The sequence below is a fragment of the Protobothrops mucrosquamatus genome, unplaced genomic scaffold (assembly GCF_001527695.2).
Source record: "Protobothrops mucrosquamatus isolate PMUCROS unplaced genomic scaffold, P.Mucros_1.0 scaffold665, whole genome shotgun sequence".
Taxonomy (NCBI): Eukaryota; Metazoa; Chordata; class Lepidosauria; order Squamata; family Viperidae; genus Protobothrops; species Protobothrops mucrosquamatus.
In genome coordinates this window covers 780,363-852,451 of record NW_015386953.1, presented here as the reverse complement: position 1 = coordinate 852,451, position 72,089 = coordinate 780,363, and positions in this window count along the sequence as shown.

The following is a 72,089-nucleotide window of genomic DNA, read 5'->3' as shown; positions in this document are numbered from 1 at the left end:
TCCTATAATGGGAAGTATTATCTGGCCTGGTATTTACAGAGATTATAGCACTCTCACCTGAGATTTTATGCAATGTCCAGGTGAGATCACAGAAATTTCGTGAGTGTTCTATGAGAGTTGAGGGATTTGGGGAGACATCTGGGCCATTGTATGAATTGTATGACTCTTGCCATAGCCAGTTGATGACATTTTGGAAAACTAAAGTAAAAATAAAGTTCTGAAGTTATGTTAGAAATATAAAGTTGTATTCCCTGATTCAACCTGTCATATATAAAAGATGTAATCAGTAGAAATATCTGAAGAGAAGAAATGAAAACATGCAAAATCTGAAACAGCATAGGGTTAATTTGTTCAGAGTGACTTATACCTTTATAATCATGCAATATTATGGTCTAAATATTTTTGATTGAATATTTTTGATGGAATATTTTTAATGCATTCAGATAAAATGGATGGCTAAAACAAGGAAGAACCATTATTCACTAAATACATTTCCTTTAAAGTAGACTTCATCAGTCTACCAGCAGCCATTTTGGGATGTATTGAACTGCAGTTCTCCAATTCTCCAGCCAATGGTAGGATAATGATAATAACTCTATTTCAACTGATCTGGAGGGAGCACAAAGTTAGGAAAGCTTACTTCAAATGCTTAGTGTTAACTGGATATTTTATACATTGGCTTTGAGATGGCTCTAATTGTTTGTGTTGCATGTGACCAAGATATTCATGTGTATATTCATCCATCAAACTCATAGCGCCCAGATGAATATTACTGTGGTGGATGTTTCTGTCACTTCTCCCTTGATGGATTTTTGGAATATAAATATATTCATGAACAAGCAGTTCATGTTTTGTAGGACTTTCAAACTCTTAAATTCTTTTATATAGTCCAATCAGCTTGCATACTAGGTTTTATTTTGTTTTGAATTCAACTTTTTCTCCAAGAATCTCAAGGAAGATTACATTCTTCTCCTACCTTTCCTATTTTTAAATTGGGTACTCTCTCAAATGGGCTCAAGGAAGTTTATGTAGATTTTCCATAATCCCACCCCATTTTATCTTTCAGAATAACTCTAGAATACCGTAGATTATGCTAAGAAATAATCACTGGTCCAAAGTTGCTTATCATGTCATACTTTATTTGCTGATTCTCTACTTAAAGGAAAACAAAGTTCCTATCTACAATATTTGAAATACCTAGCATAGGGGTGAATCTTCCTTACTAAGAGGTTTCAAAATAGCATGGCTGACAAGTGTGTGTGTTGTAGATTAGAAGCATGGACTCATGCTTGTAATATTGAATACAGTCTTTTTGCATGCTTTAACATCAGTGTTTTGTATCCTTAAATTTCAGGCAGAAACTCAACAGCATAACTGCATCGCAACTGCTCAGTTCACATAAAAGATTTATAACCTCCCCAAGTCTGTCTTTCTTTTCATTTTCTCCATCTGCACAGTAGAACAATGACAGGATTTTTTTTCCTTTGTAAAGGCCATCCAGGCCTTCACATTTAAATAAAGGCTCCTTGCACAATTGCTGGATATTCTCATCCAAAAATACCCCCTTGGCTTTCATCCTAGACACACAAGCACCCAGTCACCAGACTTTCAACTGTTGTGAGGACCGTATTGTTATTCTCATAATTTGAGAACCTACTTGTCATCAGTTCCCCAGTATTTAATTTTTCATAGCATTCTCAGAACCTTTCACATATTTGTTTTGATTTGTTCAATATTGATCCTTTCTCTGACTTTCAGCGAGCTATCACCTTCCCCGGCTGTTCAAAATAAACTGCCAAGCCAGCAGTTTGCAATTTTGTCATAATACATGTGTTTAGATATCTGAGTTGCTGTCACAAAGCTTTTGGATCTCACAAATGTCACACTTGCTTTTTTTTAAATTCAGATTTGATTTATGCGATGCAATGACTGTGGAAGATAAGGGTCTTCCCTAGTGGAAATGTAATCCTTCCTTACTACGGTTCAATATTGTGCTGATTGAAGCATCAAACTGTTACCTTATTTGGGCAGAGGATAAAGGAGAGTAAGAGTTGGACTGCATTACATGAATCATATTAAAGGATATTCTGTGGTTTATATACAGACTTATTAATTAGTTCTTATTTTTATTTCTTTAGAAATATACGTATATACACAAGTGTGGATGAGTGTGTGTGGGTACATATCAAGACTTTCCTACATGGCTGCTTGTATCCTTTTTCTCAGGGCAGTGTTGACTTTGAACCAGTCATGAGACTATATGTATAATACCAGCCTTCCCCATCCTAGTGACATCCAAAGTTCTCATAAGTCTTAACTAATTAGAAAGCCTAAGTCATCTTTTTACCCCACTGCAGGCACATCTCACCCACTATTTCCAAACCTGTGCATCATCCATGAGGCAACTCACAACCCAGTGCTGATGTGTACTGGAGAGTTTGATATGAGTTTCTGTCATTTTCTCCAACTGGTTCAGAGTCATCACTGCACTGAGAGAAAGGATACAAGCAGTGGAGATGGAGCAGCCACGTATGAAAGTCTTGATATGGGGATCTGTGAGATTCATGGCAGCACAGATTACTATTGGTCCTGGCACATAAGGAAAGCATGAACTGTGGATTTGGTCACTGACCAGGTCAAGCGATTAAATGTTTTCCAAGAGACCATCTACACACTAACAACTCCCTCCAATCACCTCCCTTCGGCCTTAATAAAGATAAGAGATCATGCTATATTAATGCTATGCAGAATAATTATCTTCTGTAGTTTCCGCCCATTCTCTTCCCATTTGCTTTCATGGAAACATAAGCATTTGTGAAATTCTCATGGATGATGTATGGTAAAGCTTTTGGGCTTATTTAGTTATCAGTTTCTAGTAGGATTCATTCCTTGAAGTAGTGGGAAGTGGAGATCAGTGGCCAGACAGTGAATTCTGGCTGGTTCAGTCTTTCTGAAAAATGGAAAGTTCATGAGGTTATTTGAGACAGTTTCTCCTCATGAGGTTTTGCTGAACTTGTCTTTAACCTACTTATGTATATTTCATTTTATGTAAATTATCCGTATTTTTTTTCCTTTTTACAGCTAAATTGACTTTCATGCAAACAAATTAATCATATAATATACTATGAACAATTAATCTGATTAATAATAATCTAATTTCTTTCCTTTCCTTTTTTCCAAAATAATATTTTTAAAAAAAAATCCCAGGGGATTTGTTTGTGAAGACAATACTTTCCATTTGTCTATATTTCAAATTGGCAAGTATGGCCCATCCTCATATCTGCTATATACAAACCTTTTGTTCCATAGTACAGGTTACTAATGCGCACAGCTTTTTTTATTTTGTTCAGTTCTCAGATTACAATATGGTTTGAGAACCTAATATTATTACATGGCCACACTGAAATTTGAAGTACTGGCGCATTTCTGTTAAGATGTTTATTTTGAAGTCAATATTTTCAAAAATCTTTGATGAGGCAGGAAAATCACTATTGGACTGTCTACTGTCTTAAGGTTTCTTTTCTATAATAAAATAACATTGGCTGAAAATATCTGAACTGTAATTGCATTCAAAACAAACAGATGGATAAATAGCTCTTTGCTGCTATCCAATGACTATCTGGAGTTTTGCATCTCAGATTTGATAGCTCCACATCTGGAGCATAGGGGATCCCAATCTGTCCCAATTGGTCAAGGTCAGCTTTCCTAAAATACTTTCCTTGCATCTATGGGCAGGGTTGGGAGACCTACAAAAAATATGTACACCTGATATGCCTCAAATTTATTTTGCTCACCTATATTAAACAATGGCACAGATGACATTTTTAATCTAGCATATTGCCACCTAATAAACTTCCAGCTTTTTTAATGCAGAAAACTAGTTCACCTTCTACCTTTTTTAATGCATACTATCAAGCCTATTGTGCCTAAGAATGGTGAAAGGTTCAAATAAAGAGGAGAAAAGCTGAAAAAATGGGTAGAAATGGTAGTGACATATAAAGTTTAAAATGGGTGTGTAAGTTATAAACATAAACTTTTTTTAACTCTTATGAACCTTTTAGATTTGTCCCTTTTTCAGATTTGTCCTTTTTTCCAAGAAAATATGATTACTGAATTCAGAAGGAATTACTGCATTGCACAGATTTATATTAAGACAATTACGAATGCTGCATAATGTTACATCCAGAATTGATTTGTATAATCTGGTCTTTGTCAAACTTTGAACAATGGAGGGCAGTCCCAGCCCTATCTTTGTTCAGAGGTAAAAAGCCACCTCATCTGATAGATGTGGGATGCAGCAAAGTATTGGAGGTTGGAGTCAAATAATAATAATAATAATAATAATAATAATAATAATAATAATAATAATAATAATAACAACAACAACAACAACAACAACAACACTGGAAGGTACCTTGGAGGTCATCTAGTCCAACCCCCTGCTCAGGCAGAAAACCCTATACCAGGTGTGTCAAACTCGCAATGTCACGTGACGTGTCATGACATATCATGACTTTTTTGCCATTGCCAGCAATGGGGTGGGCGCGGTTTCGCTATGATGCATCCGGTCCATGGGCCATCAGTTTGATACCCCTGCCCTATACCATTTCAGACAAATGGCTGTCCAGTATCTTCTTTAAAACTTCCACTGTTGGAGCATTCACAGCTTCTGGAGGCAGGTTGTTCCACTGATTAATTGTTCTAACTGTCAGAAAATTTCTCTTTAGTTCTAAGTTGCTTCTCTCTTTGGTTAGTTTCTATCCGTTGCTTCTTGTCCTGCCTTCAGGTGCTTTGGAGAATAGCTTGACTCCCTCTTCTTTGTGGCAGCCCCTGAGATATTGGAACACTGCTATCACGTCCCCCCTCATCCTTCTCTTCATTAAACTAGACATACCCAATTCCAGCAACCATTCCTTGCATGTTTTAGCCTCCAGTCCCCTGACCACCTTTGTTGCTCTTCTCTGTACTCTTTCTAGAGTCTCAACATCTTTTTTACATCGTGGTGACCAAAACTGGATGCAGTATTCCAAGTGTGGCCTTACCAAGGCATTGTAAAGTGGTATTAACACTTCACGTGATCTTGATTCTATCCCTCTGTTAATGCAGCCTAGCACTGTGTTGGCTTTTTTGTCAGCTGCAGCACACTGTTGGCTCATATTTAAGTGATTGTCCACTAGGACTCCAAGATCCCTCTCACAGTTGCTACTATTGAGCAAGGTACCATCTATACTATACCTGTGCATTTGATTTTTCTTGCCTAAATGTAGAACCTTACTTTTTTCATCATTGAATTTCATTTTGTTAGATACCGCCCAATGTTCAAGTCTGTCAAGATCCTTCTGTATCTTAAGCCTGTCTTCTGGAGTGTTGGCTTTGCTATTTGTGCTGAGCCTGTTGATGGCAGGTGGGAAGGAAAATTCTCCCTCATACCAGCACTGAGATATAAAACTCAACTTTCAGGCATGTGGCTTTGGTGTACTTTTTTTTTAATCACAAGAAGTGGTATTTTGAGCCAGTCCTGCTCTAAAGCAAAGACAAATCGCTTGTAAAAGGCCACATACTGAACATCTTTGCTGAAACCAAGAAGCCTGACTTTAGGAATACATACTCAAAAACAGAGCTGGTGATAAAAGAGCCTATTCCCAAGTATTGACTTCCAAGTAAATGGTCTTAAATTGTGTAATTTATCCTGGTTCTCTATGCTGGAAATTTCTCTTGTAAGTTAAGGAATGGTATTTCATTGATCAGTTTATCTCCTGTTTACTGAATAAAGATAAGGAAAAAAAACTAATAAAAGGGCCATCTTAAGGACAGAGATATTCCAATCTGTGAATTCTATGTAGCCATGAATGTCTTCAATCAATCAATCAGTCAGTCAATCAAGGTGAGTGTCAGACATAAATGTCACGTTATACTCAGCCATGCACAATCAGTTCTTGATTACATCCTCTTCTTTTGCAAAATGCAGCTATGGAGACTAATATCTACAGGAGAAAGCAAGCTGAAGACTGAACTCCTTAACTCTTGTACATTGAGGTCCTCCCTGCCCAAGCAATTCTTCATTTAGCCAACTAGGAGTTTTTGTCTATTTCTTCTTGCTAGCAAAACTAGAGGCAGATTTCAAAGAGAAAAGAGCCATTCCCTCTCTACACACAGATGCAGAGCAGTCAGTTATATCCAACTATTGCCATCAATATTATATTTTATTTTTATACATACCTATTAAAGGTGCCCCTCAAATCCTGCTGTACTGCCTTATTGGGGTGTTCTTGAGAGAGATGAGAAAAGAAAAGCCAAGGGTTTGTGCCAAGCAAACATTACCCCAGCAGGATCAATGAAGACATGCAGGTCATCCAGCTGCCCAACTAAGGCAGGGAGGCACCTATAATGGGCAGGAGAGATATCAGAAGGTATTGGAGGCAAATAATCACCTTATTTACAATGGCAAAGACATCATTTCATACTGCATAGGAGAAGACAGTAGTAAACCACTTCTGGATTTTAACAAGAAATTCACATGGATAGACAATATAAAGTGATTGATGATGTGGTGCTGGATGATGGCCCCTCAGGTTGGATGGCACTCAACTTGCTACTGAGGAACAGCTGAGGATCTTTCTGAGTACTAATTGTGTTTATGACATGGCTAGATTAAAGCCTTCAGGATATCTAGCTGTGATATTACTATGTTAGAGAAAGAAAATCCAAAACTGCAAAAACAAAATTACAGTTGGGAACATGGAATGAAAGAAGAATGAACTCAGGAAAGCTCAGTACAATGAAATAAGATATGAATCAACTACGCATTGACATTTTAGACATAAAATGAATTGAAATGAATTGGAATTGGACAGAAATAATCAGAATGTCATTCCGTTTATTAGTCACAACATCATAAACAAAGAAGGAACTGAGTTGCTTTCATGGTTAGTGAAGTTTTAATAATAGTACTTGGCTGCAATGCAATCAGTGACCAAATAATATCAATTAGATTTCACGGACAACCTTTTAATATAACAATTATCCAGTTTAACAGAATAACAGAGTTGGAAGGGATCTTGGAGAACTTCTAGCCCACATTTACACTCCAGTCACTAAGGCAGAAGAAGAGGAAGTTGATGAATTTTATGGTGAAGTTGTAATTGTCAGAACATGCAAACAAGATACATTGCTTGTGGTTGAAAAATTAGAATGTCAAATTTGGAAATATCAAGGAGGAAAACATAACTGCACTGTATAGCTTAGGAAACTGAAATAAAGAGCTCATCACCACATAACCACCATTTTCAAGAAGAACATAAGGAACTGCTTTGAGTTCCTGAAACTCATTGGTGGGGAACCAGAGAAATTATGGAATGGAATCAAAGAAGCTGTGAAAGACGCATGTGAAAAGAGACCGTCAAAGACTAAAAAATCAAAAAAGAGCCAACTGGGTATCAGAACAAATAGTGGAAATTGCCAAAAATAGAAGAGAAGCCAAAGCCAAGGAAGAAAAAGATTTTAGAAAAGAATCTAATAAAGAATTTCAGAGGGTTATTAGAAGAGACAAGAAGCAGTTTTACAACCTCTGTAGACATCAAAGATAGAAACAGACATGAAAAAACAAAAACGGTATTCCAAACTCAGAAGAAGGTTCCTACCTCAAATTAAATGATATCAATGGACATATAATAACTGATTACAAAATATCAAAAAAGAGAGAAGGAATATACTGAAATTCTGTATAGTAGAAGTGTCAGCATCCGAGATACCTTAAAAGATATTATCTATTAACATGTAGTAATAGAAGTAAATAGCAATCTATTAACACCTCTAGTAACAGAAAACCAAATTATGTCAGCACGCTGGTCATAACCAAGTCAGAAGGCTACAGTGATTGATGGGATAGCTACAGAAATATGGCAAGCAACATCTTGCAAAGTTATGCCAAGCTACTCTAGCAAATATGGAGAACAACGGAGTGGCCAACATATTGGAAGAGTTTAGTCTATAGACCACTACTAAAAAAATGAATTTAACGGTGTACACAAACTTATCATATAAAATCTTTAACTTAACATGCTGCATCATCCAAAGCAGATTAGAACCCTATATAAAAAAGGAGATGCCAGGTGTTCAGGTTGGATTTAGAAAAGGCTGAGGAATACAAAACATTACTGAAAAAAAGACCCAAAGACAAAAAAAGAAGTTTCACTGACCATAAGAAGACCTTCAGTTTTGTAAATCTGTGGATTATACTTCAAAACTGAGAATCTCAGAACATCTCATGGTCCTCATGAAAACCATTTATACAGATCAGGAAGCCACATGGCAAAACAGGTCAACAAAGTACAGATAGTCTTTGACTTTTGACCACAATTGAGCCCAAAATTTCTGTTGCTAAGTGAGACAGTTGCTAAGTAAGTTTTCCCCCTTTTTATGACCTTTCTGGCCACAGTTGGTAAATGAATCACTACAGTTTGTTAAGATAGTAGTAACATAGTTAGAAAGTGAATCTGGCTTTCCCATTGACTTTGCTTGTCAGGAAGGGATCGCAAAAGAGAGTCACGTGACCTTTGGATCACTGCAACAGTCATAAATCTGAGCCAGTTGTCAAGTGTCTGAATTCTGATCATGTGATCGTGGGGATGCTACAACAGTCATATGTGTGGAAAACAGTCATAAGTCAATTTTTTCAGTGCTGCTGTAACATCAAACAGTCACTAATCAAATGTTTGTAAGTTGAGGACTACCTGTAGTGAGACAATGCTGCACATTCTCTTCTAATTCATATGCGGAATATATATTGAGGAAAGCTGGATTGAAACAATAAGAAACCAATAATCTGTTATCGGCCCACTAGGTGGACAAGACCAGAAAAATCAACTCCGCAAGAAGACCAGACTTCAACTTTATTGAGATAGGTTATAATAATAACATTTTGCAAGCCTGATTATACTTTACCTCTTCTGCTTCTTATACTCCAATGAATTAGGGAGAAGCCTATCTGAGTCACTTCCAAAGACCATATTATTTCCCAGGACATAAAGGATATTTAAGCACACTTTGCTTATGTAATGGTTCTTGCATATTTCTGTCAAAGTTTATGGAGTTTCTCAGTTATCCAGGCCATGGTTGTCCCAAAGGTGCTTTTTCAAAAGGCAACTGGACTTTCTTGTTTTTTTCCTTGAAGACATTTTGCTTCTCATCCAAGAAGCTTCTTCAGTTCTGACTGAATGGTGGAGAATGGAAGGATTGATATTCCTTGCAGTCATCTGTTCATTAGCACTCTTTCTGAGAGTCCTTGAAGCCACTTGGAGGTTTATCTGTGCTCTCAGGGTCACCCGAATAGTGCCTGAATAGGTTCCATACCCATTTGCACTATTCAGGTGACCCTGAGGGCACAGAACACAAACATTAGTGATGTAAGGAAAGCACCACAATTGTCCTTTTCCTGGAATTGCATCACACTAATTCATTGGAAAACAAAACCTCTCTATTCAAAGGGACACAGGATAATCCTAGACCTGTCAATTCAGAAGTAAGTTCTACCATTTTTCCTACCAGGTCAGTGCTTAGTACTGCTGCAGAGGCTTTGATATGAACGTTCCATGGGGAAATTGCCAACCTGGGACAGCTGCTGTTGAGTGCCTGCTGTCCCTTCCTGCCACTCCCCCTTCTTCAATGCAAGTGAAAGAATGCTAAAAGACTAAGACTGCTGGGGTAAAGCCAACAAGAGCTAAAGATCTTGCAGCTGGTTGCACCACCTGGGCCTTGGGCCATGCCATAAGTGGAAGACAGAAAAGATGGATAATTTCACACTCAGGGACACAGCGTTAGAGAGGTGGCTGTGAATCACTCTGCACTCTATTCAAGGACCCTGTGCTGGGCTGTGGAAGGGATCCACCAATGAACGGAGAGAGCAGTCCTTCTCACTGCCAAGACAAATCTGTATTGCGATAAAGGGTCAGATGCTTTTTTTTTTAAGGATTTTTTTTCATAGTAAGTGCCCAATTCAAAACAGCTTATACCATTTCCTTTTCAGTTACATAAGAAGCCACTAATTTTCATTACTCCATAACATAGTTTAAATATGATTTTTTTAAAATGGCTGAAATGGGATGATTTTTTTTTTAGATGAAGGAGCTTTTTTTAGATCCATTGATTAATGCTGTGCAATTGCATCTATTTTATTCCCTGACAATGAAGTGAATTTGGACAGGTTTAATCTAATAAATCAGTTAGCCGAAGTATTCATGCATTTGCACTAGAATGTACTATTCAGTTTTGAACATGCTATTATCTTGTTTCCTTTTTCCCCCTAATTTGGAAGGATTTTAATTCTCAGTGTCACCTGTTCCTAGTGAGCGATGACATATTTAATGTGAGTGCAACATACTATAGATATAGAGAGAGTCAGAATCAAATGTCATAAGCCTAGATATTTAAGCAATAAGATATGACAGGTAGAAAATTTCTTCTCAATGAGAGTTCAGTTTAAATACTGTTATGATGGGGCATCCATTCAAAGACCTACCGGTAGTCACTTTAATCAGCTTTACAGCATCTTTGACTGGAAAAATACATATAATATACTGTCATGGTTGCTCTTGTTAATAGTGATAAATCCAGTACCTAGAAGCTACACAGGTTTTCATCATTCCTTCCTAGCTTTTGTTCTGTATTAGTTAGAAAATAATCACTGGTTTGTGTAGTGTAACATAACAAAGGTTATAGAAGTCATTTCATGTTGCGATTTTAATATAGAATATCACACATTAATATGTAGCAAATTATGTGCACAAAGAATTCTAAATGATCCGACGTTGTGCTCAAAAGTAGGGATGGTATGCCAAGGAAATTGGAAGATACTAAGAGCAATACCTCTCTTTCACAAATTTGTCTTCCTATGGGACAATTAGTGTCTGACCTTCCCCAACTGCAACACTATCAAATCTGAACTTTGAAAATTCATATAATCACTAGTTGTCAGCAAAGAATTAATACATGTATTTTTCCAATGCCATCAAGTTCTGGGGATTTTTTGCAGATTTATCTTGCCTGCTACTATTAGTCCAACTAAGTAGACCAGACCAGAAAATCAATTCCATGGGAAGGCTAAAATTATTTATACTGAGATTGGCCATAATAATAGAATTCTGCAGCATACTGTATCTCCTCCTCCTTTTTATAGCACAGTGAATTAGAGAGGCATCTGCCTAAATCACTTCCAGATTTATCTCATAGTTCTGGACTCAAAACATGTTTCAGTCCCTTTGCCTAGGCAATGGTTCCAGCATATCACCATCAAGATCATTTTCCTTACTCTATACATGTACTCATTAGTCTAGCTTAAGTTTTCTAAACATTTTGCCTTCACTCCTTTCTTTAGTGTAATCCTAATATACATACCTCCCTAAAATCCAAACACCAAAATGAATGCAAGTGAACAATGAAAAAACAACCAATGAAATTTTGGGAAAAATGGATTTATTGCAAGAGTAACTAAAAGTTTCTTTGTACTTCCCCTGGACTGTGTCTGCATCCAAAGGGAGATACAGATCACATTTTGAAAGTAAAGCTACAAATAATGAGTGCATGAGGGCTGATTGAGTGCTGGGCCCAGTTTTTAGGCCTAGTATTGTAGTATGAAAGTTATGAACCACAGAACATCGATTGACAAGTCAAGTAGGAGCACATGAGCAGAGAATTCAAACCTGTACATAAGCATCCTGAGAAAATGTTAAGATATTATACTAAATAAATCTGACGAGCAAAGAAGTAAGTTTTGACTACGTATATTATCACTATTATGATCACTCTGAATAGAATACAAATGATTTATTTCCAAGTGAAATCCAGCGAAAGACTGCATCATTGGAATATGATCCCTGATGGTTAAAGTGGTTAAAGTGCAGTATTGCAGTCAAACTCTGCCCACAGCCTGGAGTTCGATCCTGATGGGGGTCAAGGTTGACTCAGCCTTCCATCCTTTCGAGGTCAGTAAAATGACAGCCCTGATTGTTGTGGGCAATATGCAAATATAATGCTTCTTTATTGTAAATTGCCCAGAAAGTACTATGGGGTACTATAAGCCTAAGTGCTATTGCTATTCACATCTCATTGAATATTTCTACAATTCCACATCCAGGAACAACAGTCAAGTAAGTGGTTCTGGCCTTTGAAAAAATCATAAGTCAGAGACACCCAGAAACAAGAATTTATAATATTAGGAAGACTGGCTGACAGTTCCTCTGGCCCCAAGGGAGATAATCATATGCCATCAATGTGTCTTGGGTAGCAACCTGTCCCCAGAATGCCAAGATGGGACAGCTAGAAGCAAAGTTTTCTTTTGTGATCATTGCCGAACACTTTAAAATAAAATATAAAGAAAAGCATGCTTCCTTTATTTTGCAAGCAATTTATTTCAATTAAAAATAAATAGCGCTGTGGCTCAGTAGATATACTGATATTAAATCTTGTGCTTAACTTCGCTTCAACTACGTTTAACTACAATGTGTCATTGCAGCGATATGGCTAACACCAAGTAACTCTTTATATCCCTATGGCATGATTTCTCTACCCCTCATCAAATCTATGAGCCTGCACTCCATGAATATCAGTTCTGCTACTTTGACCTGCAGAGACTGCTGTCTCTACTCCATGTGTCACCTAACATATCTTACACCAGGGTCTAATTTTCTTAGAAGAAAGCTATTTTGGAAAGATTTAAATAATCCAGCATGGAACTCAAACTGTCCTAGCATGCAGAAACCTAGGAAAATAAATGTATTTGGGGACTTTGAACAGATCAAATGATAAAACTGTACAGTGGAGAACTGGTTTAGATTTTCTTTCAGTCTATTGCTTATAACTTTCTGGTAATAAGATTGCTCTTCAGCATTTAGTGCTGCATCAAGTTCAGAAAAGCAGAAGCAGTGAAAGTCAAACAATAACAGAAGGAACACAACAGAGACTATCATAATTCTGTGTTTAATGAAGATATTATGTGTTGGAGTAAAGTTTTTTGTTTTGGCAATTATTTTTGTTATTTTCAGTTTTTTGTTTTGTTAGCTTTCTCATGCAAGTGAGTAGGAGTTTGATTTCTCTAGAAAAAGATAGTCCTTCACAACAAGTTTTTTGTTTTTTGTTTTGGTCACTGTCACTAAGAAAAAGAATTGCCGCAATGATGATGTCAGGTAATAGTACAGTGGTGACATAGTATAGGGGTGACATGATAGCAGTGTTGCAATATCTCAGGGGTTGCCCCAAAGAAGAAGGGGTCAAGCTATTCTCCAAAGCACCTGAAGCAGGAGAAGAAGCAATGGATGGAAACTAATCAAGAAGAGAAGCAACCTGACAGTTCTTTCCTGACAGTTAGAACAATTAACCAGTGGATCAACTTACTTCCAGAAGTTGTGGATGCTCCAACACTGGAAGTTTTGGAAGAAGATATTGGAAACCATTTGTCTGAAATGGTATAGGGTTTCCTGCTTGAGCAGAGGGTTGGACAACAAGACCTCTAAGGCCCCTTCCAACTCTGCTATTCTATTCTATTAGTGTAAGAGCATGAAAGGAAGAAGGAAGGAAGGAAGGAAGGAAGGAAGGAAGGAAGGAAGGAAGGAAGGAAGGAAGGAAGGAAGGAAGGAAGGAGGGAGGGAGGGAGATTTTATCTGCTGTTAGATGTCAATAACTAGAGCACACTGTGAAGACAGCTGATATATCATCTGCTTCTAAGAAAATGAAGAGTTGGAATAAGTTGTACTAGTGCAAATTTTGGGTTGGGGATTGAGGGAAGGCTCATATGATAATTATGAATTTCTCCCACCAAATCAAAGTGGGTTTTAAACTGAATTTGTATACTATGTTTGGGTTAGCAATTACCAAGGATGAAAGCAAAAATTCAGCAAAGGCAGTACACGGCAAAGAGTTTTAGTAATTCGTGTATGATAAGATCTTTATGCTACGAATTTGAAGCGACAACAGGAGCTGATTGCTACAGATAAATGATTAAAATATGGGGGGGAGGGAAATGACCATCTCTAGGTACAAAAATGCATTTTTACCTAAAGACCCACGTGTTTGGAGATTTCCCAGCTTGTTTTAATTTCTCTAAGCAAATGAGAGCCCTCAAGGCTCATTAGGGCTATTTACACAGTTCTTAACTGGAAAAAATTAGATCTACACAAAAAATGAATAAATAAGTAAACTAATGTGAAATATGAATGAGCTAATCATGTTTGAAATGGAGTTCCAAGTCAGAGAGATGACATGCTGAAAACTCCAGCCAGCTGAGGCCATTTCTTTGACTTGACTTCCCCTTGCTTACTATTATGGAGATAAGTCTATGGGGAGAAAATGTAGAAGAATGGAAACAAAGAGTGATTACGCACAGCATTGGCAAAGGACAGCAACAAAGGATGGGGGGGGGGGAAGCAAAATCCCAAACCTTGAATCCTGATTCTATGCACATAAGAGAAGAACACTTAAGACAGAGGAAATTTGAGTCTCTTTCTTCCATTTGCCACTTATGATAATGTCATGATAAAACCAATAGAATCCAGAAGAAAATAGCATCCAGCATTTAATTTCTTGTTAGCAACAAGCCTGTGCGCCCGCCCACCCCCCATCTCATTTTTTAGCACAAATATATTTTAAAATGTATAGAATCCCTACTTTTGAGAGAGAGTTCAACAAAATGCCTTCTGGTGGCCTATTAGTATGTAAATAGCATCTTACGGTTTCTAAGACGTTCATAAACAGTGGCAGGGAGTTCAAATCCTCCATTTCATTTTCCCACAATGCCCCATAAGTAGCATAACTCAGGAGCTTTGCAGAAAATTAAAACCATAATTCTTCTCAGAATATGGCCTTTCCCCAAACTGTGATTAACTTAACCAATACTCTTTCATAATTCTCAGTCTCGGCACTTCTCACTGTAGACACTGCTATCTCAAGATCAATATATTTTTTTACTGCTGCCTATTTGATCCTTATACAGGTAGTCCTTGATTTATGACCATAATTGAGCCCAAAGTTTCTGTTGCTAAGTGATACATTTGTTAAGTGGGTTTTGCCCCATTTTCAGACCTTTTTTGCCACTTTTGTTAAGTGAATTACTGCAGTTCTTAAATCAATAACACGGTTGTTAAGTGAATCTGGCTTCCCCATTGACTTTGGTTGTCAGAAGGTCACAAAAGGGGATCACATGATCCCAGGACATTGCAACCATTATAAATATGAATCAGTTGCCAAGCTGATCTGAATTTTGGTCCCATGACCATGGGGATGCTGTAACAGTCATAAGTGTGAAAAATGGCCAAAAGTCACCTTTTTTAGTGATGTTGTAACTTTGAATGGTCACTAAATCAAGTATTGTAAGTTGAGGATTTCCTGTGGTTGGAGATACCATGGGTTAAAACCAGAAAGGCAAAGTATACGCTACGGCAAGGCTTTTCAACCAGTGGTACGGGTACCACCTGTGGTACATTGACACCTGGCAGGTGGTACACGACCATCCTAGAAAAGTGGTATCGGGGGAGGGAAATGAGCTGAACCAGTGGTAGCACTGCACAAGCCTGAGCGAGAGATGGCTGGAGCTACAGGGCTGTCAGGGCTCAGTGGAAGCGGCAGGATCAGCGCCAGGCTCCAGATGGAGCTTGGCGCTGATCCTGGTGCTTCTGCTGAGCCCATAAGAAGCGCTGATCAGCTGGAATGTTGCAGCATCTCCAAGATCTTGTGATTTACATTTGGATGCTTGGCAATTGATTCATATTTATGATGATCACAGTGTCCCAGGGTCATGTAAAGTGACCAAAACCTGCTGCAACCACCCAGCAGATGGGGGGAATAAAAACCAAACACCCCTTCACCCCACCCAATCCTCAACAGAAATGCTCACAACAATGAAAACCTTGGACAGGAGGAAGAGCACTGCCGGGTGGGCAAGTGTCTTGCTCGGCTGTGCCTTGGGGGGCACTTTTTTCAGTGCCATTGTAACTTCGAACAGTCATTAAGTGAACTGTTGTAAGTTAAGGACTACCTGTACTTTATCACTTTTTTCTTTTTTTCTCTTTTTTTGGTCATCAAATTTTTGACACCTTGCTAGATGACTGGTGATACTCGGATATTGCCATATCCTAAAAGTGGTACAATGGGTGAAAAGGGTGAAAAGCCCTGCGCTACAGCATTAAAAATTGCCATTTCCCTGCATAACCATAGAACTCTAAAATACTGACCAGTTCTATTGAGGCTCCTGGTGTCACTCTTTGAAGATAAAGTCAGCTGCCATTTGGTGCCTAGATGCATGTTGCCTATGGAAATATCAGAAGCCCAAGGAAGAATATGGATTCCCATCACCTGAAGTGTGAGTTTTGATTCAAACTTGACAAAATTAATAGGTTCTCAAGTCAGAATGTGCACATGATTAAAGTGCCTAAGTGCTTTACTATACTATTAAAACTCCTAAGTACTTTCTAGTCTTCTTCGTGTGATAATATTCCAATCCAAAACTTTTCTCTATGCATTTTGTGTTTTCATTGTAGAAAATAATAATTAAAGAGCCACTGTGAAATAGATATCTAGACATTGTCTTCTGATTTCCCTGAGGTAAGAGTAGGTAGCTAATGGCCTGCTGCCTACAAATTGTGCTAGAGACCCAGAGCCCTCACTAGAAGGGTTCCTCCTATTTTCAAGAGTTTTCATTTTTAAGAATTTGCAAATTTTCAGTGTCATTAGTATAATAAGATATGATTATGGCAACATAATGCATGCATTAACTATGAAACATAGCCTGGGGTGTTACTACCTAGGGCTGTGATCTATGCATCTCTCCCAAACAACAGAACAGCAGGAGTGTTTCTGCATTTTGATGAGCAAAGTCAAAGAAAACATAATTGCTGTTGGAAGCAACCTTGGCCATTTCGTGAATGACACTTTCTTTGAGCTGTTTACTTCTGACCTTCTTCACTCTCTTAGAATTGTTGCTTGCACAAATCTTTGCAAACAATTTGAGGAGATCTGTATACCATAGGGAAAATAAGAATTTCTCATAGCCATGATTTCTTGAAAAAAATATTTCCAGCTTATTTACATTGTCTTTATTGCATTTCCAACTGAAGATGTTTTGGGTGATTCCATTCAACCATCTAAAGTAAGTGACATTACCTTTAAAGCCCTGTTGAGACAGACCAGGATATATTAGGCAATGTCTTCTGGTCTGGACATCTAAAAATGGTTCCACATCTTTGTGAGGTTTGTAAAGTATGGACTAAGTAACAGACCTTCTTGGTAGTGGCCCCACACTTAGGACAACACTTTTCCATTGGTAGGGATGGCTGCAAACCTCAATGCATTTTGCAGACAAGGGAAAACATGCTTGTTTCATGATCCTTATCATGTGTCAGTTTTTTAAATAGGTTTTTGTATTCTAGCTTTATTTATTATTATCCAATCAGAGTCTGCTAGGATTAGGATGCTTTATAAATACTGGAAATAAAGTAACAGAACAGAAGTGGTGAGGGGAAAGTGTACTGAAAAAAAAGGACATGAAGGAGGAGTAAGCATTGTATTTGAAAAGCATCTGCTCATAATAACTATATGTTAAATAGCACCTGTGGGACTATAACCTATAAGAACTGTACTTAAACTCCCCCTCCACAAATTTAATTTGCAAGCTTTCCAATCTCATCTCTGATTTGTAAACAGTATCTCCAACATGCAATTGCTGGAATGCTGGCATCATATAAAAGTAGATATCACAATCACATAAAGCCCCTTTTAATTGTGATTGCTAAAAGATCATTTTAAAGTGGGAAACAAGTGAAGACAGTAACATAATCTTCAAAATAGGCAGGATCAAAATTTAAAAACTTTCCAAAAAAACCCCAATTTCTTAGCCATATATGATTCCATCCAGCATAGTTCTCAGCCTCCCAAAAATATTAAGAGTCTCTGCTGGCTTAAAAAAAAAAGAGTTGGTTGGATTGGTTCTTACAAAGGTTTTTGAAGAAATGAATAGTGAACCTCAACAACAGAACAACTAAATATATCGCACCAGCAAGCATTTTATATATCCAGTGAAGCAAGCTTAAGACATTTTGCTTTTTCATTCCACAGACAACAGCAAACTGATAGCAGTTGACTCTGACTTTGGAACTCACAATAGGATAGTATCCTGTAACACAAATGAGGCAGTAATGTAACTTTAGAGAAGAGACACGGGATAGACAGCTCTATTTTTCAACACAAGGAAAGAGCCAGGGGCTCAGGAGAAATTTCCAAAGGCTGCTACCCCAGGATTTGCTGCTCAAGGCATTCATTTCACTCTGTCTAATGGTGGAGCTGTCCTCAATACGAAGTCCAGTTCTGCTTACATACAACCAAGCTGTTTAACTTATGCCACCTTGGCTGTTCTTGACCAAAACAAAAGAAGCTTCCATGCATGATCTATCCAAAGCTCTTCAGGGTCCTTAGAAGAGATCCAGTGTTTATGAGAGTTTGTATAGTAGAAATGCTTGAGAAATGTGGCACATAACAAGACAGAGCCTAAGAAACACACGGCTTTTTCTTTTGTTTCCTGCTAGCAGTAAGGGATGCATGGCAGAATGGTTTTGTTGCTAAGCAGGAGGAAAAGCATGAAAGATAAGATTCTCTTGTCAGGCTTGACTGAGCACCTGTTAAAAACGGCAAATAATGACCACTTCTATGCATTCTTCCTTTGCCGGCCTTTATAGAGGGAAGTAAATTTCCTATAAACATCTACAAGATTTCCACATTGTCCTTGCCAGTCTCTGCACATTAGCTCTGTCTTTGCAATGATCCCTATGAAAAGCTTGGCAAGACTCAGGCTTTGGCACACAGAGATCATTGTCTTCAAGTAAGCAATGTTTGGATACTTGTGCTATGCCATCTGTGCTGTTTTGACTTATAGACCATACTTAGACCCAATCCCTAAAGGTATTGTTGGGATGCAACTATTATTTCCAGGCTAGCAACAATGCCAGGAAATCACAGCCCTTTATCATAAAATGCCAACGATGGGAGGGGGAGATGAAGGGGGCATTTAAAAGCTTGCAGTATTGCTGATAAAGCATGATATAACAGGATCAACGAGCTGCATCTCACTATCTAAACAATGTAAGATTTTGTATCAAATCCTCATAGGCTAAGTTCCTATTTAACGTTAAACTGTGATATGATTTACTAGGGTTTGTTGAAACAATAAAAGTGCTTGGTGTATGGACTCAGTCTTTATTCTGTGCATCTGAAGTACAAGGATCCTTGCAACTCTCTCCTGACAAGATAATTCTGCCCTTTATCTGTACTGAACCATTAATTGCTGAATCATTCAATCACTCTTGATTGAATGAGCCTGAAGTATCCATCGTGAGGAAAGTTGTCCACTGCATGAATCCCTGGGAAGCTCCAGAGTTGACCTTGTAGAAACTATGTGGCAACAGTTACAAAAACATGTTCTAAGCCTGGAAAATTTTAGAAATTCAAATTGGCTCTGCCTTAATTCCCTGAGGTATAAGGCAGAGGGAACAAAAGCACAGTCACACTTTCAAAATTCTGTAACTATAATCTATATCAGTAGACTTCTAATCATTCCAGAGTCTGTGTCCTGTCCTGATCTACACTGAAGGGCTGACACTGTATACGATACCTTTCTCTCTTCTGTTTCAAATATAAACCACCAGTCCCCCACCCACTCAAGGAGAGTGTAAAGTCATAGACAGGTGGAGCAGAGCTGGGCAAGGTCTAGATTCCTGGTTTCAGCCAAATAATTCAAAAGTAAGCAATGTAAGTCAAGGTCAAGTCAATCAAAAATAGATAGTACCCTGGACAGCTCCATGCAACCCAAAGGATCAACTCAAATGTTGCTTCAGCAACAAGAAATCCCAATTAAAGTTATATTTGAATGGTTAGCCCCACCTTCATTAAAATAAACATCTTCAGTCAATGAACTTAGCTAGATTCACTTTATGAACTTCTGAGTCTTCAATGCACTGTGGAGATTGTACCTTAGCTGTAATCAATAGGCTGACATTTTCAGAGCCAAAGAACATAAATAGTAGTGTTTTAATGGGTAAAATGATCTTTTCTTATGCTGCAACTTCAGGGACTGAGTTTGGGGGAAAATCTTTGTCCTAGTCCGATATTTCTCCTGAATGCAAAATGGGAAGTCAGATCCTGGAATCACTACTTTTTTTCTTCTTTCCACCATCTTCTACTTATAGCTGTTGTTTCAAATGATTTTTCATTGTACTGTTTCCTTTAGCAATCTATAGTAATGCCCTAAACCTTATTTTACAGTTTAAATATTCAGAACAATCCATGCATAATTAGAAGCTGTGCATATTCTGAAGCAATGACAGGGACCACCCAAAGCCACAAAAATGGTTGAAGAAAAATTCTGGTCTCTCCAATCCTGATATGGAATAATTCTGTATATTCGATAGTTTTGTATGGACACAAACTTTGCAGAATTTTCAGTTACGTATGTCAGGGCTTTTCAACCTTTTCAGAGATTGTACCACTTTTAGGATATGGCAATATTTGAGTATCACCTATCGCCTAGCAGGTGGGCATGACCTGCTTGATGCCACTCACTGGACACAGCTGACTCGAGACAGCTGGGTCAGAATGGAACAATTCACACCAGCTAACTCGATGTAGGGAGTTAGCCCCACAAATTACTCACCTCTCCAAACTACTAGCAGCCAAGCATGTGTGCACACACACACACCGCATTCCAAATTTGGGGACTTTTATCCACAGAGGAAGGCAATGGTAGGTTTCAAATAATTGAACAACTGGTTCTCTGCCTCGCCTTCTCTCTGCCTGGGTCGGGGTGGGCTGCTCGGGGGGTCAGCTAGGGTGGGGGCAGGAGGTCCCATCGGGGGGCAGGAGCTCCCAGTTGCAGAATTGCTGGAATTCCCAGCTGGGGGGACAAGAGGGTACAGTTGGGGGGCTGCAGGAGTCTCAGACTGGGGTGGGTGCAGGAGGGTGGGGGGGTCAGCAGGTCCCAGCTGGGGGAATGCAAGGAGGTCTGGCTAGGGGGGCGGGAGGCCCGGGAGGCCTCTGTGGAAGAAAGCCACCCACCCCACCAGCCGAGCTTTTCAACCACACTGTCACATAGGATTGCGTAGAAGGGCACCAGGCAAGTGGCTGGAGGGGGATGTCTGGCAGCCTCATCAGCATGGGCAGAGATGGCCCAGGGATGGCCAGAAGGGGGCCCTCACTCGGCGGCTTTGATGGGGGCAGCAGCTGCTGCTGCTCCTGCTGCTCTGAGCCCTTCGACCGGCCAGCCACACAGGGAAGCAGGAGGAGATGGATGGGTGGCTGTAGGTCTGGAGCCACCTCAGCTGCCTGCTGGCCACAGCTGGCCCCACCTCAGCAGCCCGGCGAGGCAGCGGGTCTCATAGACCAGCTGCGCAGGCTCATGGGGCAGCAGCACCTGGGCAACATGCAAGGCTAGGCAGGAGGAGGTGATGGCGGCAATCCCTACATTGCCAGGCCCGCCTAGCAGCAGCTCCAGAAGTGAAGCTGTGCCATCCATCCTCGCACTAGTGGGGGCGGCGATGGGGGAAAGTGGGCCCTGATGCATGCTCACCCCTTGTCACTGCCACTCCACATCATCCTGGGCACGCCCTTGGACCACCATCATATCCCTTCCGCAGCTCAGCACCTCGTGGGGTGGCAGTGGGCTGGGGGTGCATGCAGGACAATGCGGAGTGGCAGCACCACATTTGCAGGCATGGCGGCATGTGCTGGAAAGCCTGCTGATTCCCCCCCCACAGCTACCCCCCCTCCTCCTCCTTTTGTCTTTGGTGTAGCTACAACTGACTCCTTTCCCCAGGCTGCATGCAGCTTCTAGAAGCACCAGTCAGCTGGAGCCCGGCGCAGATCCTGGGTGCTCAGCAGAGCCCTGGCAACACCGCGGCTGCAGCTGACTCTCCCACAGGCCTCTGCGGCATTGCCGCCACTTCAGTTCATCCTCACACTACACTTTTACACTTTTTTTAACACTTTGTTTTTACAGTGCTTTTCAACCCATCATAAGCGTACCACCTGCCAGGTGCCGACATACCACCAGTGGTACACGTACCACTGGTTGAAAAGCCCTGATGTATGTGTCCTTCTGAATTTTTAAAGCATAAAATAAATTGTAGACATTCTATAAAGATAGCGTTGAACAGTAATGATGTAGAACAAGTCAATTCAAAGTACTCATTATAAGTAAATTAAGCAATCCAATTTTTTCAAAAGCCAATGAGATAATTTTGGTCTTCATAAGTTTCCTGAAGGCTTGCAAAGATCTCTGACCAATACTCTTTTCACCGATAGGGAGACCCTATCTAAAAGGCTCCTTATCCTTAATCATCTATCTGGGAGCCCAGTATGATGGCTTGCTATGGATGAAGGCAGTTTTAAGGGTTTTTTTTAATTAAAACAAACATTTTCAATTGGGATCAAAATGCTTTGCAATCAATGCAGATAAAGCATTATTATCAGCTTACTTCCCAGCCTTCCCCGATATCCGTGAACTTTAAAAACAGCCTCACATGTCATTCTGAAATGAAGGTGGTATTTTTGTGTTAGTTGATATGCCATGTTGAGTACAATACGCACAGCTGCAATCCCCCAGTACTGTATCACAGATTGAATTGCAGATAGTACCACTTAATCACACATCATGTCCAGTCTAGCTAGGTTTCCCTATTTGGCTGATAATTACAGTCTACACCAAACTATAGAACAGAGTGACCTGTCCTATCTCTGACTGATACATCTTCATATTGCATTGAAACCAGATGTAGCTTTGCTACCACAATGCTAAGAATGGAGATTTAAGTCCTCTAAAACACTATACACAATAATAAATTAAGCACAGGTGCTCACTTAAATATACAATAACATAGTCATGGACCTCTGTCCACAGACTACACCACTTCTTCATTCATGTGTTGAAAATGAAAAACAATAAAGATAGGGTTCAGGCAAAAGAAGAATAAATACATATGTGTGATTAAGAATATATATTTCAGGTATCTGAGATAAGAAAAAAAATTGCCACAATAAATCTTCATAAGAATCCACGAGATACTTTTTTGTCTTCACTGAAAATCTGGAGTGAGAAAAACATAATATGCTAACTTTTCTAGAATCAAAGACAGTTTCAGAGTAGGAAAAATACCCCAAATCAGTCCAAAGGTAAGAAGAGTTTCAACATGTTCTTACTTTTTTTGTTATCATAACTGTATTGGCTTGATAGCAAAATGTCAGGTTTCTGACAATAGTTATTTAGGCAGGTTGCCATGTAGCTCCCAAGAAAGGGAGACTGAAGAGGTCAAAACATTAATCTGTTAACCCAGAAGAGTTTGCAACTCATATTTGTATCTGAACTATATAAATATATTTGTACCTCATGGAGAAGCTTGTGAAATTCATTGCATATGCCAATACTGATTTGATTTATTCCTCCCATATGAACATGCATTTCAGAAGGCAATTATACTCTTAGTTTTCTCACTTTTCTGCCTACTCGGATTCAGCTGCAAACTCATAGCTGTATTAGGATACTTTTAAAAATGTGTATCCTTTAGATAAAATATATTTAGAAGTACAGATTTTGAAAGAAAGCACACTTACAAATGCATATAATGAGGAAAACACATCTCTCTGTCTCTGATTTGTATGTGTCTATGTCTTTAAAAGTAATAGATTATTACAGAAATGTAACCGAAAGAATTTAGAGATTAATTTATGTAAATAAAATGGCTACATCTCCTGATGCATACAGAAAGACTGCTGGAACAAATATGTACCCACTATTTCCTTCCTAGGCCTCTGTATGTTGTTTTGCGGAGCCCCGATCAAGTGGCATTTGAAATCTTGTAGTGTAGACATGCTTTTCCAGTTCTAATGGGCAGGTCACTATCTACAAAGCACAAGGTCTCAAAATAGGCTATGCTTGCATATGTAATACACTGGTATTCATCAAATGGGCCACAGTTCTCAGCTGCATGAAAACTCAGTGACAAATTAATCTTGCCATAAAAACACCTCTTGCTGCTCATGTAAATATTGCTAATATCCTCTGTTGGGTGTATAACCAGGAAAGGTTACAGCTCCTGCAGAAACAGATATGCATATCAGGCAAAATTGTCTTAAAAACTGTTTTCTCTCCATCAGAATTCTTTATTAGCAGGGAGAAGCTGCTAGTGCTACTTGAGAAAACAATTATGTGCTGACATTTACCAGGGGCAGCCAAGGTCATGTCAGGTATTTTGTACCAAGTCTGTGTGCATGTAGTTGTCAGGAAAAATTATAGGAGCCAAATGTTCAGCCTATTTCAAGGGGTTATGATAAAATCTCTCCCTTCCTGCTATTAACTTCGCCCTCTTCCCTGCTTTAAACAGACAAAGCAAATTTGGGGGAGATGCAAAACATACATATGTGCGTAAGTGTAAATAATATTGGCCTTGGAATAAATAAAATAGCAGAAACAAATGGGTTGTACAGTGAATTGTTCCTGCTCATACCTGCAGTTTGCCATATTCAAAGTCCACAGAACAGTCGTCGAGGTTTAAGACTTCAGATGTCACTAAAGATAAGGCTGCTGTGAATCTTTGGGGCATTCTGAGTTGTCCAACCCCGTCATCCATTGCCAAGTCCCCTCATCTTTTATGGAATCCCTGAAATCCTAATCAGGGAAGGAGATGGATGACAGGCACATTGCAGTAACATTATTGTCTGCCACATCCAGAGTTTTAAGAAAATGTGAAAATGTTCCGGCTTTGGATCTTACAACTCTACCCATGTTTAAAATCTACTTTTAGAAGGGAAAAAACTATAGTCTAGAGGGATTGTTCCCCTATACCTGCAACTAGACTTTCTTTTCTCACATCAGCCAATTAATCTATACTCTTTGTATCTTCTTAAAACCTCAAAAGATTTCTACCTTCAGCTACTGAAAAAAAACTACTCGTTTCTGGGTTCTTTTCTTCTGTGCCTAGAAGAAAGTCCTACAGATGTTAGGTAAATCAATGAAAAGCTTTGCTTAGGATTAAAGTATCAGTGGGTATCAGGATCTGACAAGAGTGGAGTTAAATTGCTTTTCAAAACTGAATTTAAGAAAGAACAATCACCATTCTGAGTTTTGAATGCCTGGATTTTATTTGGTTTGGCTTACTTTAAAGCCCAGAGTCTTACTATAGCTGAAGTGCTGCTGTCTTAAGTATAAATACTATCTAAATATTTTCTGCTGGACATGAAGAATACACCTTCACTGCTTTCTAAATTGTACTTGATGCTTTGAAAGAAACAGCAGGCCAACTTTGCACCCAGATCTTTCCTGGTTCTCTGTCTAGTATTGTATCTAAGTGAAAATCAGATGACTCACTGACACCTAGTGGTTTGGGAAAAAAGCGCATTGAACTTTAAGGGAAGTTATTTAGAATATAGCACTCCAAATCTTTTTCTGGAATTCCAAAACCAGATAGGAAAACCATGTTGAAAATTGCTACATAGTAGATACTATGGGGGTTATCTAAATTAGGCAACAACAAGTGCTGGCCACCAGAACATCGGGTTAGTAGAATCATGAAGGGGCCACACTAGGTAGAAAGTGTGGCCATGTTGGCTGTCAAGAATAAATACTATGACCAAACATATCTCAGGACTCCAACCAAGCTATTACAAACATTCCTAAGTGTGATTTCTGAAGGTGTAATGGATGCTTTCTTGCTCAGTCTTGCTGAGAAGTGACCATTCCCCTTTTTGCTGACATCTACACATGAGATGTGGATTTGTTGTAGTCAAGGTTCCCTGTGCACCTGACTTACCCAGGATCCCTAGAATCGTAGGGGTGAAAGGGACCTCAGAGGTCTTCTAGTCCAACTCTCTGCTCAAGACAGGAGACTTATACCATCCTGGTCAAATGGTTGTCTAATCTATATTTGAAAACCTCCAGTGATGGAGCACCCACAACCCTGGGAGGCAAGCTACTCCATTGATCAATTGTTCTCACTGTCAGAAAATTTCTTCTTGCTTCTAGATTGGATCTCTCTTTAGCTACATCCCTTTGGCCTCTTTGTACAAGCATGTGTCTTTGAGTTCTTTCAGCAGAGTGAAACTGGATCTAAATGCAGGAGTTCATCCTGAACATAAACCAGCTGCCCAGTTTGCTAACCAGCTCCCATCGATTGCAAATAGGAACCCTCCAATTAGCAGATAAGACTGAGCAGCTCTCATTGCAGCCATTTTAATAGTCCAGCTGGTTATTTCTAAGTTCACTACCACAGCAATGAAAACAAGCCTGGCATTCTCCTGGACTTCGTCATCCAGCTGAAGAAAGCCCGCCATCCATACATAGTGCAAAGAGGGAGCCGAGCCGTTCCTGAAAGAAACCATGGATTCTTCTTTCTAGATACGGAGGACAAGATGGCAGGCCACCTTGGCCATCAGGAAAAGATGAGAGGTGCCTTCTGCTCCACAAGCTACCTGCAACCAGGTTGTACTTTCAATTGTTCCATGCTGTGTCCTTTTCCAATCAGAGGAAGCTTACCTCACTCTGTTTCAGCCATTCTTGAAGACAAGCAGAGTAATTTAGTAATGGACTTATAGGAACTGCACCAAATTGGCTAGACGGCATCCCTGGCTGCAAGGTAAAGCAGCATATTCTTTACTTACGGAAAGGGCCGTGTTCTATGCTTGGTCCTTCGCTTGGCACACAAATTTGATAAATAAGTAAACAGGTGGACCAGGATCATGTAGGAGATAGAGTTTAAATCAGAAATGTGAAGTATGTATGGAAAGAACAGCCATGTGATTGAAGAAAAAGGCTTTTTTTTGTTTTCATGCCACAGTAATACCCTATGTTATTATAAACCTCTGATTACAGATCTTGAGACTTTAGCTTCATATTGTACTCAGTATGATCAGTTTCAATCTCTAGTATATTATCAAATCTCAGTGGGATTTATGTATTTATTAAAATCAGTAACTGCTTTTCTTCCCAAAGGAGTGCTGAATTTAACACAGTGCAGAGAAATAAATACTCCAACCTAAATAGGAATTTAAAATTATCACAACAATATATCTGAAATATTAAAACAAATTACTAGAAGATGCAAAACAACATGCTTGTAAGAAAGAAGAATCTGGGTATAAATAATTGGGACAATTATGCTATAAATCTAACCAATGAACTGGAATCAGAATTGGTGTTGCAACCACCAAATGAATTTCTGTAAGATCTAAAAGAAAAAATATTTTACAATGCTGGTTTGAGTTTTGCTTGGATTGCTATTTTTACTGATTGAGACTCAATTTATTTTTATTGAAAGTTTATATTAATATTAATGTCATTTATACGCAATTGAAGAAGCCTAGTTCCATACATCAAGCTTTGCAACATCCTAATCTCAATTCTAAACACTATTTGTGTATAGAAGATTGGGATGTAATTCTCTCAGAAACAAAGAAAGGTAGCAGTGACAATACGCTACTGCAGAAACCTGATTTCCAGACACATTTTTCTCATCTTAACTCATGGAAGATCAATTCCATGAACGGGGGATCCCAGAATTATCAACAAAGACCTTTCTGTCTTTCGGTCTATATTTCTGGAGTTATTTGGTATAAACTAAAGACCTTGATACTGATACAACAGATGATAAGAACAGGATAGCTCAAGTTGGTTTTATATTTTTCCATTTCTTAGGTAACATTTCCAGATTCTGATTCCAAATTCTGAACAGTTTTCAAGGATTTTGTTCACTAACTCTTTGAAGGACCAACACATGATTTCTCAGTTCCATTTTCCAAGCTCCTATTTCAGCTCTTAAGAAAAGAGGGAAAAGTCATATTTCACATTAGAGATAAGATGTAGGCCACAAATATTTGCATAATATGTATCGTCTTGCTAATAACACCATTAACATTGGGTGAGCCCAAATGGGTTTTTTTAATGGTACAATTTGATTAGAATTAAAGTCTATTGATTTGAACTAAAGTCTATTTTTTGTTGCAAAGGGGTACCAGAGTTGGAAGGAACACACAATTTGGAGTTATAAGACATAGTTGCATCTATCCAGTGAGATTTCTGGGACAAACAATGAAAGGTAACTTATTTCAGAAAGCTATCACTGCATCATATTTTAAAATTTTCATGGCACGTATTGTAAACAGTAATTTCCGTTAGAAAACAGCCATCATATAGCTGGTTCTGAATGTTTTGAGAGGCTAATGACATGAATGACTTGGTTTCACTTATAGCAGAATGAATAATGGAAAAGCCTATGAGAGTAAGTCATCAAGAGATTATTTCTAAAGGAAATAGAGAAGTTGTTAGATTTTGTTTTTGTTTTTTCTTGTTAAACATTCTTGTTGGAAGAATTTTTATGCCAATATTTATCAGCCTCTTTGTAACACATATAGCACAAACCTATAAAGTGAACTGTAGTAAAAAGTAAACGGGATTGCAGATTTAGGCTGTGTCAGTATCAGTCAAAAACCATCATTTATTCAGCTCAAAAACCCTTATTGGCTGAGATCACACATTGCACTAAGCCCCATAGACAGTGCTATTTCTAAGCATAATATGTAAACCTAGCCTAATGTCCCACAAGGAGTATATTTATTCATCCTCCAGATCATGAATTTAGTTACAGCCAAACCCAGTTATTATAATGAGCAAGTCTGAATGTGGTCCTTCAAGAATCCATAGGTACCCCCAGCCCTGAAGCTTCCAGTTCACTTTCACAAAAATAATTTCATTTCAGTTGATTTTCTTATGTTGGACTGGGAGGGGGCATGATTAGAGAGAGTAAGTGCTGCGTACAGAACCTTTTCCCTTCTTCCTGCTCTCCTTTTATCTGATCATCTTCTTAAGGGTTTCTTCCTCTTTCTCACTTCTTCCTTCATTCTATAACAGTGGCACTGAATGCTGATGAGATGATAAATGATCCAACCCCAGGCAATCATTTTCGGATAATTAGTTCAGTGACTGAACTTCGAAGAGTCATTTGTTCCCAGCCAGGAAGCTGGGATGGTTACTAGACACTTCATTTTGCGTCAGTTTTGGAGAAAGGGTGTAGATTTGCTAAGCACAGGTGCTTCATTTCTCATCGGGGATTTTCAGAGCCAGGAGTAAATAAATAAATAAATAAAGCAGAATTGTAGTGTGCATGATCTAAATAACACACTCATCTACCTCTACTGTCTTTGATTTAGAATATTGTCTTTTATTTGAATAAAAAATAAGAATATATACAAGGAGCAGAACAGTCAAGATGTAGTAATCAAGTGAGGGGGATTCCCAGGACTCAGCAATTAGTAGATATTCAAAACCAGTCCTGAAAGAGGCCCATAAACTTTCTCAGAAAACAAACATGTATGTGGTTGCAGCCCATTGTTTTCCTTAGAAGAGAGAGAGAGAGAGAGAGAGAGAGAGAGAGAGAGAGAGAGAGAGAGAGAGAGAGAGAGAGAGAGAGAGAGAATGGAACATCCTCACTGCTTTGCAATCTGACAAAATGGTTATTTCAGACTGTTTCCAATCCATGGGATTCATTTTAAAATTTTTAAATTCTGAATGTGTCCACCAGCCCCAGAAGACTGAGGAAGGAGCTATGCAATCCAGTCTCTTATTGTAACGTGAAGAAGCTATTAAGCAATATGAGAACTTTCATATCTATTTCATATATATTTGCTTTAAAAAATCAAAAATACAAAAACCTTCAAATTTTTACTCTAATGTAAACTTCTGATGTGGGATTTTAACTCTTTCTTCTCTATTTAGTCAACTTGCTCAGAGCTGTTATTTGCTTCCAGAGGAATGTTGTCATCATTATCCCATTCATTATATTCCCATTGCTCTGCTAAATGCACCCAGGAAAGGTGACATTGAACAGAGATGTGTTGTGAGTACATTATAGCACCCATCCTCCAATAAGCTTTTGGAGTTGAATTTTAAAACCAAATGAAGCTCATTTACTCCAACTGTTAATGAAACAAGTCTTTCTATATTCACCAGTATGTAAATATAAGATTTACCCTGGGTTTCCTCTCCCCTCATGTAAACTGAATTGCAACTGGTCTTCAGAAATATAGTGATGCACAATTCATTTGGCTTTAGCTCAAGAAAACTTTTGTCACCTTCCGTGACACCAATTTATTTAAACACAGATTGTGTTTTTATCTTGTCAGGAGTTCAAGGTTACCCTGGACAGAGTTTCTTCTCCCAGCATGATTCTCATTAAAATCATATGAGATAGGCTATGCTAAGAGACAGTGACTAGTTCAAAATCCCAAAGTGGGCCCATTGTATGACATGGCTGCTGGCAACAATGCTTTAGCCACAAATATGTCTAGTGACTCCTTAATCTCCTCTTAGTGGCATGAGTGACACCCTTCCGAGGTTTATTATACTTAACTGTGTTCATGTGAATCCAATACCTTCAGTTAGAATCATAACTACAGGAAATAGAAAAAAAAAAGGTCGAGATAGCAGCCATGGTGATATGATATTGAAAAGCAGGAGGACCCATTCTGGCCATCATCTTGACTGATTGACCATTTATTTTATTTATTAAATGTATATGCCACCCATTTCCCCAATAAAGCAACTCTGGATGATCATATCCTACAGACATTCTTGGTTAGAATAAATAGATTCCATAAACACATCTTAAACCACATAATAAATTATTTCTGTGGTTTGTTCTTACCAAACCTGGCATGACATGGCTGTGAATGTTTTGCAGTAGCAGTGATCACAAGGAGGAGTGGCTGGGTTCATGTGCTATTAAAAATATTGACCAGTGAGTGCATCATTTAAATATATCCATTTAGCTAAGCAGGGAGAAACATGGGTCTTCTTGACTTTGGTAACAGTGCAAAAGTTGTTTGACATGGCCTTTTGGAGAGATTTTTTTTTAAACATCCTAGGCCTACAGCTTATCTAGTAATATTTCATTCAAATGCTAGCAAGATTCTATCTTAGCTTCTTGTGGTCCACTAAATGCTGCCACCTAGCTGGATCTTTGACTACCAGAATAGGTCTAATACTTGATCTTGCAGCAGGCTACTTTGAGTATTGGACCATATAGGCCCTTAAGTTGATGACATTATCAGCAAAAAAACCAGCATCATTATTTCATATTCCATCACAGAAATGAGCAGCTCTCCAGAGTTGCAATGTTAGTAAAATTAAATTACAATGAGGCTGAATGATTAACCAGTTCTATCTCACCAAGGGAACATAACTACAGCAGGCTCTTATGCTAAGTTCAAATAGCAACGGGTCTTGCCAAAATCTGAATGTGGATCCCCCACCTCAACTTTTGGGTCTCAGATGAGACATTCTGACACCAATACCTGCAATCAATTGTTAATAAAGGTTATAGAGAGAGTTCTACAGATGGGAAGAATGAACAGGAGAAAGGGGGTCATTATTTTTAATTTAAATAAATCAATGCGCTTAGAAAGAATGTGCTCCATGATGGGAGAAGGAGGGCAAATGGGAATAGTATCCTCTTGCTTTAACAATGGCCCAGTAGATGCAAAATCTAAAAGATGGTCTACTCCTCCTCTTTTTAGTTCAGTAATAGCAAATAACTAATTATGCTCCTTTAAGTTTCAGGAGCATGGATGTCTCATTCTTTCTTTAACGCAAATTAGAGAAGAGGGAGGTTTGATTCCCAGAAGGGTTTATTTCCAAGCTGTCTCTGTTCTAATGCACATCTAAAAGGACAGAGGAAATATCTTTTATCAGTCAAATCCTCCTGAAATTTAAGAGCAGCTGGGGATTTTTTAAAAAGAAATACAGATATGATTCATTAAATTCATCTCATTCCAAAGACACCTTCCTGGCAGTTTATCTTTGTAACTACAGTCATTTCTTCAGAATAGCACTGTTTCCTGAATGTTGTCAACCAGTTTCTCTGTGTGTGCATGAGCAAGTATGAATACTTAGGGGCAGCTCTTAGTTTACAGTTGCAACATAATGAGTCTGTCAATTTTTCCTTCCCTTCCCTTCAACTATTGTAATGGAATTTAATAGAACATAAACACGTGTTTGCTCCAATCACACAGGAAAACAAAAACAACCAAATTCAGGGTGCTCACATTTCAGGGACATGCACACGCACATGCAAAAAAGCTCAAGGTGGCAGCCATGACCTTGAGATTGATTTTCACCCCCTTTTTGTGTATGTTTTGACCTCCTCACTCACAGATGCCCCTGCCAATTCCAGGATGTTTGCCTCCACTATGGAAATAACTTGGCAGAAAGAGAGGGTACCTATCTTCTGGATAATCATTGATGTAATTTCCTCACATACTTGAGGCAAACAGCCTTTTTTTTAAAACCATGCCTCAAGAATGAGACTGATAATGATGCTGTCCACACAGAGGGTTCATCCACAGGGCAACAATTAGCAGACACTAAATGATCCCAGGGAGAAGCAGAGAATTACGTCTCCTGCCTTGACCTTACATGTGCTGAGTGGATTGTAGGATTTGCTTGAGAGCATCTGCCTGACTCTTAGTGTCAGGGAACAGAATATACCAATTTTTTGGTATACTTCTCTCCTCAAACTTGACAGCGGGTTCTTGAATCATAAGATTTTTAGATTGCCACAACTTTATTTCAGCATTACAAAATAGTGTATAGAGCTTAGTTTATGCAAATTCTAATTCTCATCTTACCTGAAGCTTACCAATATGAATATCAGCCTTCTGAAAGATTTCCTGGCTAAAGAAGAATAAAAGGGAAGAGGAAGTTGACCATCAGTCAACTGCAAAAGGCAGCTTTATTGGAACAGCTTACATCCTGCAATACCTTTAACATTATCAAGACAACAATATCAGCTTATCCTAGGTCCTTGGGAAGGACTCAGTTGATGGGTAAAATGCCAAATCTAGTCTAAACCTCTGGCTGAAAGTGCAAAAAACCATAATAATAATAGTAATGAAAATAAAATGGAGAGAAGAAAGGGTGGATTGATGTGTCAATACCAGGAGATATTAGAATAGAAGAGCACAAAATATTAAAATCTGAAAATTTAATTGAAAGATTATGACATAAACTAGTTGCAGTGGTTCCAGTGCTTATTGGCACACTGGGTGCCATACCAAAAAATCTTGGATGGCACATAAGAAAATATGCACTTTGAAATTTCCATTTGTCAATTACAAAAGTCCATACTGCTTGTATCTGTGCATATAGTACACCAATACATTACATCATCATATGTTCCTGAGAAGAACTCAATGAGTATGAAGGCAAACACCAGCTAAAGAACTGGCAGATGTGATTTCACATTATTGTGTATTATATTATTATTATCGTTATTGTTGTTGTTGTTGTTGTTGTTATTATTATTTAGAATGGAAAACCTAATGTGATGACTATAATAAATCTGGAGGTAAATGTCTCATTAACAGGTTTTGAAAAAAATCAATACATAGTACTTGGTCCAAACCTTGTAAGATCAGATCATTCATTCTTAAGTACTACTAATTCATATTTGCAAAACTTCAATCTGGAATTACTATAAAACCATACTAAATCCTCCAGTTTTAAATACATGATGGGTTGAAATGTCCTCAGGTTATATCTGTAATTCTATATGAATTTAACATTGAATAGATATCAAATGCTTTTTTTGTTCAACAATGCACTTCAAAAATCATTGAGTTTAATCATTAGTGGGAAAAGTCATTTCATATCTACCATCTTATTAACTAAAAACCTATACATAGAAATGATGGGCTGCTTGTACCAATCTCTGTTATAGAACACCAACCAAATCCCTTTGTATTTAATTTAACCCCCCAAAAAATGGAAAGAAAAGGAAAAGGAAAGAGCTAGAGCTTAAACCTTAAATACTTTGATAAAAATATAAGATTGGCTTCATCCTGAACTACACATACCAATCTAAAACTGCCCAATCTGGAAATACATTTGGAGTCTCTTCTAATCATAAGAGATGTGTTCTGAATAGGATACCCCTCTATCAGCAGCTAAGTCCCTTGTCATCCTTCTCTACTGAGTTAAAAAAAAAAAAAGAATCCCTTTCAGAAATATTCTCATCTTCTACTAAAAGGATGGAGAGGGGGGAAGCTTTTCATACAGAGTGACAGGATTATGAAGTGACCCTGTGGGTCAGAAGGAGACTTTTCCTTTTCTCATCAAGGAAATCAATTTCCAAGTCTGGGTCTCTTAAAATAATATATTCTTACAGCATGCATACAGCTTTTTTTTATCGGCTATGAAAAGAATAAGAGGTAAAGAGGATCAGGGGTGGCAATAGAATATTATAATCTGCCACACACACACATCAGTCTTTTGCTACATAATTCCAGATAAATTGAGGATTTACATATTTAAGATTAAAGGGGGGGGAGGAAGTACCAGAACAAAAACAGAGGGCTGTAAAGATATTAAACTGAAGAAGTTAACTCTTAAACTTTAGTTTCATATAAAGCACATGCATGCAAATAAAATCTATACATTGTTTACCTACTAAATGTTCTAGCACCTATTTTATATGCTGCAAGTGTCAATTAGGGGAAAACTAGGCTAATCCAGAGCAGAAATACAGATGTTCCAAGCGTTTGCTGCCTTTTCCCTTCCCTCCCAAGCCTAAAATGTTCCAAAATACCAATTACCATGGCAGGAAACAGTTAAATGCCTCCAAAAGCTCATACAGACAGCAGATGGAAAACAGGAGGAAACCAGCTGGAAGTGTGTTTCCCTTAGAACTGATTTTTTAACAGCCTTGTGCACAAATAATGTCTCCCTAACACAGAGATAAAAATAAAACATAAATATTTAAAAGGTGACTGGTCAAAGTGACAAGATGGCACCCGACTTGGGGCAGGCAGTTTTCTTGATTCCTCGGTCCTCAGAGTCTGCTGCATTCCTACAAGTACTGTGGAAGTGAAAGAAAGTTTTTTTTTTTTTATGGTATAACCAGGATTTTTTTTCTCATAGAACGCCCAGAATGGAGTTCTGGCACCTTTTTTGGATGGAACCTTGTAGGGTAGGCAAGGCGGGTTGTATGACGGGTGTGAGTTCCGGCACCTTTTTTTTTTTTTTTTTAGAAAAAAAGCACTGGGTATAACCTTAGCTTAGCTAATGGTCACTATCATTTAATTGCTCATCTTTGGTGCTCATGGATGTGTCCAGACCCATGACTATAACAATTAAAAGTTTAATTTTGGAAGTAGTGCTACTATTTGGGAGCATTTATCTTATTTATAGCCTGTTAAGAGAATTGCTTCCTTGTCATGATGAAAAGGCTTGAATCCACCAAGGACCCTAATAATGATACCATGAGGAAGCATGAGCTCTTGTTGTGGTCCCTCTGACTAATAAAGTTGAAAGAAGAGGGTGAGGGCATTGGGGCTCTCCTTCCACACAGGAGGCCCTAGGAGAATTAACTTCAAAACCAAATCCAGACAACAACAATGGCAAACTAATTCTGTGTTGTTGCCAAGCAAATTAAATAGATAGATCCTTGTTTAGCCTTTTTATTGTGTCTTTTGAATAGTGTATAAATGTGGTTTATCTCTAAGAAAAAAAAAAGACCCAAGCACGTGCTTTACAGCAGCCAACAGCCATATAATCAGGGATTAACACCAGACAAACAATCAAGCAGAAAACAGGACTTTAATCAAGGAAGTACAGAGAAGACCACACCTCTACCAGCACTGATAGGGCAAACTAATATATATAAACAGGGAGCATTCACTAGCACTGATTATGTTACATAGTGAGGTAATGAAATAGCAATAGCACTTAGACTTACATACCACTTCACAGTGCTTTAGAGTTCTCTCTAAGTGGTTAATAGAGTCAGCATATTGCTCCCAACAATCTGGATGGAAGGCTGGCTCAGCCTTGACCTGGTGAGATCGAACTGCTGGCAGTTGGCAGAATTAGCCTGACAACTGCCAGCATTCTAACCACTGCGCCACCATGGCTCCTCAGAAATGTCTGCAAACAAACAACCGAGCTCAGAGAGCACCAAGGACTCTACAGTTCAATTCTGAGCTATATTATGTTCCCCTCTCTTGAAATAGTTTTGTGCCGCTGAATCAAGCCTAACACCTGGTGTCTAGATGGCATGCATAAATCACAAGGGTAGCATCTAACTAGCTAACTTTGAAGAAAAGCAAAGACATGCTTTGCTCCCTCAGGCCTTCTTTTTCAAACTAAACACAATCAGTATCACTGCAGAAAAATAACAATATGTAAAATATTCTTAACATATTGGCTCTTTTAATGTAATATTGAAGACATAGAAAAGGCTATCAAACTGTGAAATGTTCCTTACCCATATAAAAATTTTTGTCTTACCTCTTGAAAACTACTTCCATTCTTGCATTCACTGATAGGCTCCCTGTCTGTCACTGTTAGCCTTAAATCAGTTTTTCATGTCATGAACAGCCAGAACTCAGGTCCCAGTGCCGTGTCTTTGGCTCCAGATGAAAGAAATAAACATAGTTTGATTCCAGGTATTGATTGTCCATAATGCTTCATAACAATCAAGGTAAGCCTGACCCAACATATGAAATTAATCATCCTACAGAAAATTTAATCACTATACTGTGATTAAATACCATAGCGTCCCTTATTTCCATTTGCCTTTCCACTATAGGTGTAAAAAGTGTGTAACATATTTTAACATAATTGAGATGTTCATTTTTTTTATTTCTTTATTTATATTTCACATTTCTAAACCATCAATTTACCTGAAACAGGGCTCTTTGTAATTTAAGCTTACACCCTGGAGTAGAGCACAACCATTATATCTATGGTCCCCAAACCCATGTCTTATAATCCACATTGGAAGGTAATATATTGAAAAAATATGGGAATTATCAGAATTTTACTTCATCATATCTTGAGGGCATGAAGTTATTTTCTGAGTAATCTATGACAAATCTTTCACATCTGCGGTTGATGACTGTGCTCACATGGAGCTCTAACCCATAATGTGTTTAACTATGAGATTTAAAAAAATCATAATTATAACCTATGGAAATCACTACTATCAGTTGGGGCAATTATATTGAAAGATGATTGCAGAGATTAATTAAATATAGACCTATCAGTTCTAGTCTTGGTGACCACCTCCAAAATTGAGGGCCATTTGCCTTAAAGACCTATATAGAGAATAGCAAAAGAAGATGTCTATCATTCTTGCATGCTGACTGTGATCTTTCAAGACTGTGACCTAGTTGACCACTGAGCATTGAACTAGGAGATGTTTTGGTCTAATCTTATAGAGTTCTTTTCGAGAAACCCACAATTCTTCTATAACCAAACACATCTGCAACACCTTAAAATACCTCATCTATCATTTTTCTCTTTTCAGAGAAGAAACTACATTGCTCTTTTTCTATATTCCCCAGCATTCAAATGTTAACCTGTGGGACAAATATCACCAGAAAAAAACTCCAAAATCAGTGGGAAAATGTGCTAAATAATTCATAGTTCACTTCTGCCAATTGGCATGGATGCTTTCCAGTTCTATTACTACAGATTGTTCTAGAGAAAACAGAACTGGCCACTGATTTTTGTCTTCTTGGCACAGAGGTCAGAAAAGCCATTGATTAAGCTCAAGCACAAGACCCCATGAGAATTATTTTCAGTGATTTTCACCTTGATGGAAACAACTTTTTTTTATGGTTGAGACTATGGTTGCAAATATACTCTAGATACTGTAGTAATAAAAACCTGATGGGACAATAATTTCTATTACCAACTCATGCTTGTCAAAGTGTCAACTGTTGATTATGGTGATTAATAAACCATGTGTTGTTTTATAAACAATTGCTGCTCTCTTTGTATTGGGATGTATTACAAATATCCTGATTTTTACATTTAGCTATACCATACAAGCAGTGTTCAGCAAACTTATTTTATGGCTGTGCCAAAGATGCATGGCTGTTTTATATGCCTTGCTTTGGTTATTACTTTAAATGGCATAGTTGTCATTGTTTCTTTTGTTAGCAACCAGCTTACAACAGGCTGTGAACCATTAGCCCTCCTGACCAAAGGAAGACATTGGTGGCACATTTCATGGTGCTTTTGATAAGAACGGAAAGCTTCATTTGAAATATGGTCTGATGTACTTCTTAAACAAAGGCAAGAAAATGAATGGAAGAGGTGGTTCTTCTGGCCTTCATCTCCCAGAATGAACAGACCCTTTTAGTGGTGGCAGTGGCATTTTGTTTTGTTTTTCATTAAATGTTGTATTTATTTGAGCTACTTTCAAGTTCAGATGGTTGTGGAAATGTGATATCATCCACTATCACCTCAGGCTTTTCACATCTTACACTTACCAAACAAGGACAGTCAGAAGGGTGTCAAGGTCCACACAAGCATTGTGTCATCTGGAAAGCAAAATTTCTCTTCCTTTCCTCTCCAAAATCTGTATCAATGTTTCCCAAAGATAGGGAAAATATAAAGCTACTTAGAAGGCTTATCTTCACTGACTATCCAAAGGCTCACAGTCTATTTATTCATATACAAAGCATCACAATCTTTTACAGGGCTTCCTTTTTGGATGTATTCTAGTCAGACCGCAAAATACTTGTTGATAATGGCCTAGAAGATTCCCCTCTGTATTGTTGTTCAATAAGCTGAAACGTACATACTGTAATGGATGAATACTCTTTTTACTGAATTTTTTAGTAGTTGCATTAAGCATTATCTTTATAGCTCAGTTCATGGATATTTTTAGTCCTATTGAAAAGAAAAAACCAAAAACCTAATAAAAGAGGGCTTTATAAGGAGAATATAAGTATGGAATTCAGTGATAAACTAATGCTGGGAGAACTAATTTAAAGCCTAATAGCTATTACCAACTCAATCAATAGTTGTTATCCTTCTCTCAGTGCAAAAAAGAAAATCAGAACTTTTCCACTCCATTTTGCCTCTATATGTTGCTCATCTCAAATTAGTATGATTGATGGAATTCTTGTGCTATAACTTTCATGTTCTTCTTAACTAATATTAGTAATCAAAGATTCAAGAGACTTGTTCTTGGCATTAATAATTTCTAGTACAGGCTGCTACCAGAGAGACTTGACATTATTAATAGTTATTCAAAACTATAATGCCTCAAAGAGCATTTATATATAAAAGCATTAATTAGACATCAATTAAATCATATACTTGCAGCTAGTATAAATGGATATCTTCTTTAAAATGGATGATGAATCTTTAAAAGTTGTTTGGATGAAACACATTTCATTGTTTTCCAAAATTCAAAATAAAGGTAAAATGACAAAGTTTCATAATGTTAGTCTCACCACCAGAAAAAACTTTTTTCTTTTTATTACATTAAGCGTTCCTGAGTAGTATAAGTAAAACACAGAGGTTTTTAAGGGTAATTGAACATGCAATATCATACTCATTTTTATTTTTCCTCACAAATACAAATTAAGATAAGATAAGATAAGATAACCTTTATTGTCATTTTTTTACTGTGGGCACAACGGCACACATCAAAAATGAAATTTAGTTGCCCGCTCTCAAAGTTGCCTGCTCACATATATTACCCACACCTAAACATACTATATACAACATATATATAGACCCACACCCCTACATATACATAACAAATAAATATTAAATGCTATCCATCTTGAATACATAACGGAAGGAGGAAGCTTTAGAGTTCACAAGGTTAATACTGTATGGAACAAAACAGTGACTGAATCTAGATGTTCTGCTACGGATACCACGAAGCCTCCTCCCAGAAGGTAACAAGGAAAACAGGTTGTGAAGAGGATGTGTAGTGTCCCAGATAATCTTGCGGACCCTGCTCAAGCAACACTTCTGTGCTATGTCCTGGATAGGAGGGAGGAGCTGCCATTGATCTTTTTGGCCTTCCTCACCACTCTCTGCACCACCTTCCTGTCTGAAGAAGTGATGCTTCCAACCAGACTGTGATGCTGTATGACAGGATACTCTCGATCGTCCCCTTGTAGAAAGTGGTAAGGATAGGAGGAGGATGTACTTTTCTCATGCAACTCAGAAAATGCAGGCGCTACTGTGCCCGCTTCACCAGTGTCTTGCTGTTGAACGACCAAGCCAGCCTACTCATTAGCTGCATACCCAAGAATTTGTTACTGGTAACCATCTCCACAGGTGAATCATTAATGCACAGAGAAGGGTAGTTGTGTCTGCCTTTTCTGAAATCGAAAATGATCTTTTTGGTTTTTCTGGTATTTAAAATTTACACCAGTTTACCAACCCCTCAACCTCCTTGTGGTAAGCATCCACGTTGTCATCATGAATAAGGCCCACTACTATTGTATCATCTGCGAACTTCACAATATGGTTGGTGGCAAACCTAGCATAACAGTCATGGGTCAACAGGGTGAACAGCAGCAGACTTAAGATGCAGCCCTGAGGAGAACTTGTGCTCAAGAAAATGGTATTAGAGGTATTTTTTCCAACTTGCACATATTGGGGCCTGTTGGTAAGAAAATCAAGAATCCAGTTGCACAAAGGAGTGTTTAAGCCTAAAAGGCCCAGTTTGTCTTGCTCTTTTTCACTATTAGCTCAATTAAGAGATGAGTGTAGGTCTGGATATTTCTTCTTTGAACTAAACATTCTTTTTAAGGGTCCATCTTTCTCATTAGTCTTGTGGCTACCAAAGTTGGTTACTCCTTCCAGCCATAACCATTTCTTTGATTCATCAGTTTATTTCTTTCAGTTTGCCTTAAACATTAATCCTAACGCAGTAATTCCAGGGAGCAGCTCTTGTCTGGCTAGCAGTCAGTTATTCATTTGCATCTCTATCTCCATTCCAGCTCCTGGTTGCCACTCTATAGTGGCTGCTGAGGTACCATATGATCTGTCTCTTTATTCATTTGATGCCTATCCCACCTTCTCTACAGCTCTCTTCCTTTCAAAGCCATATTCCTATTTTCCAATTAAACTATTAAAAGGGCGGATAGAAAACAATTTTTCAACATTTCTGCATCACAATTTTTCCCCCTCAGGGTTTCCACAAGACGTGCTACTGTACTTTAAGTAATTTAAACTGATGTCTTATTTTCCCTTGAAAGCACAAATTGAATCATGTTTCGCTTGAATCAAAATCAGTTCTTTACATTCTTAAATAATGACTTCTTTTTAAACTGGGGATGGTTTAATTATTTAATTATTGAAATTAAAAAAGTTCATTTCTGATCTAATGAATATTCCAATATTATGCATGAAAATCAGATGCTTTCCAAAGTACAATAGGAGCAATTATTTTCATTACCTTTGAGATTTCTTTTACAACATTCATCTGAAAAGAAAATGCATGGAGATAGAGCAAAGTTGGGCTCTTTACCCTTGACCCTCCATGCTTAGTTCTACACACTTCCTTACCTCACTTCCAATATGCTCCTGCATGGCTCTCCCCTTCTCTTTATATCTGAATGTACAGTCTCATCAACTTGGTTTAAGATCTATATAATAGTATATCACCACTCTATACTGGAATGTACAGCCAGTCCTATTAGAAACTGGTTCTCATCAATTATATACTGAACTCTTCCCATGACTAATGTGTGAATAGGACTTAGGAAAGCCCATAATCTAGTCTCCAATGGGAGCTTTTCTCTGTACCATGCCAAGAATCTCTTCTGAATAGCAGACTGTGGAAAAGAAATCTTGCATTAGAAAAAAGTTGTCTGACATGTTAATGTTCTAGGTGAAGGGAAATGAAAAACACAGAATTAGGAGTGTTGTGGATTTGAATTTCTATTTTCAGCAATATGAAGGCAAAGTCAAGATGCATGATCAAAAGCTCACTCATTCTTATATGTATGAGACATGTGTGAGCAGGATTGTGCCTACCATATTGATTTTTTTGATTGCCCTTCCATGTGAATGCCTGAAGTGTTTATATGTCCTTCTAATTCTGTGCATGCTTATCTAAATTGTGATGGTGGTAAGAAGGGGAGAATATTATGATTTAGAAGTTCAGGAGATACTGGAAGTTCTGTGGTAACACAGGACTTTCAGATCAGGGTTCAAAAATCTGGTTTCCTACTGGTGGTAATAAGGAATTAAGAGTTTTCTGTATTGTTTGTTGACATCTATTGGTAATCCAGATTTGTGTAGCCCAGATCTTATAACCCTAGATAATGCCAGGACCACTTTGAGATCTTCTCCTGTTTGAAGTATAAGTGGAGTGCTTAAAATCTTGGGCTCGAACTGGGAAGAATCAGTTTCCAGATCCCTTTTTTTTTTTGAGGAACTCAGTGGGTGACTTTGAACCGATAACTGTTTCTTTACACAATTATTTCATAAGGCAGTTTACAGACTGAAATAGGTAAAATCTAATATTTATTAAGCTTTTTAATTATTAATTTTGTTGTGTAATAGTACAATTTTTAATCTATTGGGAAAGTTTTATTACAGTGAATATGTTATTGTAAGCCACTGCGAGGTCTGAAGATTCTGTGGCATATCCAACCGTTGATATTATAACCCATAGTTTCTCTGCAAGGAACTGCTATGTTTGACTGATTAAGGAATAGAGGTGGGAGGGAACTGGGTGGGACGGAGCAGAAGGCAGGGTACATATAGGAGGTGGGGGAGTGGGGGGTGGAAATCTCAGGGAGAGAAGGCGGGAGAGAAGAAGACCACTGACAGATGGAGGCATAGCCTAGAGCAGGGGAAATTGTCAGAAGGGACAAAAACTATGCTTTACCTTTGAGTGGCAGATAAAGGCAGAGTTGGAAGACAAAATGGGTGGGCCCAAAGCAAAAATCAGATTTGGTGTAATTGAAATGTAAGCTTAATTAAAGAAGTTAATATGATCACTTCCCCATGAAGTTACTCGTTGTCTCTTTCTGTCAAATTAAAAATTCTCACACAAAAGCAACATCTGCAGGATCATGGGCAGTATCATTCCCTGGATTTTGGGGGGAAAGGGTACAATATATGACCATATACAATACATGGTTGAACATCTCTCTTTTAGAGCTAAGCATATCCATTTTAATGTTTAAAGGTTCCATCCCCCGCATTCAACTTTAGGAATAAACCGCATATCTGTGTAATGTTTTAAATTTGTTCATGGCCGCTCATTTGTACAGAAAGGTTGCCTTCAGAAGATGTCCTTACAGCCATCAAGCACCATGTGGCTGATGGGTTGCAAGCAGTAAGTACCAGCTTCACTACCAACGTTGTCCAGAAAATGTGCTGAAAAGAAACTATCCTTTATAGTTCTTTTCCACAACACGATCATTTGCTTCTGATAGATTCCTTATTGCAGGCAATCTCAGTATTGAGAAAGTTGGGGAGTAAAAATGTTCCTCTGGAGAAGCTGAGTTTGGCATTGTACCGATGTGTCTGACCTGCTTGACCTTTGCAGCAGAATCGTTTTGGGAATTCCTTCTGGCATTGAAAAGGTTAATTGTCTCCTTCTGCAGAGGTATAAACTTAGGTCAGAATTATAGGAAATAAATATGCCCACACCCATACACACCATTAGTCATTCTCAACATGTTGGAAGGGCATTGGTTTACAGTCACTTTTTGTTGGAATTATCAAATCTGCTCAGGAAGCTTCATTAGGATATTAAACAAGACTTAATAAGTGAAAGTGATTTGCATTGCTGATAATCGCAAGCATTAATCAAGGCAGCTTCTGGCTCTTTTTCTTTCTCTCCCACCCTCCCTCCCTCCCTCCCTCCCTCTGTCCCTCCTTCTCTGTGCAATATGCTTCACATTCTATTGTAAAGCCTCTTTACTTCTGTGTGGTGTCTTAAAAAAATGTTTCATTTCTGAAAGCTGTTTTTATAATGATACCCTTAGCAAAGATCACTATAAATAAAGTGCAACTCACGCTTCAGCATCACCCATCAATATAATTAATACTGTGCTGGGTTTGTGGCCAGGATGTGGAGCAGATGTGTTCTCATTTGTCAGATGTAGGTTGCACTTATTTTAATAAATCCAGACAAAGTAACTTTGGGAGTCAATTGATGGCTTCTCCTAGTTGAATCTGAAGTTGGGGCGTTAAAACAAGATGATTTTTGTGTAGGTTCTAACATAATATTCTTAATTTGATATATTGTAATCATAGCTGAAACATGAATCTAATTGTTTTGTGGTTATATGTAAATCAAAATCATTAATGCTAAAGTTGCTTGTTTTATTTTTGGATTGACTACTCCACACTCACAATCATATTTCATTGTTTCTGTAAAAACATCTTATGCTTTTAACAACTTATGCCATAGTCCAGGGGTAGGCAGCCTTGGCTCTTTTATGACTCATGGACTTCAACTCCCAGAATTCCTGAGCCAGCCAAGTTGGTTCAGGAATTCTGGGAGTTGAAGTCCACGAGTCATAAAAGAGCCAAGGTTGCCTACCCTTGCCATAGTCCTACAAAATATAAATGTTCATGGGTTCACCTAAGATACTTCATTGTTCAGCTGTTGTTAAGGAGGAACATTGAATATCTCTAAGCCAGCCTTTTAGCTCATGGATGTGAATCATTTAATAACTTACTTGTTTTTCCCAAAAGAATACATTACAAAATTAGCAACGTGTTATTTAATTTCAATGTTCAAAGTAAATCAGAAAATAAAACTGATGGTAAACAATTGCAATATTCTATAACAGCAAGCAATAATATAACATCAATATGCAAACTAAAAATCAGCTGAAACAAAGAGAAGCCAAATTCACTTTTATGGAGAATGCAGAGATGAAGCCATAACCGAAAAGACCCTGATTTTCCGTTCAGTAGCTTAAAGAAAGTTACTGATAAGTACTTACACAGTGACTCTCTCACTTGTCTGGGAAATTGAACTAGAGTCAACATCATTAATTCAAACAACTGTGAATATTAAGATTTCATTTTTTTTCTTAAATACATATTTTGATTTAAATAAAATAAATATTTTATTTATTTGTAGATGCAGACTTCAAAGACAAATGTGGAAACCTCTAATTGTAGGGAGAGGTAGATGGGAACTGAATGGCGACACATGCAAACATGGTTATAAGCCAATATTAATAATTGTTTTGTGTGTCTGGTCCCTTATATGGGAAGTCATAGATGTCTATATTTATTAGAAAATAAAACTAATTCAAAGGATGGTTCCACATATCAAGTTAAGCTATTTGTCTTGAAGCACTCCATTTTGGTTAGTAGATTATATGGCTTGGCAAACCAGGTTACTGTGCTTTATTCAACCTATCATGGCTTAGGAGTGTTATGTGAAATTATTTATTTCATAGTTATGAGCTATGTGATTGAAATTGACACTTATCTACTTGGAAATAATCTGAGCAAGTTTTATAAAGAGGAAGACCAACAAATAAATAATGGCATTTATTTTAACAAGAAGCTTCCTTGGTGGGATGGCCAAGTTTTCTCCATATGCCTCTTGTCCCCCCCAGAAATAAAGCATTTGGGATTCATTCATACAATTGCTTTCATAGTTAATTGCCTAACCCTCTGGTTTCAAAGGCTGAAATCAGTTTAATCAGAACAGAACAATTTTTTGTATTACTTGAACCTGTGTTGACTTCAAATGTTATGTTCATTTTCAGCAGATACAGTAGCCTGAATGTCTTCATCTGCAAAACATACCTCAAAATATCAAAATTAGACATAAATAGATTTCAAATCATAATCAAAGAAGGATATTATAATCATTGTTACTGAATATTGATGAGAACCAGAAGCAGCAGAAATGAATTTTCTCTGTCTAGATCCAGAATAGGTACATCAGACGTTGGCTCTATAAATCTAGGCAAACACTAAATGTCAGCAAGAAAACTGTTTCTATCCAGTGGCTGGCTAGAATTTTGCAGTCCAGATTTAGTAAACGCTACCCCAGAGCAGATTTCCTATTAAGGGGTCAAAGTAGTTTCAGTATCCAAACGAGACATGAGTCCAGATTGTAAAGAAACCAATACCTTTATGAAGAAAGTACTGTGTTCTTTTGCTACCGTATATTCTGGAACTTTACTCAGAAAGACAGAGCAATAGTTATTTAATTAGAAGGCATTCCAGACTCAAAAACACAATCTGATTGTACAAATGGAATTGGCCACCTAAACTGATTCTGTGCTTGGAAGATTAGGAAATTGCAGCAATGATTTTGTATTCATTTCTTTGCAGTTTTCTGTTCATAACTAAGTTTTCTCCCTCTCCCAATAAAATAAAATAGAAAAAGGGTACTCATCTAAAGCAATTCTCTCTCCCCCCACCACCACCCCCGCACACTTTTTTTTAGTTAAAATTCTTTAAATACTTTGGTCTTAAATGAATGCAGGAGATGACGGTCTTCCACACTTTCCCTATGAATCAGAACATTGATGCTGAGGGGACATTGTTCTTCTAGCAACATCTGGCTCTTTAGGAGGAGCCATAGGAGAATCTTCAAAGACGTATTTCTCCCTCTCACGTGGTTAGGCTGCTGGTTGCCTGTTTTATCTTCCTGGATGTAATTTTTCTCTTTGATTCACTGATAATTTTGAAGAAAAGTGTGCATTTATATCCATTTTGAATCCAGCTCTTTACAAATGTTTCATTTGATCTGAAAGTAGATCTTTTTTTTAATACCCTCTTTATAAGATTTCAGTATTAATTTGTCTTTTGGCTCAGGTACCATACACATCTATCCTGGCTGAGATTATACATACATTATCATTTCTTTATTCATGCCTAAGATAAGTTCTAGAGGTGAGTATGGGCAAAACCCGGTAAAACGCTAGCAAAATCCTACTTCATAAATAATTAAAAGTTCCAGTTCAAATTTTTAATCAAATCAAATGCAAGTTAATCTGGCAAAAAGTCATTTGAGTTGTAATTGCAAATCATAATTATTATGCTGCTACTGAACGTTTTTATGAATTAGAATGAAGAATGAACAGTCAGTCCTTAACTTCAAGCAATACTATATTAGTGCTTATTTCCATTGAGTATAATATTGAGTGTAAATAGACAGGTTCCATCATATTTTATTCTTTCTTTATATGATCATTTATAGTAGACCATTTAATACAGTTTCTTTTTCTGCTTCGTGTTAATGTGATAGATTAATTGAAAAGGAAGTAGTTGTAGGATTATTGGTCCAGCTGCCCAATATGTCTATTTCCACCTTTCCCAAAGTCATGTCATTCAGAAAGGTTGGGATTACAATAGTAATTTATAGAATAGGACAGCCTGTAGTTTATCAGACCATCCTATTCTGCTGGAAATTCTAGGTTATATTGTTAATTGGTCTGGAGGCCACCAATAAGGGCTGGGTTATTTCAACTGGCAATAGCTCATCCAAAACCCAAAGAGGCATTTGTTATTCTTGATACTACAGATTTACAAATGGTTGAAAAATAAAGTATTTTTGACATGCAAAACATAATTATTGAGTAATGGACTGCTGCTAAAAGAATGACACGTCATAATACTTCATATTAATCATGAGGCCATTTCCTAGTCCCTATGTGTAAAGTCTTGGAAATGAGGAATTTCACCTTGTGTATACCTCCTAAGTGTAAGCTTCTAATCTTTACAAAGTAACTTCAGAAATGCTGAAGAAACAGATTTTCTTCTTTGATAGGGAGTCAAAGTATATCACAGGTAAGTAGCCTGTGAACGTGCAGCTGTATGTGGACCAAACATCTTTTCACGGCCCTTGGAACACATGTGGATGAACAATGAAAAAGAAAAGGCAGCTTGCTAGTGCTCTTAGATAAAAAGCTAGAAATGTTTATGTAAATTCTAAAAAGTAAAGACCTCCTTCTCATGAGGACAATATGGAAAACCTCATGAGTGCACCATGACCTGACTCCCTTTGTGCCATTGCCCCACTCTCTCCATTCCATATCATTATACAGTCTCCTGTGATCTTTAGGCACCCATGGGTGGTAGGCAAATGGTAAGTCTGACTGCAGGATTGATTTTTACCTATGTTGCAAGTGCCATCTTAACTTTAAGTTATCCCCTCACTGCAGGTACAATGGTGATTTACTCTTCCTCCCAATATTAAATAGTACCAAAAGACATTTGGCCCCTGGCTAGCTGATCTTTGATATCCCAATTACATAATGGTATGACATTATCTTCTGAACATGGATTTTAATCTATCAATCTATATCTGTCTATCTATCTATCTCTATATTATCTATATATCATCTCTATCATCATCTATCTATCTTCTATCTATCTAACCTTTATGTCACTCTTGATTCACAGCAACTGTCTGAAAAAGCCCCTCACTTTCCTGTCAAGATTATAGTAGGGGTTTTCTATTGCCTGCTTCTTAGGACTGAGAGAAACAGAGATTGGCCCAAAGTCACCCAGCTAGCTTTGTACCTAAGATGGAATTAGAATGAATGGTCTCTCAGTTTCTAGCCTGTGGCATTAACCACTACACCAAACTGGCTCTCATGCCCCAAATTACAGGATTGTCTATCAAGAAAAACACAACTACTAAAAAGTAAAATAGGTGCCACTTTCTCTTATAGACAGGCTCCATTATAAGTTCACCTAGTGAACAGTTGAGATGCCATTTTTGAAATTTCCATTTCAAAAAAAGAAGACAAAGAAGCAAATAGAAATAGAAAGACCTCCCAAGCAAAGAGATGCACCCCTCCCTTTTACATCAAAGAGAGGGTCATAATATTCAACACCAGGAGCCCAGTGGGTCAAGGTGACAGAAAAGGGCAGCAGTGGTCTCCATCCCCATGTCCTGGAGGGGAGGGAAGAATTCTAGCATTCCCTGCCAGATTCCCACAAGGAAACTAAATGGGGAAGCTGGCAGGAAGTTAGAAAGCCAGGTATCTCCCAAGTAATGCTTCTGCAGTCAATTTTTTTCTTCCTAATCAGAGAACTCTGCATTTATCTGTATTAGATTTCAGCTTGTAATTTTCACTCTTATTTTATAGATCAGTATTTTTGTATATTTAGTATGTAAGGTTTTCTAATAAATATGTCATCTGCAGTTCTGGGGAGCATTTTCCTCTAAAGTTACAAATATTTATCTCTTCATCTCATACCCCATATCTTATTTATAAATAAAGCCATAAAACATCATCTTTCCAGTCCTAACTTCAGCAGAAAGTTTGTAAAGAGTTGTCAGGGGTAACAAAGTATCTTGTAATCTTGACCAAATAAACCAACTTTATATTTCTTCCTTTTATTTTTAATAAGTATTAATCTTTACATATTCAAATATTGTCATAGGATTTCTCTTCATTTCTTCTTTGTCTCGTCACAAAGAGTATTTCAAGGCTTTTTAAAAGGCCTGTTTTATAAATGCAATAGAAAAAAAATAATCCAGGTCACTTTCTTGGCTTTTCATTTGTATTTCCCTTTTATTGTATTTCACCTTGGATATCTTGTTGGATAAAATTTGTTCTACATCTAACATTTCTTCAATAACATCTTTTGGACATAATCTATAGAAGCAGAAATCATTACTGACCTTATTTTTATAGTGACTATTTTATGATTCCATTCTTCAATGTTTTGAAGATCCCTTTCAATATTTTCATTCTTCTAATGTTTTGCAACATTACGCAGGCCTGTAAATCTTTCTTTTACCTAAAAACTTTAGTCTTCTCTAGAATCCAGTTTTGAAATCATGAAATTGCTTATTTTGGTTTTGTCTTGTAAAAAAAACAAAACAGAATCTATTTCCCACAACAAGATATTTTCTCTTTATAATTAATTCCAAAATTTTATTGCAAAAGTATTGATATTCCAATTTTATCTGGATACTTAGTCCATTTATAATTTTCTAAGATCAAAATCATATTTAGCTTTTTTGTTGTTTATTTTATATTCTTTAAACTATTAATCTTGTGATTAAAATTTTCTTTAATTTAGGCTTGAAGGCAGACTCACATAGCATATTCAAATTTATCATTCTGAAGGACTCCAATAACTTAGAAGTAGTTAATGAGCAATTTCAGAAGTGATTAGAAAGTGAGGCTTGGAAATTTAATGTTGTTTAAATGTCTCCACGACAGTTGCAAGCAAGATGGTCAATCCCAACATCTCCCAGTGTTCAGTCTGTGGCAACTGCTTATAGTCTCCTCACAACAAGAAAGCACAGGTGAATAATTTTCTGTCCTCTCCTTATCCAGAAAAGTTCCAAAGAACTGGTTTGCTCATGGTTCCCTGGTCTTCACCCAGTCATCAGCTCTGCTATTGCAGAGCCATCTTCAGTTCACCATAGCTCCCCAAGAAGCTAATAGTAACATCAGTGTTTCTCAACCTTGACAATTTTAAGGCATGTGGACTTCAACTCCCAGAATTCCACAGCCAGCATTGCTGGCTGTGGAATTCTGGGAGTTGAAGTCCACATGCCTTAAAATTGTCAAGGTTGAGAAACACTGTGATAGTTCACTTCAGTTTGATGAAGAACTGTTTATGAGCTATCTATGAGTATTGTTGCATACACATAATAGATTCACCAAATTGTTCCTGCATAACAAATTGGCTATTCCATGTGTCCAGCAATACATGCTGAAATCCAGAAAGAGTATGCAGAAGATGTCCTAAAGATGTTACCCAATCAAAAAAAAAAGTGTGAAGGGGGAGAGAAGAAAAACGTTTGCTATGAATGTCTTTACATAAGAAGAACATTTAATGGCAGAATTGCACGCGTTCTTATTCAGTCTGTTACCAAGAAAATCCATTCATGGACAATTCTTACACCCACTTTGATAAGACAGGCTAAATTGAAGATACTTTCACATAGTCCCCAAATTCTTAGAATAATTCCTGTACCGTGCTATAAATGTCCTCAGTGTCACCAATATCTTTCATGAAACAACCAGTATTTCCCCACCTAACAAGTACCAGGGTGCAATGTTTCAAATTTCCTTCCAGAAAGATGCTTCGGGAACAAGGAGTTGAACTGAAGTAGAAATGCTTCTTAACTGGAAAGTTATCTATGTATCTAACCTGGAAAAGTTTCCTGCATTCATTTCTTCAGCTGAAACTTCAGCTTCAACTCAGTTGCAAAAGGACAAAAGAAAAAGAATGATTGGTTTAGTATCAATCCTAGATTGATGCAAATGTCACAGGTTGGCCCCTGAGACAAATTTCACTAGTGCACTTTATAAACAACAGAAACATTAACTTCTCTAGATTTTGTCCAAACCTCAACTCACTAACTTATACTGGTTAATGTAAAGGTGTATTATTTTATACTTAATGCACTGATATCCAAACAAAACAGATACTTTCTGAAACCTTGGTATTTTCAAAGCTATACCTTTCTCTGAGAAAAATTATCAGTTTCCCTTTTGAATATAGAAATAATAATAATAATAATAATAATAATAATAATAATAATAATAATAATAATAATAATAATAATAATAATAATAATAATAATAATAATAAAAATAATAATAAAAATAAATAAAAAAAAGTTGGAAGAGACCTTGGAGGTCATCTGCTCAGGCAGGAAACCCTATACCATTTCAGACAAATGGCTGTCCAGTCTCTTCTTAAAAACTTCCAGTGTTGGAGCATTCACTGCTTCTGGAGGCAGATTGTTCCACTGGTTAATTGTTCTAACTGTCAGGAAGCCTTTCCTTAGTTCTAGGTTGCGTCTCTCCTTGATTAGTTTCCATCTGTTGCTTCTTGTCCTGCCTTCAGGCGCTTTGAAAAATAACTTCACTCCCTCTTCTTTGTGGCAGCCCCTGAGATACTAGAACACTGCTATCATGTCCCCCCTCGTCCTTCTCTTCATTAAACTAGACATACCCAATTCCAGCAGCCGTTCCTTATATGCTTTAGCCTCCAGTCCCCTAATCATCTTTGTTGCTCCTCTCTGTACTCTTTCTAGAGTTTCAACATCTTTTTTACATCGCGGTGACCAAAACTGGATGCAGTATTTCAAGTGTGGCCTTACCAAGGCATTGTAAAGTGGTATTAATACTTCACGTGATCTTGATTCTATCCCTCTGTTAATGTAGCCTAGCACTGTGTTGGCTTTTTTGGCAGCTGCAGCACACTGCTGGCTCATATTTAAATGATTGTCCAATAGGACTCCGAGATCCCTCTCACAGTTACTACTATTGAGCAAGGTACCCCCTATACTATACCTGTACATTTGGTTTTTCTTGCCTAAATGTAGAACCTTACTTTTTTCACCATTGAATTTCATTTTGTTAGATAGCGCCCAGTGTTCAAGTCTGACCAGATCCTCCTGTATCCTAAGACTGTCTTCTGGAGTGTTGGCTATTCTTGCCAGCTTGGTGTCGTCTGCTTGAATGCTTCTTCCATACACAGAAGCACTGAAAAACAGCTTCTGATTTAGCACTCTTTTTATTCACTCAACATTCACAAAGTTCAAAATTTTGGTCTCTTCCTGTACTTTGCATCATTTTCAAATGACTTTTTCTACAGCTTCTTGACAGCCCTACATCCCCTGATTCCTGGTGTGCTTCCATAGACAGTGGCAGCTCCCTTTCAGTCAGTCTCAGATGCCACATACGTGTTTGAATTTAGCAGTGGTATGCTTATGAAGTCAGAGGACAGTATTCTTTTATTAACTGCTGATAATATTTCCTTTGTCTCCCATGTTCTTTTCTTCAGTAAAAAAAAAAACACCTGGGATAAGATAACAGCAATTAGAATTCATTTTCTTTTCATTTAACTTGATACCCTATATAATGTTTACCCCTCCCCATTTAGCCTTTCTAAGTAGCTTGAGATTAGAAGGGCTACAGTGACCTATGACACATCTACAGAATACCCAGGAGTAATTCTTGGTGTTAACCTTCAATAAACGGATGGATTATATTACAAATAATAAGATGGCTAAATATAGGCACAGCCTATGAATTAAACATGGTCCCAACTTTGCATGATGCTAATTTATTCTGGCACATTTTGATCATTGTGATGCAGCTGTGTCCTTCCCACTATTTTTTTAATTGTCCAGTAGCCGTCCTTTATAATCTAGTTGTTGCTTTCCACACATTGTACATCTTTGTTAACTCCTTTGCAACATGTATGAATCATTTCATAGGGTTATCCATCTATGAATCATTTCATAGGGTTATCCAATCATTTCATAGGGTTATCCATCTATAATCATTTCATAGGGTTATCCATCTATTTCCATCTAAAATAATAAGGAAGGTTAGAAACTGTTCACAATTATGGTAGTTGATTATGGTGGTCATCCAAGATGAGACGAGGCTGCACTCTTAACAGTCTAATTGGTGGACTATACCTAAATAGCAAGAACATTGAGAATTCCTCTCTGATTGACTACAGAAGTGACATAAAACTCCAGCCCTGGTGTCTGCTGCAAGTTTTAACATAAAATATGATGAATATTTCATCAGCTCATGGTCCATCTGATTCTGGTGGACTTTGAGTCTGTTGAAGCTATTCAGATTCAGAGTGGCTCTCCAAGAAGTCAGGAATGGATGACAAAAGCCATTCCTAGTCTTTTTACTGTAAACCATTTTAACTGGGAAAGCCAAGAAGTGATGCTAGAAGTCTCACACCCTACCCTAAGCTTTGATCACTTCCCATAAATTGTACATATTTATTGATAGAACAGGTGGATTGCTTTTTAAAAAAATACAATAAAGGAAACATGGCAACAAACCCATCAGCTTCACTATTGCCAGTGTTTCATTTGTATCAAAAGACCATCAGAGTGTTAGATTTTCCGTAGGTTTTTTTTTTAGCTAACTAAAATAGTTGAAGATAGTATAAAGCACTATCCCATGACAGATATTTTATGAGACATCTTTTCAAGATTCCAAATATATCCAATGCCCCCAAAATGCTGCTACTATCGATTCAGGATAGAAATCTAATATTCAATTAAACTAACCAAGCAAAACAAAGTTGTATTAAATGACATTCTCCTCTGGGCTTGGCAGTTAATTTGCTTTGTATTGTGTGTCAACTTTTGCTCTGTTTTGTTGTTGTTGAAGATATTGGTCTACTGGGTTACATAAGACAAACATCTATTCTAGGATTATAGAATAGTATTGCTAACATACTGCCTCAACCATAATATCCTGCTGATCCAGATTACATCCCAAATCAACAAACCTCAAGGCTTTACTTGATTTCACACATTCATAACACTGGTGAATAGTGATATTTGACATGGAGGAATGCACTATCACAGTTCTCAGGCAAAATGTTTATCAACTTAATTTGATTTAAATTAATTTAATTTAAATTAAATTAATTTATCTCTTACATGCTGCTCCAATCAAAAAGTCTGGCAATTGACACTTAGAAAAACCCAACCAAGTCCATTAAAATCATAGTAAAATGAAGCTCTGAAATAACTGGCAGAGAAAAGGCAGCTCCAATGTTGCCCTTGTTTTCCAGATGCTTGGTGAAAGCATTGTCTTACTGAATACACAAATAATTAAAACATTGGGAAAGGAAAGGCTTTCCATAGACTTGGAGCAACCACTGACAAGACTTGTTTACAAAATCTAGTCTTCTTCTCTGCACATGGGGAGTGTCTTCAGTATAGGATGGGCAAATTCTATATGGGGGAAATGATCCCATAGATAACTGGGACTAAGCTACCGGTATAAAGACCTTCATACCTAATAACCAGCAATTTGAATTACAGCTCAATGAAGCTCCTACAATAGTTGTTATTCTGCTGTAATGGGTCTTATCTCTCTACTTTTAGCAGGCAACTGTGTTTTCCATTAGTTATAATTTCACAGCTGTCTTGAAGGGAAGCCCCTTAAGATGATAAAGCCTATGAGTTACTGTCACCAGAGTCTTCTGTTCCAGAAAAATGAATGGCAAGTGCTGTATCAGCAAAAGCTGGGGAAATGTCTATGCTTTCTACCCACTGATCTAGCAGGATCCAGGAGAACCTTCAGAGTATGCAACTGTTCAGACTATACAACCTACAGAGAAATGCAACTTTGTCTAGAGCCTGAGTTGAACTAACATGGAAACAAAAGGCTTTTGAATAAACAACAATTCTCTCTTGGTGAAATTCAACCTGTGTTTGTTTCTTCCCGTGCAGTCTGACACATATCTAGTCATGGCCAGGATTTATATGCATTTCCTGCTCAGTCCAGAGTAGAAACATACGATTGGGTATCATCAGCAAATAGATGATATTGTGCTCTGAACCAATTCATAACTTCTCACAGCAATTTCACATAGAATTTTTTTTATAAATGGGGGATTGTTCTGAGTACTTGGGCACCCCACAATAAAGTGGGCTCAATCTCTCCTTTCCATCACCACCTGCTTGAAACCACTACAGAACAGTGACCCTGACCTCTAATACCATAGGCAAGTTAGAAGGATATTATGGTCAATGGTATTGTGGGAAGTCAGCCCCCAGAGAAGGAAATATTAAAAAGCCAGAATATTATATTTCCTCAAAGGATTTTAAAAAGTTTTTCTTAATAGCCCCATGTCATCCTCACCCAAGCAAAAACCAGCTCTGCAGAAATTCAGATATCATAATCCTTTCAGAAAGACTGGCACCAGGAAGCTTAGAGCTGATGGGATTAGAAAGACAAAGATCCCTAGAACTAACAACCCCTCACTCAAAAAAAATCCAACACAGGACATAGCCATTAGCCACAGCCCCAGGGAAGCAGAATATAACCTTTAGGACATAATAGAATTAACCCAAGACCATCAGAATGCTAGAAAGGCACACTGAACTTCAGATCAAAGTTCATGCCACAGGAACAACTCCAAACACAAAAGCCCAAGAAGGTATAAAAACCCACCACTCCCTGCTCCATATGGTCAATTTTCCCAGAGCCACGCTTCTGTCTGGTTTTCCTCTTCAATAAACTACAACCTTCTTTCTAAAGCAGTCTTCATTTTGTTTATTCCCAGCTTGGACTGGACCCTGATGAATATTTTATTTTCAACAGTATCAATGTCAATGAGAAATCCAGCAGAACCAAAGTAACCATACTCCTTGCATCCAGGTTCTGTCTCAGATCATCCACAAGTATGATCAAAACAATTTCTCTCATGCCTCAGTATGAACTTAGAATGGAAGGGATTGAATAATCCATCCCCTCCAAGTTCCTTTATAGTTATTTCCCTACTAGGTATTCTACAAGAGAGATTGGGTTAGATGTAATCCAAAATAGCTAGGTTGAGGTATAGCCTATGGAGGTTTCTTTTAGGGAGAGTAGCATCACCCTCTTTCTCAAAGAGTTATTCATCCCTTCTTAAATCCCCAGAAATTTCCCCAGCTTGTGGCTGGAGCTAAATTTCCATCAAACTATAAAATAGAACATCTGGTCACCATCGAGTTCTCCAGGAGGATTCCCACCAGCTCCCTTTCCTAGTCTTGAAGTCACAGCTGCTGGACACTAAAAACTGGTTGGAGAGAGATTGCGCAGGGCAGCTCTCCCTCCTTGAGCCAAATCTCAGAATTATATGCAGATGTTTTGCTTCTCCATAATTAAATCATGAGGAGAAAAGTCTTAATACACATGGACCTGACATTAATAAAAGCAGCCTGAAGCCGATGCTCTAAGGAATCCAGAATTTGGGATCACGGGAAAAGACCACCCTCTCATGCCAAGAGGAGTTCTGATCTTTCTCTCTTTCCAGAGAACAAAGAAGTCAGCCTTTACCAGAGTCCTATTGGCAGGAAAGCTATCAGAAGGTACCATAGAGCCACTAATGTTTAGAGAACTAGAAGTCCTAGTCCAATCCTAGTCAGATACAGTTTAAGGTGCTTAAAAGCTAATTGTTGAGTGGTCAAGTGACCATACATGGTTGAAATGTTAGCGCCTTCCCCACCCCCATCTGCTAAGAATTCTTTTTTACAAGAGAGGTTTGCCATTTTAAAAAAAATAGGAGGAATGTTAACGTTCTATCTAATGGGAGCACTACACTGTTCTTTTAAAATCTACAATCAAGCTGCATCCATTTTATATTTATTTAGTCAAACAGATGATTTTTTACCAACTTTCCCATTAAAAATAAAACAGTGAAACCTAAAATTTATGAAAGCATGATTGCCATCAATTTATATTTTTAGTGGATAAAGGAAATAATCAGAGATTACTTGTTCAAGTCATTAATTTTGTATTTAATGGTTAAGGAAAATTACAGAGACTACTTGTTCAAGTAGCTCCAATGTCCTTAAAAAAATCTTTAACTCGAGAAAACTTTTCTGACCTCTGGAGGGAATGCTTGCTTCTAGCTAAATGTAGAAAGAGATTTCCTTCTTTCTCTGTTGTGTTAAGAATCTTTTCTTCCTATAAAGGAGGCACCACCAGTGGTTTGTAACTGTCATGAAAGCCTGAGAGCTGTTTGAGGTTAAGCTACTCAGCAATTCAACTTTTACTACAGAAACTTTGAAATTCAAAAAAATGAAAAAAATAATGTAAGTTTTTGAAGGACATGTGTTGCTGTAGGTGATCCTCTTAATTAAAAGTGATTGCCTGCTAGGAAATCATGCTTTTAAAAGTTTCATGAATTTATTAGAACCCTGAAGGTATCTTTGTATGCACAGGACATGACATGCCGTTTATGCAATTTTTTGTTTCAGATCTGTTTAAAGCCTCACCAACACTCCCTGAATAGGAACAGCACGGCTGGCATTTGTATGTATTTTGCCTAATTGAATTATGTGAAAATACATACTAATGAAGCTTTACCAGTGAAATTTTCAGAGAAGAATGTACAACTAATTTCTTTTAAATTAGATGAACATTTCTCCTGCCCCTTACCTCTTTAGTAGGGAATTAACATGTTTGATAGACAGATTTCTGCCGAATATAGGTATAATGAATTAAAATGCACAAACACACATGCAAACACTCATACTAATGTGTGCATCTATTTAGAAAACAAATAAACCATATTCTACTAGGCAATAGGGACCATGTGTGTTTGTTTAGATCTAAGGACCATATAAATAAATGGAATTTACTTTTAAATAAGTATAGGGGGGGGTCATATAATATTATGCACATTTAATCAAAAAAGATGCTGAGGCCCTAGAAAGAGTGTAGAGAAGAGCAATAAAGATGATAAGGGATCTGGAGGCTGAATCCTATGAAGGACAGATAAAGGAAATAGTTATGCTTAGCTTTATGAAGAGAAGACTGGTCTGAGACATGATAGTCATCTTCCAATACCTGAAGGACTGCCACAGGGAAGAGAGCACTGATTTATTCAGCATAGACCTGAGAGTAGAACAAAAAATAATGGGTGGAAGCTGATCAGAGGGAGATCAGCCTCGACATTAGGAGGAATTTCTTGACAGTGAGAACAAATTGGAACAACGTGCCTCCCAATGTTGTGGGTGTTCAATTTCTGGAGGTTTTCAAGAAAAGATTGGGCAAACATTTGACCAAAATGATATGAGAACCCACCCCCCCCAGGCAAGAGGATGGACTAGAAAACCAAGGTCGCTTCCAGCCCTATGATCCCCTATTTAAATAAATGGACTAGATTGCTGCATGTATTATGTGTTTGTGTAGTTACTGTGGTTGAAAATATATTGTCCCTTTAAGGAAACTGTTGGGATGGGTGAAAAAAAAATGCCACAACCCTGCAGATACTTTGATTCAAACATGATGCAACCAGATTTACACAGATTCAATGTCTTTACAATAACGATTGAGTTCAATCATTATTGTAAAAATAATGAATCTGTGTAAATCTGGTTGTAGCTTTTTATGGTTATTGTTTTAAAATACGAAGTAAAATAGAACTGTTCTTAACTTTGTGTCAAATTCAAATAACCCAGTAAATGTGCGTTATCTGATACTGGAAGAATGTTGGGACTTATTGGGTCTAGAGGGGAAAATGTCCCTTCAAGCTCCCCGCTGATTGGATTAGGAGCAGGCTGGGTTAACTAACCAAAGAGAGAAGCAACCTAGAACTAAGGAGAAACTTCCTGACAGTGAGAACAATTAACCAGTGGAACAACCTGCCTCCAGAAGCGGTGAATGCACCAACACTGGAAGTTTTTAAGAAGAGACTGGACAGCCATTTGTCCGAAATGGTATAGGGTTTCCTGCCTGAGCAGGGGGTTGGACTAGATGACCTTCAAGGACTAGATGACCTTCAAGGTCCCTTCCAACTTTACTATTATTATTACTATAATTAAATGAAATTGCTGGGATCTGTAACTGACAGATTTTTCCCTTGTAACATTTCTTGAACTCAGGACCAGCCATTGTGGGGAAAAATAGGGCTACCAAAAAGAGTTACTAATAATATTTTGGTTCTATGTATTCTGCAAATCCAGAAAATGGCTTAGTGAACTAACTAATTAACCCAGGTTAAGCATGTTTGCAGGTCACAATCAGGGTAGACAAAGCATGATTGGCAATTAATTCACTGTAAGGCAACACTCTTGAGCTGTTTTGAATTGCATGTAACAGCCTGGATGTAATTTCTTGATTTTCTGAGTAAAAAGTTGAAAAGCAAATTTCATGCAGATTCCTGGAAGAGAAACTGAAGAACTACCCATTAAATTAAGCCCTATTTCTTTTTGCATGTAATTAAAAAATAGAAATATAAAACTACACCATGCAGATATTTCACCATGAGATTATACTTCACTGGGAATTTGAAAAAGAACATAAATTTCTTTAGAAGAGGAGGAGAAAGAAAAACAGCAGCAGCTTGGACTCAAACATGCTGAAATAAAGACACATTAAGGTCTTCATGCTGGGAACATACTGAATTTGAAATCCTAGGCCAAAAATCGACTTGTTATACATTAGCACAACAAGATTAGCCTCTAAATTCAAATATAAAGATACATTTTAAAATTACAGCTCATGGATACAGGATAAACCTTTCTGCTTTTCTATTTTAATGCTTGGTGCTTATGTTGTAAGAGCAGTCTGATATATGAAGAGGATGACCAAGGAATGGTTTCTTGCCCTGTAGACATTATCCACAGAGATACAGAATCAGTTTGTACAGACCTAAAAGATAGCTTGAGTCAACAGTGCTTATGCTATTGATTTAATTTGACTTTTGGCATAATCCATATCCAAATAGCCATTTCGGGATTAGATGGCAGTAGGAAAATATAGATATGGACAATGCTATTAGCAAAACTGATAGTGCAAGAATGTTGACATACCTGTGATCTCACAATCAACCACAAGTGGTTCAGATGTAGAAACTGTCAGATATGTGAAAATGGGCTTAAAGGCAGTAAAATGATTCTGGTAGTTTTCTAACTATTCTATGGTCCTATCTTTGAGCCATCAGAATCCACTAGGCTTGTCTTTAAGCCACCAGGTTTCTAGCTGTGATCCCCATAGTTCTCTGAGCCTTGGTTGACTCCACATCTCTTGGTTTTAGTCTGCCATGTCTCTTGTCCTGGTCCAGCTTTAGGACATGTGCATTTCCCAGCAGACATAACTCATCAAAGCTGTAACAAGACTCTCCCTGTCTTATGTCATTGGTCCTTCCACCATCATTTTCAATTCCATAATGTCCTAAGGAATGCTACACTGGTGGTTTGAGATATTGTGAAGATTTTAAAATGGGCAATAGTTTCCATAGCCTGTTATCCACAGCCTGGGATCTATGGTAGTTCATGGTATGTGGGAAAGACTTTGGGAGATTGAACAAAGAGATGCTGCCTAGGGAATGGTCAGATAAAAGATAGCATAGCCCATGGCCTGATAGTGGATGAGGTAAGAGACTAACACACACACACAAACACACACATCATAATGTGATACCAAATGTTATGTCATTCAGTTATTATCATGGTTAAGAAGGGATTTCTATAATCAATATGAAAATGATGGTGAATTAAATGTGTGTGAAATCACAGGAGTTGTAAAAAAAAGACCTTTAGCAGTTGTCTATTAATTATAACACAACAACCATAACCACTGGAAAGGAGAAGGTAGTAGTTCTCCAAAAATTGCACAAATGTATATGTGTACACACACACACACACACACACACACACACACAGAGAGAGAGAGAGAGAGAGAGAGAGAGAGAGAGAGAGAGAGAGAGAGAGAGAGAGAGAGAGAGAGAGAGAGAGAGACATGCACACACATGCACACACAGTCAAAATCTGTACTCAGGTCTTTTATATCCAAGTCCAGCTGACAAGAGTCCTCAAGGTACATTTGAAGAATGAGGGCTTTTCTTTTCAGTAGTTTTGTGTTGCTTTTCTCCTGGGGGCATGTTTATGAGGCCAAGTAGGGGGGGAAATGACAACAGTTTTATTGTACAGTTTTTCCTGTCATTTGGGCTAGAAGGGAAAATCTGGCAAATCTCTTTTCAATTTCACTCATTAAAAAAAAAGAAATAGCAAACAAATGGCCCTTCCACTACTGAAACTGTTAAACAAAAACATAAACAAGGAAGGTCCAGTCATTCATGGAAGGCAGTCCAGCAGCCCTGTGCAAAATGGCTATCAAAGGCAGAGACCAATTAGAACAAAACCATTTGTATAGGATGGGACGAAGCATAGCAGATGGAGAAGCTGACCACCCTATTTTTCCCCGAAGCACTAATTTTTATCTGGATCCAGAAAACCTGGGTGGAGATCACTGAAGATGATGTCATCCCTTCCAGTTCTCCTGAAACATAGGCAGCCTGTCCTTGTCCTAGAGCAAGCAGGAAATGCAGATCAGCCTGAAGTGCTGGAATTATTAAGCAAGTATCAATTTTCAACAAAGCTAGAAGAGCCCAAAGGATAATAAGTACCCAGCACAAACACAGCATTAAAGCAAACCTTGAAATCAAAACAAAGATTCACTTCCAGCTAAAAGGAAGTTAATTGAGATTATTTAACCTCTTTATGTTTCATTTCGTTTCCTTTGTTGTAGTGTTGGCACCTCAACTCGCTACTGTCTTGAAGCTTTCAAGGAGAGTTAAAGCCACCTCAACAATAGGATTCCTGGCACTATTACTTGCTCAGATGCTCTCAAGTGTTTTGTCTGGTCTATCAAAAGCCAAGACCATCTTTTGAGAAGCAGGCAATGTCTCCTAGCTTGTATTACGAGGTGACGGTTATTTTATTTGTTTTTCAGTGTCAGTATTGAAAAGTGGTAAGAAAAAAAGATGGAAAGAAAGAAAGAAAGTGTAGGATGCACATTGCATATTAATAGGCTGACAAGTTTATTCATGAAGTATTTTTAAAAAAATGCAGAAACTTATTTGTGGAAAGCACAAAACAAATTGTGGACTTTATCTTGACCTTGACAGTTTGATAGGGCTTTTTATTATTATCTGGAAAACAGAAATAGTAATTAGTTAACAGAGAGCCAGTGTAGTGGTTAAGTGATCACGTTAGAAACTAAAAAGTTGTGTTAAGATCATGATTTCTAGTCTTGCCTTGGGGACAAAGCCAACTGGGTGACCATGGGCCAGTCAATTTCTCCCAGCCCTAGGAAGGAAGCAATGGCAAACCTGTTCCAAAAATGATGCAGTTGAGGCAATTGCAGGAGTCCACACTGACTTGAAGGCACATAATTAAAAATAATAATAATTAGTATTTCATCTTTCACGCAATAAGTGAATTAAGCAGCACTTCCTCCTATTTTCCACCACTATAAATCTGGGAGATAGATTATGCTGAAAGAGTCATACATGGAATCCCATAACCTTGATCTCCCCAGTCCTAGTCCAATATCTTAATCATTGCACCATTCTGGTATAAAATTATTTGTGTATATGGACAGCCTATGATATATATTTAATTGTCCATGTGGAATTGGTTCAGAAAAAAAGTTCATGGTCTTCTTGGCCACCTTCTGAAGGTGGCCTAAACTTAACCCTAAACTTAACTCTAACCTTAAATCTATCCTAACCCAGCTTTAGTCCATTGATCTAAAAGAATTTAACTGAAATTTCTGGATAAAAGATGTGACTTCTTATTTTCTGCATCTCTCTTAAGCTAGATGTAAAATGCTGAGATTCTCTTTGGAGATGGTCCCATTTAAGAATTTTTCCTACGTTTGTGGTCAAAATTGATCACTAACTGGAATGCTTATATGATATAAATGCACACATTCCTCTTCTGTCCTCACTACCACCATTACCACTACTACAGTCTCATTAGCATTTCTATTTTATTTCTTGTATGCATTAGTAATTTTGTTCTACAGTTCAAAGGATCCTTTCTCCCAAAGGTGCTTTTCAAAAGGCAACCGGAGGCTCTTGGTTTTTTTCTTTCAAAATGTTTCCCTTCTCATCCAAGAAGGTTCTTCAGTTCTGACTGAATGGTGGAGAGTAGAAGGATTTCTATTCCTCACCATTCAGTCAGAACTGAAGAAGCTTTCTGGATGAGAAATGAAATGTTTTCAAAGAAAAACCCAAGAAAGTCCAGTTGCCTTTGGGACAACCATGACCTGGATGATTGAGAATCTCCATAGACAAAGGATCCTTTCTTTTCTTTCCTGAAACAAAGATGGGGAGGGTGAAAGGAGGAGCAAAAAGTGCAACCCAAATCATTCAGGTTTGGGGAAGACAAAAACATTATTAGTAACATTTATCTTAATGGGAGCAATAGTGGACCTTCCCCCTTTGCTGCTTCTCTGTCTCTTGCAAGCACTGCTAATAAAAGCAGAAAATTCCCTTTTTTCCAAATTAATATTTAGAGAATGAAGAGACTTCATAGCAGAAATTTATTCCAAAGGGGTAATTAATTGGGTTAAATAAAAAAAAATAGTCCAACATTTGAAAACATTTGTTCATTTATTTATTTATGCAGTGCTTTAAAAACAACAGCAAAGGTCTAGTGGCCAACGCTCAGACCTCTGTGCACTATGTCCGGAAGAGCCATAATGGAAACCATGAGTATGTATCTAATTGCAAATAAGACTCTGCTGATCTTAATGAAAGCTGGCACAGAGCTAAACATGATTGTGGCCTCGGTGCTGCTATCACTAAAATGGCAGCTGAGTTCCTCTTCTTCTCCAATGCAGCATGCAGTTACATAAATGCATAGCCTGCTGTTGTTGTGCTGTGCGCTTCTCTGCCATTTCTCAACCAACAGTGTGCAGTATTGAAGGAACAGAAAAATCTCTGTCTTATTGATGTCCTATAATTTGCTTCAGTAACTACAACAAGGTGCCAAAAATAGTTAAAATAGTTCCCATGTTTTTAGGGTAAGCTTTTTTCCCCTTAGAGTCCAGTTAAGCTTTTCAAGTAAAAGTAACAAAAAAAATACAAAGTATGTTGACTATGGATTCAAATCTACATCCAAACATTTTTGAAGAGTTCAAACTTTTTCCAAAAGCAAACAGGGAACAGTGTCCAAAGGAGGCCCACATGCTCTTCCTTTTTCTCTCCAGTCTTTAAGGCCTTAGATTTTCTTCTTTCCCCAGCAAGCATGATTAGAGAAACCTCATACCAAGTATGAATGAGGAAATCAACTCAATCCTTCCATTACTCATTATGTCTTGAAGGTAGATGTGGTTATTAATATATTATCCAGTAAGAAAACTGAAGATTCTTCACTTTTTGTTCATAATTTATCTAGTTCTACAATTTGTTTACAGGTAGCCCTTGGGTTACAACCATTGGATCATGAAAAATGCCTTAAAACGTGTCTCTGACATGAACAGAGAACTATTCATTTAACTTCTGTTCAAGGTTACAATGGCACTGGGGGGAAAAGTGAGTTACAACCAGTCCTTGCACCTAAAACTGTCACAGCATACAAACAATCATGTGATCAAAATTTGGATGTTTAGGAACCAGAAATTCTGGTCCTAATTTTAGTTGTAAATTGAGAACTATGTGTCTCTTTTACTTAATATGTAGATACTGATTTATACTGTAGCATAAAATACCAAAGTAGTACAGAGTACATTAAAACAATCATAATTAAAAAGATAAAACAATAACTCAAAATCCACAAAGTTGAAAATAATGTGATTGACAGCTTTTCTAGGGCAGCTAACAATCAGATAGACTGAGAAACCAAAGAAATGCCTAGATAAACTCCCCCCACCCCAAAAGTTCAGAAACTGCATAAGAGCATAAATATTCCATGCAAGGAGTCCAGCTGATCCTTATGGGAAGACAGTTCTCCTGAACTGGCTCCACAATGATAATTGTTCTCATCCTCTATACTATTACTCTGCATCAACAGACTTTGATGCAATTAACAAGACATCTTCTCAAAATGCAAGGACCGGGTTGGCCAATAAAGAAACAGACAGTTTCATAGATACAGCAAGTTATCCATAGCAAGAATATAAATTAGACTTCCTCAATATGGAGGTGGAAGTTGAAGTCTCAGAACATCTAGAAGTATCACTGTTGGACATACGATGGAAATCAGAAAACTGCACTACCTTTCATTAGAATNATAGAATCAAGATCATGTGAAGTATTAATACCACTTTACAATGCCTTGGTAAGGCCACACTTGGAATACTGCATCCAGTTTTGGTCACCACGATGTAAAAAAGATGTTGAGACTCTAGAAAGAGTACAGAGAAGAGCAACAAAGATGATTAGGGGACTGGAGGCTAAAACATATAAAGAACGGTTGCTGGAATTGGGTATGTCTAGTTTAACGAAGAGAAGGACGAGGGGGGACATGATAGCAGTGTTCCAATATCTCAGGGGCTGCCACAAAGAAGAGGGAGTCAAGCTATTTTCCAAAGCGCCTGAAGGCAGGACAAGAAGCAACAGGTGGAAACTAACCAAAGAGCGAAGCAACCTAGAACTAAGGAGAAACTTCCTGACAGTTAGAACAATTAATCAATGGAACAACCTGCCTCCAGAAGTGGTGAATGCTCCAACACTGGAAGTTTTTAAGAAGAACAGCCATTTGTCTGAAATGGTATAGGGTTTCCTGCCTGAGCAGGGGGTTGGACTAGATGACCTCCAAGATCCCTTCCAACTTTATTATTATTATTATTATTATTATTATTATTATTATTATTATTATTATTATTATTATTATTATTATTACCTCCATTTCAAGACTATGTCAGACTGTAAATTGGTGGAGTTGCCAAGCTTCAGAAGCAATGTTACAACCTTTTCCACCCTGTGAGGCATTAATTGCTTTTAAAAAAAAAATTAAAGTCTTCAGCAATTTCTTTTAAAGGGGGAATAGCATGCCTCTACAATCAACATCGTGAGAATGTTGTGATAAAGAATCAAAGTTGTTCTAAATGAATCCTGATTTTTTTATACCGTGTATAATATTCAGTAGAAAATATAAGCCCAACTTCAGAAAATCCAAAGTGAAGAAGGATTGCAGCTTCACAACTGTTGCTGAAAACACAAGCAACCTGAATGCATATAAAATTCACTTGGACGTGGCCTGGGATTCTTAAAATCAAGCTTTTGGAACACCTATTAAAGGCTACTCTAATAATGCAGTAAGTAGCCAGTAGATGTCAGTACGTGATAATGAAAAACATAATACATGAAACTTAGCCAAAATAAGTTTCATATTCAGTTGTGCCCAGCTGCTACCCATAATATTTTGTCATGTTTGCTCAGAGGGTCCTCAAAATGCTCCTTTCCTATATGGAATCAATGTTAAAATTTCATCCACGGGAAAAGGACGTGCTGACAAAAGCACAAGATTAGCTGGTAAGCTCAATAGGTTTTCAGAAAAAAATTGCCAGAAGCATGAATGACTTCATCCTGTCCTTCCTGGTTTCTCACACACACAAAAATTGGTTCTAATTAAAAACTGTTTTTAAGAAAGACATTGCAGTTGAAGTACCTGAATATATTGTGTTCCAGAGGCATCCTGGAATACCCCTTTCTGAAGCACGACTTCAAAAGTGGTTCAGCAGGTATAATGTCTGTGACAGAATATGTAATGCAAATACAGGATTTCAGGTCTTTCTGAACTGCAGCTCCTGTTAATAATCCTGGCTTGGTTGTTGCTGTTGTTGCATGTTCTCTGCTCTGTTTTAAGAATTAAATATCTTGTCTGTATAGTCTGACTTAATGAAAGTTTAACAAATAAAGTACCATTCCATCTCCCACTGTCTTACCCAGTTTCTTTTCTCCTTTTCCTAATTCCTACTAAAATTCCTGATTCTTTAATGGCTCCTTCCCTAAGTTAGACACACTTATTATATGAATTTAATTGTTGGATTCCTTCCTGATGCACATCATCACTGGAGATAGGAAATGTTATTCTAGATCAGGACCCATTGAAAATGCAATGTAAGATCATCTGTCGTTCCTACCTGCTAATAACAAAAATTGAGTGCAGGCCCTCAAGACAGGAAGTTAGTATCAACACTCAGAGAAATTTAATAGTTTCAAAAATATCGAACAACTTTAGGGGTTAAAAACAGCTAAGCAATTAGAAATACCATTTGACTTAACAAAGACTGAACACACTGTAGATTTAACAGTTACAAGATTATAACCAATGCTGGAATGTGTGATTTTTTCGCTGGTTCAAATCCTAACATTCTATAAAATAGGTTTACTAAAACCTGCATTGTTTGTATATGTGTTAGGCGACAACAACTGTCATTCCTGAACAGTAGGGCAATGCGCTAGAATGATGAGGGTAATAACTTAACACATCTGAAGAGAATCAGATTTGAGAAGAGATGCATAGGAGAAAAAATAGTCATTTCTATAATCTCAGTAACATATGAGGAACCTATCCATTAAAAAAAACTAGTTTGTTTTCACTTTGAGCATCCTGATAAACTAATGAAGGGAGCATGAATAAAATGAGATTGCAATAAAAGACACTGTATTAAACTAGAGTAGTCGGTTTAAAAATATCAGCAAATCTAACCTTTACTGGATTTCTCAGATCTTTTACAATATATTGCCAAATGAATCATAGAATAAATTAACCCTGAGTTCCCAGTCAAAACACAAGTGACTAGGCTCAAATTATATTTTGGACATATTATGTGAAGAATAATATGTCTTTTCCTTGAATAATAATATGACTTTTCCTTGAAAAGACAATTATTCTGAGAAAACTAAAAGAAAAAACAGGAGAATGACTTGCAGCAAGAGAGATAGATTTAATTAGAGCAGTATTGGAGGCACCTATTGGATAACTGAAGGACCAGATTAAGGTCAGATTATTCTGGAGGAAAATTATCTACAGTGTGTGGTTCCTGAGAGTCAACACCGACTATGGCACAAAATCAATCAATCAATCAATCAATCTTAATTGCATAATTCCCCTGTCCTGACTTGTATGTTTCCCAAAATTCCATTTTGAAAACTGAACTCATGATAAACATGTGGAAAAGAGTCTTGACTTATACTAGCAGTCCTGAATGAAATATTGACAGCAAAGCTTTGAGCCATCTGCGTCTGCTGTTATATTGTCCTCGGTGAGCTTTCAGCTAAGCAGAGCACATTTTGTGGCAGGGAGCCCATAGCTGAACTTTCAAAGCAACCTCTGTACAGAAGCATCCTGGAGGAAAGCAGGTCAATGAACACAAAAGAACAAGCATCTGTGTCATTTCAGTCCACTGGAAAGATGTTGACATTATTTCACTTGGACCCAGAGGAAATACTGTAATTGTGACCGATTTCCAATACAGAAGATGAACTAAGTGTTGCATTATGGATTTAAACTACCGTGAATGAGAAAGTGCAGGGAGGGAGAGGAGAGACTGATTATAAAAGAAGAAAATATTGGGAGACAGCAAATATATTTCTGGGAGGAGGAAGAATAATGCATGTGGGGGGGCAATGCAGCCAATCACTAAAATCATACGTGCCACCCAGTGACCTCTTTTGAATGTTGAATTTATAGAGATAAATAATGTTTTCCAAATAATAGTTTCTCTTTAGTTTGGAAACATTGAAAAGAATTACACTGGAAAAGTGCTGAATAATATGAGGGAAATAAAGGAGAATTAAACCACAAAGGAAGCAGTCAAAAGGTTTCCTCAACTGGGTATCCTCCAGAGATGCTGGAACTGCAGCTCCTAGAATCCCATCCATGGTCTTTCCAGAGCAGTTGAAGGGCATCAGACTGAGATGCCTAACAGCAAGTAAACAACGAGTAAACATTCAAAATTTCACTTACCTTTCTTGGCCTACCCCCACAATGTAAACTTTTCCAACAGCCTACAGACATTTAATATACCAGCAGATTAGGTTTTAAAATGTTTATTTTATAATCCTTTGGGTTTGATTTAAATGTACATTCCCTGAAGCTTTATTTTTTTTTAATTGAAACACTAATTTCTATTTTCATATTTTGAATCATTTATTTTTATAAGCCTTTCATGGAAAGATAGGAAGTATATGTTTAAAGTTCAATGGGATTTAGTTACTTGAATGCTGTCCCACTACATCAACATCTAACTCAGTGATGGCGAATCTTTTAGAGACCGAGTGCCCAAAAACTGGCCCCGCCCTGCCCCGCCCCTGCCCCGCCCCCCATCCCCCACCTTGTCCCGCCTGCCCACAGGGCCACTCACCGCCTCCAGGGCCCGCCGCAGATCATCCAGGCAACCCAACAGTGCTATGGCGGTCACGTCCTCTGCCCGCGTCTGCAGCATCAACTGTGCACGATGGGGTGTGAGGGCAGAGTCTTGTCTATGCTGCCTGGCTGCCATGTCCTTGGCTGAGTTACTCTGCATGGGCCATGCTCAGGGGCGACTCTCCTTTGGGGGGGCTGCTGGAGAGGAGGGGGTCGCGGGGGGAGGCAAGGCTGGGGCAACAGCACATGTGCCTACAGAGAGGGCTCCGAGTGCCGCCTCTGGCACCCATGCCATAGGTTCACCACCACTGATATAACTGCTTCTTGGTACCATGGTTTTTAGCCCACTTCACAACTATCTGGAAGAAGCTAGGTTAGGGAAAGCTGTGCTAGAAATCTGTGTTTGTCTACCTTGCTGCTCCACTGCGTTAGTTTTGTGCATAATGTTTACAGTTTGAAAAGTTCTGAGTTCAGAAATCCAATTTTTTTATATTCTGAAGTCAGAACAAAATACCCTGTCTCAAGCTCAGAATTATACATTCTGTACTTGTCTCAACTTTAGGGGAAAAAATAAAGACATTCTTTCCATACTATTTTGAGTGTTCCAATATTCAATTATTGGTTTGTTATTGTTTTTTAGGTTAGGTCCAAGCCAAGGAAATACATTATTCAGTATAACAAAAAATACAGTTATCATTCCTGTTATCATTCGCCGGTGCTAATTAAGAGAGATGGGATGAAAAATTGTTAGTTTAAAACATATTAAGAGATGTGAACCATTTCAGACAAAGCAAACAATTACTTCCTACCTGGTAGAACGAGGTAGTTCTCAAAGTATGACCACAATTGAGCCCAAAATTTATGCTGTTAAGTGAGAAATTTGTTAAGAGAATTTTGCCCCATTTTATAACTTTTCTCACCACATTTGTTAAGCGAATCATTGCCGTTCTTAAATTAGTAACAAGATTGTTAAGTGAATCTGGTTTTCCCATTGACTTTGCTTGCCAGAAAGTCACAAAAGGGGATCACATGATTCCAGGACACCACAACCATCATAAATGTGAGTCAGTTGACGAGTTTCCAAATGTAAATCACGTGACCATGAGGATGCTGCAATGGTCATAAGTGTGAAAAATAAGTTACTTTTTTCAGTGCCATTGTAACTTTGAATGGTCACTAAGTGAACTGTTGTAAGTTGGGGACTACCTGTACTGTATTTAAATGTTTTGCCATGCAGGCATTGGAATTCAAGGGTTGCATTACAGCATAATGTGGTTGTTTTGTGAGCTCTTTTATTGAGCTTGGTTTGTATGTGCGTCAGGCAGAATGCCAAATGTAAAAAAACGCATTGAGCAATGTCTGGCATTGCAGATATCTGTACTCCAAAATATTACTATTGAATTTTCAAACTGCAAATGCAAAAAATAAGTTGTATTGTTTTCTGAACTAAGCCATCAGAGAAGTGTCTTTGTTGATACGATGTCCATTCTGGTTTAAATGAATCAATTGCAGTGACTTGCTTCTTTGCTGGACTTCTGTAGCTGTCAGGGCAACTTAGGTTACTTTTGTTTGCTATGAGAATATTTTAAAAAATAATTAAAACTCTTCGCTCACTTCTTCTGATGGCTGGGTTTGGATATAATTCTGGATGGGCTACAATCCTACCTACTTTTGCAGCACTGACATGAATCCAAAGGAACTAAGGGCTTTGTATTAATTTCCCCTGTGCCATTTAAGAAAAGTTCAGATAGTTTTATGGATGTTTTATTCTGAGCTCACAGCAAAACATGACGATGACACGTACACAGTGGCATCATTACACCAAGGCCCTGACAGATGTACTTACACCAGACATTGTCACACAAGTACATCAGCAAGGCCTTTGAGTGATTACATTATCACACACATCATAATTTGGCTTCTTCTCATCTTCTCTGTACACTCCTGCATTCTAGGCTACCCTGTTGGTTGTTAATACTGTATGTTTGTGAACTGGTTATGACAATACCTTACACAGTCCAGCTGAATTTGATTTTGCTAACCCTAGGATAAATCTGAAGAAAATATTTTCTTCTAATAGTTATTTTCCAGATGACCCAACTGTCTATTTTCCCACCACGTTTAATAAACATCTCCAGCAGCTCTTACCAGCACATCCCTATGTCACATGCCTTCTTCTTCTCAAAGCAGGAAATGACCTCTGTTCCTCAGCAGGAATCTGTTCACACCATTCTGCTTCCCTTTCCACAGGGAGACCCAGCAGAGTTATAAGAATTCCATTTAAGTGAAGAAAGCGGCTCTTTTTTAATTCCTGTTCCCCCCCCCCCCTTTTCATCACAGATAGATGCGAGTTTTTCTTGTTCTAGTTAGAGGCTATATCTATAGTAATTTTAAGATTTTTTTCTTAAGGTAGTCAAAATATCTTTGAAAGCATCTTACTCCTCAGATAGTTATCACCTACTGTGAAAAGAGACAATTTGCACTGTCAGGTCTATTAGAAAGCATACTAGAAATCTTTTAATATACTCAATCCAAACAGATCTGGAAATGTGGGAAAGGAAAAAAGAGACTGTCTGGATCTTCCCTTCTACTGTTTAGGATATAATAATGTAAAAATCTAAGCTATGCAGCTAACTTTGCAGAGATTCGTTTCCCTTATGCCATGGAATGGCTCCTGGGGAGGGAGGTATCAAAAGACTG